We start from the raw sequence: 72089 nt of genomic DNA, 5'->3' as shown, positions 1-72089 counted from the left end.
GTACTGTAGACTGTATACGATTACTGAGCACTCTATCGATTTAAATTAACTTGTTTAGGGAAAGATAACAAACAGGGACTGCTATGGTGTCGTACATTGTCTGCAAATTTTGATTGAGTTCACTTTAAGCACTGGATTTTTGTTAGGAGTATCTTTATTCCGTTTTTGTTTACATGTCTTAAGATGATTTTTTTTGACGATTATAGAAAACTTAACAGTTGGGTTAAAGACAGTTTTTACTGTTTAGAAATTTACTCCATGTAGCATTTATCTTAAACCTTTTTTTTTTGGGGGGGGGGGTCTTTTATAAAGATGGTTAATGCTCGATTGCGATATTTTTGTTACTTCTTCTTGAACACCGTGTTGGCTTTAACTTGTAACTCGTAACTTGTAGTCTCCGTTTAATTGTTCCAATTATGGTCGGTATATTTTCAGTCTCTGCTTCTAGGTGAAATAATTGTTTTGGTATTTGACGTTTCTGGTATAAGGTGTCCTTTGTTTATCCTTGTTGGTGGTCAAAATTGGTCGGTTGACGATTTATTCATCCTTTCTTTTAAATTTCGAAATATGTTTTCAAAGTGGCTTATTAATTTTAGTATAACTCTCGCTGAAAGTCATTTTACTAATATTGTTTGGTTAATTTCAAATAAATACTTTTTGGGCTTGTTTCGGAGAAATATAATTTGTTTCTCTGTCTCTGTTCTTAAATTATCCTGCGTTTTCCCCTCACCTGTTCCTGGTTTAGATTGAATTTTAGTTTGAATATATTTAATGTTGCGAGTTCCATACTGTGTCACTGTTCTGGGTTACATAAGCATCAAATTTAACTACAAGTGACGAAGCAACGGAGTATATGTTACACCCGTGTAATTGCAAGAGATGGCACTTGCGAGAGTTACATTAAAATGATGAAGTTGGTGACCCTGTAAGAAATAATGGAGAGTTGTCAGCCAAAGATACAGAAATGCATGAGGACAAGAAGAACTAGAGGTCTATGTCTGTTTTGCAACAGAACATAGGGCTTTTCCGCATTATGATTTTTTTAATCAATAATATGCCCTGAATATTCATGAACATAAAATCTGACAAAAGAATTTCGCATTTTGCATGTTGCGTTCGGGAGATATGGCTAAAAGGTCCAAACAAATAAATATTCATATAAAATCTCAGGATGACGTCATCATGACGTCACCTCATTTTTAATCTATAACACATCCTGGTATAGCCACATACCAAGTTTCAACCCAATCGGACTTACATTTCTGTAGATATAAGACTTCACAATATGTACGTAAATTTTCAAAAATCAATAAAAAATTAGGTGATGACGTCATCGTGACGTCATAGTCTAGGCAGAATTTTTTTAGGAGGGTCTTCCTTGGCTGTAACTTTGATGACGATTCCAGATCGCCAAGTTATAAAAATGGTGGCTTGAAAACGTCAATGGGTTAAAAATCCAACAGCAGAAAAACTGCACCTTTAAATACGTGATTTGCCTTTAAACTGAAACATTTTTATCAAATATTACTTGATAGTCTGACTCTTGAGAATATTTTCAATCAAATGACAGGCGTAAAAAAATACGATTTCTTTTTCCTTCTCATAGTAATTCTCAGCCGAAGTTCAGAACTACTCAGTAAGATATATCAGAGTTGTATAGGAAAAGACTTGTGGAGAAAGCTGTGTACAAAGTCTATGAGAAAAATTAATTATTCATGAATCCATAATAAATCATTTGATGATGACGTCATCATGATGTCACAGTCTTGGCATAATTTTTGTATGAGGGTCTTTCTTGGCTGTAACTTTGATGACGATTCCAGATCGCCAAGTTATGAAAATGGTGGCTTGAAAACGTGTACAAAGTCAATAGGTTAAAAATCCCACAGCAGAAAAACTGCACCTTTAAATTAGTGATTTTCCTTTAAACTGAAACATTTTTATGAAATATTACTTGCTATTCTAACTCTTGGGAATATTTTCAATCAAATGACAGGCGTAAAAAAATACGATTTCTTTTTCCTTCTCATAGTAATTCTCAGCCGAAGTTCAGAACTACTCAGTAAGATATATCAGTGTTGTATAGGGAAAGACTTGTGGAGAAAGCTGGGTACAAAGTCTATGAGAAAAATTAATTATTCATAAATCCATAATAAATCACTTGATGACGTCATCATGACGTCACTCTTCGGGACACATCTTGGCTATAGGGACTATGCTTATGGTAACTTTCAATGATGTCTGACAAAGATTAATGCCAAAAGTGATATAATACGTCCCTGTCTATGCGCATGCATGAACATAAAATCTGTCAAAGTTAGCCGAAAATCGGCTAAAACGGTCACTGTGGACAGGATTTGACCTCAGCAACACGTACGTGCGCTGCAGGCTGACTGACATACGATGTATGTGCCTATGTACAACGTACGTGCATGTACATGTACATGTACATTGTGGACGTCCTGTCCTGTGCATGTTTTGAAGCAGAGGTATTGTCAACGTGAAGTTTTAAGCGTGCGCAGGGTATGTTCGAGTTCGCTTATCGCCTCGAAACTTTGAAATGTTTTAGACCTACCCTTCAATCGACAATTAAAGTAAAAACAAATATAAAAACTGCCATGGTTGATTTTTCAGGAATTTTCAAATGAAAAAGGGTCTTTTTATTATAACTTCCGGTCTGATGACGTCATTTGCCTAAAACTTCGCACACGTCTTAAGTGGGTCAAGGTCATTATATACACCAATATTTAGGCGATTCCGACAAACTTCGCCACAGACATCTATTCAAAATACATTTTTGCTAATTTTCAACCTGTCGCTAGAGGGCGCTCGAAGATTGCATGACGTCATCGGTAGATGATTTGAAGAATTCTATTGGCCAAGAGACTAACACCGTTAAAAGCAAGTTCATTTCTATTAACATTTTCAAATAATAAGCCACTTCCGGTTTGGACCTTTTTCGACCGGAAGCAAGGGTCACGTGATTGCACGCACACTGAATGAAATGAAGACCTTAACCTGCTCTACCACTTGCCGGCAACAGAATGCTGCGGACGCGTACGGTTGATTTCTTATGCATTTTTAAATATTAAAAGTGTCACAATTTAATTGCCTATAAATAAACACAGGATGACGTCATCATGACGTCATCATTCCACAATGTTGTTTGAATTAGGGTCTTTGCTTGGACAAAGATTGGTGTAAATGAATTACTGGCAAAGAGTCAAAAATGCCCTTTGAATATCGACAATTATTTTTTATTTTCTGTGTACAAAGTCTATGGGAAAAATTAAATATTCAAAAATCTATAATAAATTAGTCGATGACGTCACCATGACGTCAATCTTCGGGACACATCTTTGCTATAGGGACTATGCTTATGCCAACTTTGAATGATGTATGACAAAGATTAATGCCAAAAGTGGCGTGTAGAATAAACGTGTACAAAGTCTATGGGGTTTTGGGAAAAAAGAAGAAGAAGAAGAAGAAGAAGAAGAAGAAGAAAGAAAACTAGAGGTCTATGTCTGTTTGCAACAGAACATAGGGCTTTTCCGCATTATGATTTTTTTTAATCAATTATATGCTCTGAATATGTATGAACATAAAATCTGTCAAAGTTAGCCGAAAATCGGCTAAAACGGTCACTGTGGACAGGATTTGACCTCGGCAATACGATGTATGTGCGTGTGTACATGGTCTTTGCTTGGACAAAGAGTGATCTAAATGAATTACTGGCAAAGAGTCGAAAATGCACTTTGAAAATCGACAATTTTTTTTTAATTTTTGATGAAATCATCGTGACGTCACTTCGGACTTTGCATACTAGTACGATTATCTACCTACCCACCAAGTTTCATGACAATTGGACCTTTCCTTATATGAGTTTTGAAAAATCGCATTTTGATGACGTCATAATGACGTCACACATTTTTGAAGTTTTGTGCGAATACCTATTACCTAACAGACCAAATGCATAAAAGAATTTTGCATTTTGCATGTTGCGTTCGGGAGATATGGCTAAGGGTCCAAAAATCAAATATTCATATAAAACATCAGGATGACGTCATCATGACGTCACCTCATTTTTAATCTATAACACATCCTGGTACAGCCACATACCAAGTTTCAACCCAATCGGACTTACATTTCTGTAGATATAAGACTTCACAATATGCACGTAAATTTTTAAAAATAAAAAAAAAATTAGGTGATGACGTCATCGTGACGTCATAGTCTTGTCATAATTTTTGTATGAGGGTCTTCCTTGGCTGTAACTTTGATGACGATTCCAGATCGCCAAGTTATAACAAGTCAGGTGTGTTTACAAACACAAATGCCCCGCAACGGTGACAGTTCCCATGACATAACACCACTCTTTTAACATCAACTTACATGTACCTTGGTCACATGGAACATTCATTGACAGCATTAGTGTCTTCTGTAGGTTTTATATGAATTAGTCCCTAATCCCTATAATCTCAGAATAAATACATGATTTCTATTGTTTTAGCCACTGTGAACTTGACCCTTTACTTTTTTTCCCCAAATTCAATAGGCTTCTTAGGATTACCAAGAACAATCCACAAACCAAATTTGAAGTTCATATGTTAAGTATTTCTCAAGTTATCGCGCTGACAAGATTTCTATTGTTTTAGCCACTGTGAACTTGACCCTTGACCTTTTGGCCCCAAATGCAATAGGCTTCTTAGGATTGCCAAGAACAATCCACAAACCAAATTTGAAGTTCACATGTAAAGTATTTCTCAAGTTATCGCGCTGACAAGATTTCTATTGTTTTAGCCACTGTGAACTTGACCTTAGGCCTTTTGGCCCCAAATGCAAAAGGCTTCTTAGGATTGCCAAAAACAATCCACAAACCAAATTTGAAGTCCACATGTAAAGTATTTCTCAAGTTATTGCGGTGACAAGATTTCTATTGTTTTAGCCACTGTGAACTTGACTTTTGGCCTTTTGGCCCCAAATGCAAAAGGCTTCTTAGGATTACCAAGAACAATCCACAAACCAAATTTGAAGTTCATATGTTAAGTATTTCTCAAGTTATCGCGCTGACAAGATTTCTATTGTTTTAGCCACTGTGAACTTGACCTTTGGCCTTTTGGCCCCAAATGCAAAAGGCTTCTTAGGATTACCAAGAACAATCCACAAACCAAATTTGAAGTTCACATGTTAAGTATTTCTCAAGTTATCGCGCTGACAAGATTTGTCCGGACACACACACACACCCACCCACCCACAACACCCATACATACTTGTTTCACATGACTAGTGTGGACTTTCCATTGCTTTCGTGTAGTTAAGAAAAACCAGTGAAACAACTCATTTTTCTCAAACTGTGAAAACTCTTTCAACCCAATTTTTTTTCTATGATTCCCTTTAGTGTTTCTCTTCATTCTGCTACGGATAAACCTAACCCAAAAATGCCTCTAAACCTGTTTTCCAGAAATGGGGAAACACTGTGTGGACGTGGGGTAAGTCCACACAACGTCGGTGCTACCTACATTATGTGGACGTCTTTTGTTCGGAAGTCCACACTGCGTATGTAAGACAAACTCACCCACACACCCACCCACACACCCACCCACGGAAGGACAAGGCGGAAACAGTATGCCCCTTCGGCTTCGCCGCGGGGCATAAAAATGGTGAATTGAAAACGTGTACAAAGTCAATAGGTTAAAAATCCCACAGCAGAAAAACTGCACCTTTAAATACGTGATTTGCCTTTAAACTGAAACATTTTTATAAAATGTTACTTGCTATTCTAACTCTTGGGAATATTTTCAATCAAATGACAGGCGTAAAAACATACGATTTCTTTTTCCTTCTCATAGTAATTCTCGGCCGAAGTTCAGAACTACTCAGTAAGATATATCAGTGTTGTATAGGGAAAGACTTGTGGAGAAAGCTGTGTACAAAGTATATGAGAATAATTAATTATTCATAAATCCATAATAAATCACTTGATGACGTCACCATGACGTCACTCTTTGGGACACATCTTGGCTATAGGGACTATGCTTATGCCAACTGTCAGTGATGTCTGACAAAGATTAATGCCAAAAGTGCTATAATACGTCCCTGTCTATGCGCATGCATGAACATAAAATCTGTCAAAGTTAGCCGAAAATCGGCTAAAACGGTCACTGTGGACAGGATTTAAACTCAGCAACACGTGCGCTGCAGGCTGACTGACATTCGATGTATGTGCCTATGTACATGTACAACATACGTGCATGTACATGTACACATTGTGGACGTCCTGTGCATGTTTTAAAGCAGAGGTATTGTCAACCTGAAGTTTTAAGCGTGCGCAGGGCATGTCCGAGTTTGCTTATTGCCTCGAAGCTTTGAAATGTTTTAGACCTACCCTTAAATCGACAATTTAAGTAAAAACTAATTTAAAAACTGCCATGGTTGATTTTTCAGGAATTTTCAAAAGAAAAAGAGTCTTTTCATTATAACTTCCGGTTTGATGACGTCATCTGCCTAAAACTTCGCACACGTCTTAAAGGGGTCAAGGTCATCATATACACCAATATTTAGGCGATTCCGACAAACTTCGCCACAGACATCTATTCAAAATACATTTTTGAAAATTTTCAACCTGTCGCTAGAGGGCGATCGAAGATTGCATGACGTCATCGGTAGATGATTTGAAGAATACTATTGGCCAAGAGACTAACACCGTTAAAAGCAAGTTCATATCTATAAGCAATTAAATAATAAGCCACTTCCGGTTTTGGCCTTTTTCGACCGGAAGCAAGGGTCACGTGAATGAAATAAAGACCTCAACCTACTCTACCACTTGCCGGCAACAGAATGCTGCGGACGCGTACGGTTGATTTCTTATGCATTTTTAAATATTAAAAGTGCCACAATTTAATTGCCTATAAATTAACACGGGATGACGTCATCATGACGTCATCATTCCACAATGTTGTTTGAATTAGGGTCTTTGCTTGGATAAAAGATTGGTGTAAATGAATAACTGGCAAAGAGTCGAAAATGCCCTGTGAAAAGCGACATTTTTTTTTAATTTCTGTGTACAAAGTCTATGGGAAAAATTAAATATTCAAAAATCTATAATAAATTAGTCGATGACGTCACCATGACGTCAATCTTCGGGACACATCTTTGCTATAGGGACTATGCTTATGCCAACTTTGAATGATGTCTGACAAAGATTAATGCCAAAAGTGGCGTGTAGAAAAAACGTGTACAAAGTCTATGGGCTTTTGGGAAAAAAAGAAGAAGAGGAAGAAGAAGAAGAAGAAGAAGAAGAAAGAAAAAAAATCAGAACAAAAAGAAAGGCTTTTCCGCAATAATGCGGAAAAGCCAACTAGAGGTGTATGTCTGTTTGCAACAGAACATAGGGCTTTTCCGCATTATGATTTTTTTTAATCAATAATATGCCCTGAATATGCATGAACATAAAATCTGTCAAAGTTAGCCGAAAATCGGCTAAAACAGTCACTGTGGACAGGATTTGACCTCGGCAATACGATGTATGTGCGTGTGCACAAGGTCTTTGCTTGGACAAAGAGTGATATAAATAAATTACTGGCAAAGAGTCGAAAAGGCACTTTGAAAATCGACAAATATTTTTTTTAATTTGTTGATGACGTCATCGTGACGTCACTTCGAACTTTGCATACTAGTATGATTAACTACCTACCCACCAAGTTTCATGACAATTGGACCTTTCATTATATCAGTTTTGCAAAATCGCATTTTGATGACGTCATGATGACGTCACACATTTTTTTTTCAAGTTTTGTGCAAATAGCTATTACATAACAGACCAAATGCAAAAAAGAATTTTGCATTTTGCATGTTGCGTTCGGGAGATATGGCTAAAAGGTCCAAACAAATAAATATTCATATAAAATCTCAGGATGACGTCATCATGACGTCACCTCATTTTTAATCTATAACACATCCTGGTATAGCCACATACCAAGTTTCAACCCAATAGGACTTACATTTCTGTAGATATAAGACTTCACAATATGTACGTAAATTTTCAAAAATCAATAAAGAATTAGGTGATGACGTCATCGTGAGTCATAGGCTTGGCATAATTTTTGTATGAGGGTCTTTCTTGGCTGTAACTTTGATGACGATTCCAGATCGCCAAAATACGAAAATGGTGGCTTGAAAACGTGTACAAAGTCAATAGGTTAAAAACACCCACAGCAGAAAAACTGCACCTTTAAATGCGTGATTTTCCTTTAAACTGAAACATTTTTATAAAATATTACTTGCTATTCTAACTCTTGGGAATATTTTCAATCAAATGAAAGGCGTAAAAAAATACGATTTCTTTGTCCTTCTCATAGTAATTCTCAGCCGAAGTTCAGAACTACTCAGTAAGATATATCAGTGATGTATAGGGAAAGACTTGTGGAGAAAGCTGTGTACAAAGTCTATGAGAAAAATTAATTATTCATAAATCCATAATAAATCACTTGATGACGTCACCATGACGTCACTCTTCGGGACACGTCTTGGCTATAGGGACTATGCTTATGGCAACTTTCAATGATATCTGACAAAGATTAATGCCAAGAGTGCTATAATACGTCCCTGTCTATGCGCATGCATGAACATAAAATCTGTCAAAGTTAGCCGAAAATCGGCTAAAACGGTCACTGTGGACAGGATTTGACCTCAGCAACACGTGCGCTGCAGGCTGACTGACATACGATGTACGTGCCTATGTACAACGTACGTGCATGTACATGTACATGTACATTGTGGACGACCTGTCCTGTGCATGTTTTGAAGCAGAGGTATTGTCAACGTTAAGTTTTAAGCGTGCGCAGGGTACGTTCGAGTTTGCTTATCGCCTCGAAACTTTGAAATGTTTTAGACCTACCCTTCAATCGACAATTAAAGTAAAAACAAATATAAAAACTGCCATGGTTGATTTTTCAGGAATTTTCAAATAAAAAGGGTATTTTTATTGTAACTTCCGGTCTGATGACGTCATTTGCCTAAAACTTCGCACACGTCTTAAGTGGGTCAAGGTCATCATATACACCAATATTTAGGCGATTACGACAAACTTCGCCACAGACATCTATTCAAAATACATTTTTGCTAATTTTCAACCCGTCGCTAGAGGGCGCTCGAAGATCGCGTGACGTCATCGGTAGATGATTTGAAGAATACTATTGGCCAAGAGACTAACACTGTTAAAAGCAAGTTTATATCTATTACCACTTTCAAATGATAAGCCACTTCCGGTTTGGGCCTTTTTCGACCGGAAGCAAGGGTCACGTGATTTCACGCACACTGAATGAAATAAAGACCTCAACCTATTCTACCACTTGCCGGCAACAAAATGCTGCGGACGCGTACGGTTGATTTCTTATGCATTTTTTAATATTAAAAGTGTCACAATTTAATTGCCTATAAATACACACCTGATGACGTCATCATGACGTCATCATTACACAATGTTGTTTAAATAAGGGTCTTTGCTTAGACAAAGATTGGTGTAAATGAATTACTGGCAAAGAGTCAAAAATGCCTTTTGCAAATCGACAATTTTTTTTAAATTTCTGTGTACAAAGTCTATGGGGAAAATTAAATATTCAAAAATCTATAATAAATTAGTCGATGACGTCACCATGACGTCAATCTTCGGGACACATCTTTGCTATAGGGACTATGCTTATGCTAACTTTGAATGATGTATGACAAAGATTAATGCCAAAAGTGGCGTTGAGAAAAAACGTGCACAAAGTCTATGGGATTTAGGCGACAAAAAGAAGAAGCCAAAACTAGAGCTCAATGTCTGTTTGCAACAGAACATAGGGCTTTTCCGCATTATGATTTTTTTTAATCAATAATATGCCCTGAATATTCATGAACATAAAATCTGTCAAAAGAATTTTGCATTTTGCATGTTGCGTTCGGGAGATATGGCTAAAAGGTCCAAACAAATAAATATTCATATAAAATCTCAGGATGACGACATCATGACGTCACCTCATTTTTAATCTATAACACATCCTGGTATAGCCACATACCAAGTTTCAACCCAATCGGACTTACATTTCTGTAGATATAAGACTTCACAATATGTACGTAAATTTTCAAAAATCAATAAAAAAATTAGGTGATGACGTCATCGTGACGTCATAGTCTAGGCAGAATTTTTGTATGAGGGTCTTCCTTGGCTGTAACTTTGATGACGATTCCAGATCGCCAAGTTATAAAAATGGTGGCTTGAAAACGTGTACACATAAAAGTCAATGGGTTAAAAATCCAACAGCAGAAAAACTGCACCTTTATATACGTGATTTGCCTTTAAACTGAAACTTTTTTATCAAATATTACTTGATATTCTGACTCTTGGGAATATTTTCAATCAAATGACAGGCGAAAAAAAATACGATTTCTTTTTCCTTCTCATAGTAATTCTCAGCCGAAGTTCAGAACTACTCAGTAAGATATATCAGTGTTGTATAGGGAAAGACTTGTGGAGAAAGCTGTGTACAAAGTCTATGAGAAAAATTAATTATTCATGAATCCATAATAAATCATTTGATGATGACGTCATCATGATGTCTTAGTCTTGGCATAATTTTTGTATGAGGGTCTTTCTTGGCTGTAACTTTGATGATGATTCTAGATCGCCAAGTTATGAAAATGGTGGCTTGAAAACGTTAATAGGTTAAAAATCCCACAGCAGAAAAACTGCACCTTTAAATTAGTGATTTTCCTTTAAACTGAAACATTCTTATAAAATATTACTTGCTATTCTAACTCTTGGGAATATTGTCAATCAAATGACAGGCGTAAAAAAATACGATTTCTTTTTCCTTCTCATAGTAATTCTCAGCCGAAGTTCAGAAAATCTGTCAAAGTTAGCCGAAAATCGGCTAAAACGGTCACTGTGGACAGGATTTGACTTCAGCAACACGTGCGCTGCAGGCTGACTGACATACGATGTATGTGCCTATGTACAACGTACGTGCATGTACATGTACATGTACATTGTGGACGTCCTGTCCTGTGCATCTTTTGAAGCAGAGGTATTGTCAACGTGAAGTTTTAGGCGTGCGCAGGGTATGTTCGAGTTCGCTTATCGCCTCGAAACTTTGAAATGTTTTAGACCTACCCTTCAATCGACAATTAAAGTAAAAACAAATATAAAAACTGCCATGGTTGATTTTTCAGGAATTTTCAAATGAAAAAGGGTCTTTTTATTATAACTTCTGGTCTGATGACGTCATTTGCCTAAAACTTCCCACACGTCTTAAGTGGGTCAAGGTCATTATATACACCAATATTTAGGCGATTCCGACAAACTTCGCCACAGACATCTATTGAAAATACATTTTTGCTAATTTTCAACCTGTCGGTAGAGGGCGCTCGAAGATTGCATGACGTCATCGGTAGATGATTTGAAGAATTCTATCGGCCAAGAGACTAACACTGTTAAAAGCAAGTTCATATCTATTACCACTTTCAAATAATAAGCCACTTCCGGTTTGGGCCTTTTTCGACCGGAAGCAAGGGTCACGCTATTGCACGCACACTGAATGAAATGAAGACCTTAACCTGCTCTACCACTTGCCGGCAACAGAATGCTGCGGACGCGTACGGTTGATTTCTTATGCATTTTTAAATATTAAAAGTGTCACAATTTAATTGCCCATAAATAAACACAGGATGACGTCATCATGACGTCATCATTCCACACTGTTGTTTGAAGTAGGGTCTTTGCTTGGACAAAGATTGGTGTTAATGAATTACTGGCAAAGAGTCAAAAATGCCCTTTGAAAATCGACAATTATTTTTTTAATTTCTGTGTACAAAGTCTATGGGAAAAATTAAATATTCAAAAATCTATAATAAATTAGTCGATGACGTCACCATGACGTCAATCTTCGGGACACATCTTTGCTATAGGGGCTATGCTTATGCTAACTTTGAATGATGTATGACAAACATTAATGCCAAAAGTGGCGTGTAGAATAAACGTGTACAAAGTCTATGGGGTTTTGGGAAAAAAAGAAGAAGAGGAAGAAGAAGAAGAAGAACTAGAAATTGTGGTTGTGAACAACCACAGAGCTGTTCCCAATATTGAATATCTGTTGGACCCATAGACATTCAAGTAGAGATCTATGTCTGTTTGCAACAGAACATAGGGCTTTTCCGCATTATGATTTGTTTTTATCAAAAATACGTCCCTGTCTATGAACATAAAATTTGTCAAAGTTAGCCGAAAATCGGCTAAAACGGTCACTGTGGACAGGATTTGACCTCAGCAACACGTGCGCTGCGGGCTGACTGACATACGACATGTACAACGTACGTGCATGTACATGTACATTGTGGACACACTGTGCATGTTTTAAAGCAGAGGTATTGTCAACCTGAAGTTATAAGCGTGCGTAGGGCATGTCCGAGTTTGTTTATTGCCTCAAAGCTTTTAAATGTTTTAGACCTACCCTTAAATCGACAATTAAAGTAAAAACTAATATAAAAACTGCCATGGTTGATTTTTCAGGAATTTTCTAAGGAAAAAGGGTCTTTTCATTATAACTTCCGGTTTGATGACGTCATACACCTTAAACTTCGCACACGTCTTAAGTGGGTCACGGTCATCATATACACCAATATTTATGCGATTCCGACTGACTTCGCCACAGACATCTATTCAAAATACATTTTTGCAAATTTTCAACCTGTCGCTAGAGGGCGCTAGAAGATTGCATGACGTCATCGGTATATGATTTGAAGAATACTATCAGCCAAGAGACTAACACCGTTAAAAGCAAGTTCATATCTATTACCACTTTTAAATAATAAGCCACTTCCGGTTTTGGCCTTTTTCGACCGGAAGCAAGGGTCACGTGATTTCACGCACACTGAATGAAATAAAGACCTCAACCTACTCTACCACTTGCCGGCAACAGAATGCTGCGGACGCGTACGGTTGATTTCTTATACATTTTTAATTATTAAAAGTGTCACAATTTAATTGCCTATAAATATACACCGGATGACGTCATTATGACGTCATCATTACACAATGTTGTTTGAATAAGGGTCTTTGCTTGGACAAGGATTGGTGTAAATGAATAACTGGCAAAGAGTCGAAAATACCCCCTGAAAATTGACATTTTATTTAAAATTTCTGTGTACAAAGTCTATGGGGAAAATTAAATATTCAAAATTCTATAATAAATCACGTGATGACGTCAGCATGACGAAACGTTTCGGGACACATCCTTAGATGATGGTTAATAACTATGCTGAGTTTAAAGTTGATCGGATTTAAAATAATTGCCAAAGTGGCTTGTAGAATAAAAACGTGTACAAAACCTATGGGGAAAAGTGGAAAAAGAAAAAGAAGAAAAAAAAAAAGGAAAAAAAAAAACTTTAACGAAAACAATAGCTGTTCCCAATTGAAATTGGGAACAGCTAAGAAGAAGAAGAAGAAGAAAGAAAATATATACTAGAGGTTTATGTCTGTTCAATCAACAGAACATAAGGCTTTTTCGCATTGTTGATTGTTGTTGTTGATTGTTGATGTTGATTGTTGATTGTTGATGTTGATTGTTGATTGTTGATGTTGATTGTTGACGTTGATTGTTGATTTTGATTATTGATGTCGATTGTTGGTGATGTTTCAGATGATGATTGTTTATGTTGGTTATTGATGTTGATTGTTGATGATTGTTGATGTTAATTGTAAATTGTTGATTTTGATTGTTGATTGTTAATGTTGATTGATGATTAGTTGATGCTGATTGTTGATGTTGATGTTAATTGTTGATGTTGATGATGTTGTTGTTGAATGCTGATGTTAATTTTTGATATTGATCTTTGATGTTGATGTTGTTGATGATTGTTGACGTTGATTGTTGATGTTGATTATTTATGTCGATTGTTGATGATGTTTCTGGATGTTGATTTTTGATGTTGGTTATTGATGTTGATTGTTGATGATTGTTGATGTTAATTGTTAATTGTTGATTTTGATTGTTGATTGTTGATTGTTGATGTTGATGTCGGTTGATGATTATTGATAGTTAATTGTTGATTTTGATTGTTGATTGTTGATTGTTGATGTTGATGTCGGTTGATGATTATTGATAGTTGATTGTTGATAGCCGATGATTTTGGTGTTGATTGTTGATTTTGACTGTTGATTTTGATTTTTGATTTGTTATTGTTGATTAGTTGATGGTGATTATTCAATGATGTTGATATGTGTTTTCAACTATCGCATTTTTGATGACGTCACATTCTTTTCAAAATTGTGTGTATTACTTATTCCCTGTCAAACCAAATACAAAAAGAATTTTGAATTTTGCATGTTGCGTTCGTGTGATATGGCTTAAAGGGTCCAACAACTCATAAAATCATATAAAATCGTATGATGACGTCATTATGACGTCATTTCAATTTTTACCTATAACACATCCTCTCTACCTACATACCGAGTTTCAATACAATCAGACTTACCGTGCTGTAGATATTGGGCTTTGAATTATGAACTTTTAAGATGACGTCACGTGACCCATGATGACGTCATTATAACAATACTTGGCGGTGCTCATTATTCTTTTGTGGACTTAGCCTGTACCAAGTTTGAAGCGACTTGGATGAATAAAAGTGTTAAATTTCGTAATCAGAATAAAATTGTAAATATTTAAAAAATCGTTAAAAATCTGTCGATGACGTCATCGTGACGTCATTTCATATTTTGTGCACTGGTACAATTATCTACCCACCCACCAAGTTTCAGTACGATCGGACATTCCCTTATATGTGTTTTACAAAATCGCATTTTTGATGACGTCATCATGACGTCACACATTTTTCAAAATTTTGTGCATATACCTATTGCTTAACAAACCTAATACAAAAAGAATTTTGAATTTAGCATATTGCATTCGTGAGATATGGCTTCAAGGTCCAAAACGTCAAAAATCGATATAAAATCACACGATGACGTCATGATGACGTCACCTCAATTTTTATCTATAACACATCCCGGTCTACCAATATACCGAGTTTCAACCCAATCCGACTTATAGTTCTTTAGATATAGGGTCCTAAAGTTTACACATTTCAGATGACGTCACGTGGCCCATGATGACGTCATGATGACGTCACTTTTCCATGCACGAGTCTACTTTGGGTCTTGACTCTGTGCCAAGTTTCATTAAGATTGAAGTATGTTCAGGGTCAAAAGTGGGGTCCAGAATGAAACATGTGCAAAGTCAATGGGATTTGGGATAGAAGAACAAGAAGAAGAAGTAAGAAAAAAAAAATCAGAACAGAAACAAAGGCTTTTTCGCTGATGGCGAAAAAGCCAAAAAACTAGAAATTGTGGTTGTGAACAACCACAGAGCTGTTCCCAATATTGATTATCTGTTGGACCCATAGACATATAAGTAGAAATCTATGTCTGTCTGCAACAGAAGATAGGGCTTTTCTGCATCATGATTTGTTTTTATCAATAATACGTCCCTGACTATGCATGAACATAAAAACTGTCAAAGTTAGCCGGAAATCGGCTAAAACGGTCACCGTGGACAGGATTTGACCTAAGCAACACGTGCGCTGTGCGCGGGCTGACTGACATACGATATGTACTATGTACAACGTACGTGCATGTACATGTACATGTACTGTACATTGTGGACGTCCTGTGCATGTTTCAAAGCAGAGGTATTGTCAACCTGAAGTTTTAAGCGTGTGCAGGGCATGTCCGAGTTTGCTTATTGCCTCAGAGCTTTCAAATGTTTTAGACTTACCCTTCAATAGACAATTAAAGTAAAAACTAATATAAAAACTGCCATGGTTGATTTTTCAGGAATTTTCTAAGGAAAAAGGGTCTTTTCATTATAACTTCCGGTCTGATGACGTCATACACCTTAAACTTCGCACACGTCTTAAGTGGGTCAAGGTCATCATATACACCAATATTTAGGTTATTCCGACAAACTTCGCCACAGACATCTATTCAAAATACATTTTCAAAAATTTTCAACCTGTCGCTAGAGGGCGCTCGAAGATTGTATGACGTCATCGGTAGATGATTTGAAGAATACTATCAGCCAAGAGACTAACACCGTTAAAAGCAAGTTCATATCTATTACCACTTTCAAATAATAAGCCACTTCCGGTGTTGGCCTTTTTCGACCGGAAGCAAGGGTCACGTGATTTCACGCACACTGAATGAAATAAAGACCTGAACCTACTCTACCACTTGCCGGCAACAGAATGCTGCGGACGCGTACGGTTGATTTCTTATGCATTTTTAAATATTAAAAGTGTCACTATTCAATTGCCTATAAATACACACCGGATGACGTCATCATGACGTCATCATTACACAACGTTGTTTGAATTCGGGTCTTTGCTTGGACAAAGATTGGTGTATATGAATTACTGGCAAAGAGTTGAAAATGCCCTCTGAAAATCGACATTTTTATAAAAAATTCTGTGTACAAAGTCAATGGGAAAAATTAAATATTCAAAATTCTATAATAAATCACGTGATGACGTCAGCATGACGAAAAGTTTCGGCACACATCTTCAGATGATGCTTAATAACTATGCTGAGTTTAAAGTTGATCGGATTTAAAATAATTGCCAAAGTGGCTTGTAGAATAAAAACGTGTACAAAACCTATGGGAAAAGTGGAAAAAAAAAACAAAAAAAAACTAGAAATGTGTTTGTGGACAAACACTGAGCTGTTTCGACCGTTTTATTAATGACTGCCGTAAAGGAGTTTCATCCAGGTCGAATGAACATGTACATGCGTATTCTATACAAAAAGTGTCCATCTTATGTAAAAACAAACATTTTTTATGACGTCATGATGACGGCACACATTTAAAAAAAAAATTCTGTAACTATTTACGACCTAACAAACTTTTTGCAAAAAAGAATTTCGAATTAACCACGTTCCATTGGTGAGATATGAGTAAAAGGTCCAAAAATTGAATAATTCATATAAAATCACATGATGACGTCATCGTGACGTCACTGCAATTTTTGTCTATAACACTTCCTGGAATATCTGCATACCGAGATTGAACCCAATCGGACCTCAGGTTCTCTAGATATAGTGACTTAAACTATGCAGATTTAGGATGATGTCAAGTGACACGTGATGACGTCATGATGCCGTCATGATTCGACCTGAATCTTCAGATGGTGGTCTAAGTGTGTGCCAGGTTTGAAGTCGATCGGACCGTATTTTTTACATTTTTTGCAAAATTTGAAGAAAATATTAAAATTTGAAAAATTCATAAAAAATCAGATGATGACGTCATGATGACGTCACTTCAGATTTTGAATGCTGTTATCTATACCTACCTACCCACCAAGTTTCATAACGATCGGACATACCCTTATATGTGAATTAAAAAATCACGTTTTTGATGACGTCATGATGACGTCGCACATTTTACGAAATTTTGTGCATCTATCTATGACCTAACAAACCTGTTACAAAAAGAATTTCGATTTTACCACATTCCGTTTATGAGATATGAGTAAAAGGTCCAAAAATTGAATAATTCATATAAAATCACATGATGACGTCATCATGACGTCACTGCAATTTTCGTCTATAACACGTCCCGGAATACTTGCATACCAAGTTTGAACCAAATCGGACTTCCGGTTCTGTAGATATAGGGCCTTAAAGTATGCTCTTTGAGGATGACGTCACGTGACACGTGATGACGTCAGCATGACGAAAAGTTTCGGCATACATCTTCAGATGGTGGTCTAAATGTGTGCCAGGTTTGAAGTCGATCGGATTTGAAAAAAGTCCAAAAGTGCGTTGTAGAACGAAAACACGTGTTATCCTATGGGAAAAAAAGTGGAAGAAAAAAAAAGAGAAAAAAAAAAATAACAAAAACAAGAGCTGTTTCGGTGTGTACACCGAAACAGCTAAAAAAAAGAGGAAAACTAGAGGTTGTGGTTGTGAACAACCACAGAGCTGTTCCCAGTTTTGATTCTCTATTGGACCATAAACAAAATGATTTAATGATTAACAAAAAAATGAAAGTAATAAATTAAAATTATTACTTTTAAAGATTCCACTTCCGGTACAACCTTTTAAATATTCATGACGTCATAGCATAACAATAATTATGTGCACAGTAATAATAATTCAATTTAATTATCTGTCAATATAGCTTTGTATTAATGTGAAATTTCAACCTGATCAGATTAATAATTCATGAAATATGATATAAGGGTCTAAAATTACCACTTCCGGTAAAACCGGAGGTGAAGGTCACATGACCTTTACATGTCAATTTTTATCTATAACACTTCCCTGTCTGTATATCTGCCAGGTTTGAGATCAATCGGTCAAATAGTTCTATAGTTATAGGACTGTAAAGATTGTCTCATTAAATATTCATGATGTCATAACATGACAATAATTATGTGCACATTAATAATAATGCAAGAAATTATCTGTCAATATAGCTTTGTATTAATGTGAAGTTTCAACCTAATCAGATTAATAATTCATGAAATATGATTTAGGGGTCTAAAATTACCACTTCCTGTAAAACCAGAAGTGAAGGTCACATGACCTTGACATATCAATTTTCATCTATAACACATCCCTGTCTGTATACCTACTACATTTGAGATCAATCGGTCAAATAGTTCCATAGTTATAAGACTGTAAAGAGTGTCTCATTAAATGTTCATGACGTCATAACATGACAATTTATGTGCACAGTAATAATAATGCAAATAATTATCTGTCAATATAGCTTTGTATTAATGTGAAGTTTCAACCTGATCAGATTAATAATTCATGAAATATGATATAGGGGCCTAAAATGACCACTTCCGGTATAACCGGAAGTGAAGGTCACGTGACCTTGACATATCAATTGTCATCTATAACACTTCCTTGTCTGTATAACCTACCAAATTTGAGATCAATCGGTCAAATAGTTCTATAGTTATAAGGCTGTAAAAATTGAATCTATAAATAGATGTCACGTGACCCCTGATGACGTCACGATGACAACAAGTTTCGGCATACATCTTCAGATGATGGTTAATGACTATGCTGAGTTTAAAGTTGATCGGATTTAAAATAGTTCCCAAAGTGTCTTGTAGAATAAAAACGTGTGATATTTTTATTGAAATTGCATAAGTGTCCAACTTCCCCTAAAGCAGAACAAAAATCACTGAGACAAGTCTACTGATTGGCGAATGGGGGCGCCATTCACTTTATACGGTGTGCCGTTATATTTTTTTGGTGACGCGCAGCTGTCCTTATTTTGATCCCGTAAAAGTGTTCAGGCACAGCCTAGCCTGCGCGCCCGTACAACCGTTAAAGTTATGTACTGCCCTCTTTTGGCGAGAATGAAGGGACGTAATGTACATTGAACGACGTTTCAAAGCCACGTGTACGTGCTATACAATTGTGCATGGTTTAAAGCTCTCTACCACAACTTGGGCAAGGGTATTTTTTGCCGACGTCGCGTCAACTGTGTGAACAATTTGACAAGCTGGGAACTTGGCACTGTTGAGGCAAATGTTTACGCTATCATTTAATGGGCAATTCAAGATTATATCTGTACGGATTGATTTTTCAGGAATTTTCTAAGGAAAAAAGGTCTTTTCATTATAACTTCCGGTCTGATGACGTCATACACCTTAAACTTCGCACACGTCTTAAGTGGGTCAAGGTCATCATGTACACCAATATTTAGGTGATTCTGACAAACTTCGCCACAGACATCTATTCAAAATACATTTTTGAAAATTTTCAACCTGTCGCTAGAGGGCGCTCGAAGATTGCATGACGTCATCGGTAAATGATTTGAAGAATACTATCAGCCAAGAGACTAACACCGTTGAAAGCAAGTTCATATCTATTACCACTTTTAAATAATAAGCCACTTTCGGTTTTGACCTTTTTCGACCGGAAGCAAGGGTCACGTGATTTCACGCACACTGAATGAAATAAAGACCTCAACCTACTCTACCACTTGCCGGCAACAGAATGCTGCGGACGCGTACGGTTGATTTCTTATACATTTTTAAATATTAAAAGTGTCACAATTTAATTGCCTATAAATAAACACCGGATGACGTCATCATGACGTCATCATTACACAATGTTGTTTGAATAAGGGTCTTTGCTTGGACAAAGATTGGTGTAAATGAATTACTGGCAAAGAGTTCAAAATGCCCTCTGAAAATCGGCATTTTTTTTTAAATTTCTGTGTACAAAGTCTATGGGAAAAATTAAATATTCAAAATTCAATAATAAATCACGTGATGACGTCAGCATGACAAAAAGTTACGGCATACATCCTCAGATGATGGTTAAGAACTATGCTGAGTTTAAAGTTGATCAGATTTAAAATAATTGCCAAAGTGGCTTGTAGAATAAATACGTGTACAAAACCTATGGGGAAAAGTGGAAAAGAAAAAAAAAAAAAAAAAAAAAAAGGAAAAAAAAAAACTTTAACGAAAACAATAGCTGTTCCCAATTGAAATTGGGAACAGCTAACTAGAAATTGTGGTTGTGAACAACCACAGAGCTGTTCCCAATATTGATTATCTGTTGGACCCATAGACATATAGGTAGAGATCTATGTCTGTTTGCAACATAAGATAGGGCTTTCCGCATTATGATTTGTTTTAATCAATGTCCCTGACTATCACTACGAATGAACATAAAATCTGTCAAAGTTAGCCGGAAATCGGCTAAAACGGTCACTGTGGACAGGATTTGACCTCAGCAACACGTGCGCTGTGCGCGGGCTGACTGACATACGATATGTACAACGTACAATATACGTGCATGTACTGTACATTGTGGACGTCCTGTGCATGTTTTAAAGCAGAGGTATTGTCAACCTGAAGTTTTAAGCGTGCGCGGGGCATATCCGAGTTTGCTTATTGCCTCGAATGTTTGAAACGTTTTAGACCTACCCTTAAATAGACAATTAAGGTAAAAACTAATATAAAAACTGCCATGGTTGATTTTTCAGGAATTTTCTAAGGAAAAAGAGTCTTTTCATTATAACTTCCGGTCTGATGACGTCATTCACCTTAAACTTCGCACACGTCTTAAGTGGGTCAAGGTCATCATATACACCAATATTTAGGCGATTCCGACAAACTTCGCCACAGACATCTATTCAATATACATTTTTGAAAATTTTCAACCGGTCGCTAGAGGGCGCTCGAAGATTGCATGACGTCATCGGTAGATGATTTGAAGAATACTATCAGCCAAGAGACTAACACCGTTAAAAGCAAGTTCATATCTATTACCACTTTCAAATTATAAGCCACTTCCGGTTTTGGCCTTTTTCGACCGGAAGCAAGGGTCACGTGATTTCACGCACACTGAATGAAATATAGACCTCAACCTACTCTACCACTTGCTGGCAACAGAATGCTGCGGACGCGTACGATTGATTTCTTATGCATTTTTAAATATTAAAAGTGTAACAATTTAATTGCCTATAAATAAACACCGGATGACGTCATCATGACGTCATCATTACACAATGTTGTTTGAATAAGGGTCTTTGCTTGGACAAAGATTGGTGTAAATGAATTACTGGCAAAGAGTCGAAAATGCCCTCTGAAAATTGACATTTTTTTTTTAATTTCTGTGTACAAAGTCTATGGGAAAAATTAAATATTCAAAATTCTATAATAAATCACGTGATGACGTCAGCATGATGAAAAGTTTCGGCATACATCCTCAGATGATGGTTAATAACTATGCTGAGTTTAAAGTTGATCAGATTTAAAATAATTGCCAAAGTGGCTTGTAGAATAAAAACGTGTACAAAACCTATGGGGAAAAGTGGAAAAGAAAAAAAAAGAAAAAAAAAAAGGAAAAAAAAAAACTTTAACGAAAACAATAGCTGTTCCCAATTGAAATTGGGAACAGCTAAAAAAAAACTTTAACGAAAACAAGAGCTGTTCCCAATTGAAATTGGGAACAGCTAAAAAAAAATGAGAACAAAAACAAAGGCTTTTCCGCAACTTTGCGGAAAAGCCAAAAAATCAGAACAAAAAGAAAGGCTTTTCCGCAACAATGCGGAAAAGCCAACAAATCAACAATACATTTAAAATACAAGTATAAAACCTAAGTAAAACACAAATTCTAGTTAAGAAACACGAAATGCAAAAGACGTATATCCTTCTACCAATATCGATTAATTGAGACACACTTGTATTATCAATATCTAATATATCAATGGAACACCATATCGATACTGGCTCTAGTGATAATCGATATCTTTACTACTGACATACACGTCCATATATACATAAGGCTATGTCACGGCAACATCTCACAGCCCTACTGCTCCATGCACAGGATGCAGAGATAAACAATTGAGGATTAACTCTGGTTGAGCAAACAAGACTCACACAGGGCCCCAGCATGGTCTTGACTGGTCCATGTGCATGTCTCAAGATTCCTTTGTTCTAAACTAAAGGCAGTACATGAGGCAAAATCAAAGATAACTTAACTTCTAACTAAAATATGCTAAACTTCTACGTGTTCAAATGCTTCAGAGAATCCATCTCAACTGAAACCATCTTCACTCCTACTTCTTGCATAAAGAAACCTTGCAATTAATTCTGGGTCTAACAGTGAAACTTTCCTCAATCAACTGTCTTCAACTGAACACTAATTCATCAATCAGAAACATGATCTCACAGTTGTGTAAAACTTCATGTTTCAACACTTATATAAGTTTCACAGAATAAATGAATGCAATGAAGGAACTTTGAACCTTAACTTAATAATGAACTTCTTCACAAACTTGGAGGAATCGAATGTTTCAGAACTAAACTACTTATTTCCTCAAGTCTCAACAGTCTAAAGTATTAAAACAACTAAACACAATACAAAGGCTTAAATCAAAGGAAATCTATGAATGTGAACTATCAGAAATGAAAGTTAAAATCAACATATCTGTAAGAAATAATGGAGAGTTGTCAGCCAAAGATACAGAAATGCATGAGGACAACTTTATTGCAGATGTTGGCAGGGTCATTGCTTGTAAGAACAATGAAGCCAACTTCCTGTCCCTTGCTGATGTGGAAAATCTTGGATCAGTCCATTTTTTCAGAGGTAAAGCAAAGTCTGGATTATTACATTATAAAAGGGGAGGGGGCAAAATTGAAAAAGGGGGTGACCAATTTCCATGGCCTCTACATATCCGGTTCGTAAGTGACTTCGTCATACACGCGCACGCACCACTGATTACGAGCGCCCATTGGATAAACACTCAAGTTGCGTTAACTTCCGGTTCCATTGGTGCCATGCTACACCATGTACAGTAAGTTGAGATGACGTCACACTTACGAACCGGATAGTAAAGCTGAGAACTTCACTCTTCCGGAACAAGCGAGTTCGGTATTCCAACTGCGCGTGTGCACATCTAAATTTGCCGATTTGGGGATACAAATGTCATCGTTTGCCTGCAAAAGCATAGCCGAGTATTTGCAAAATTGAAGAGATCATCATTTTCTGAAGTATAACATTTTGCAAAATACCTTTGGACTCCGAGGTGCTTTTAGGTGTCTTGTGTATAATTTCGTTTGTGCCAAATTCCCATTTCTTCTTGATTGCACGAAAAATTACACAGAATGCAGATTTAGGGTAACACGTCCCCCCCCCCCCCCCCCCCCCCCCCCTAGCCACGGGCGCATTTTATCTTCCGCGGTTAGCCCGAAAAAAAAAATCGTCGAATCTTGCTTTGTACCAGACTATTTTGAAATACCGAACTCGCTTATTGCCAGACAAACGAAATATTCAAAGAACACCACATATATTTTTCTCGAATGGATCTTTAATTTAATAACTTTTTAACAATTTTTTTTTCCAAAAGCTTCTTTTAAGATTATAAAAATATATCTTGAAATGCAAACGTTAGCAAAAGTGATCGGTACAAAAGATCGAAAAACTTGTACCCATGAAAATGTAATCATTTTTGTTTGGCACAGTGAGAAAGACGAGAATATAATTAACGGTTTCCGGTTCCAGATAAGCTGAACATTAGCAAGGAACTCATTATTTGGCTTCTAGATATTTAGAGAACAGGCTACACAACCGAAGGAACATGAAATAGCAGTAGAGTTGACGTCAGCAAGTCCTCACAAGTCAGATCTACAGGGTGAGTCAAAAGAAGTGGAACCAAAACCTCAAAAACGTACATTTCATATTAAAAAAAAAAATAGGCAACATTGACATTGATTGGCTTGAGATGGACTTTTGACAACTTGCCTTCAATAATAGTATATATCCGGCTCAACACTTGTAACTGCTGTTTTCTATGACGCTTTTGTAAGGTATGCAGTGCATTCAAAGCATCAGTTTATATAATACATTATACCTTGATAAAATATGGGGGAAAACACTCTCTTGTGTTAAGTGTAAACCTTAAAATACAGGATCATAATTATAAATGTTGCTTCTGATTCATTTATTGAAACGAAAGTAAGTTGATCAACATTTTCTGGTCAATTCTCTCCTCCTAACTTGTCAAAGCTTGTGTGTTGACTATCATGGAAAATTCAATTTGATAGAATGGTTGGTTTATTCATCTTGAATCAGGAAAACGACGGGGAAAAAATGCAGATTGAAAGGTATCTGGAGATTTATCATCATGCTAAACTTAGCAAACACACAAATTGGCAGTCAAGCAACCGAAGGCATTGTCCAAAAAAAAAATTGGTTATCTCTGGACACGTGTAAATTGGCAGTGGCACCCATGCGATTCGCATGCAGTGTAACTGTGCCAAGTTTGAACTGAAATAACTCAAGTTTCTCAAACAACATGCCTGCCAAATTTGACGACAAGTTGACGTCGTTAACAATGAATCACCACCTGATCGTGAGTAAAACGCCACAATTCCTGAAGTTCTAAAGATTGCGAGATTTTTTTTCAGGCACTGTGGATTGTGGAACAAGCTGATCATAGGAACTCATGATCGCATAAAACCCTGACAAAAATAGAGATACAAAACTACCTGCATAATTAATGGAAGAGTTGGTATTAATACTGCTACCCTCAATCGGGAAATGCTGAGTGTTGTGACCTCTGACCCACCTGGATCAGACCATTCAGATTAAAGGGGAGAGCAGGGGTACTTTGGTGGTGATGTGCGCCAGTTTTCCTTTTATCTTGAGGAAGTGTCGCTTGAACTCGATACCATCACCCTAAAAAGTGAAAGAAGGTTTTGGAAATCAAGAGGATTCAGTGTTTCGAATTAGACTTTGGGAAAATTTCCAACAAAAACAACCATGATGGGAAACTGAGTGGATTCCCTTTTAATTGAAAGTAAAACATTAAAGTAACGTTCAGCACATGAACCATACCACACAATTCTCCAGGTTGTGTTGCAAAATACGTTTGTTAATAAACGCGCAATCCTATTTCCCGCAAATATGCATAACCAAAGGTTTCCCGGGTGCTAAATTATGGGGATTTATATGTGGTTCACAAAAAAAGCTCTGCATCAAAAACTACTGTCCTGAATCGAGAGATCTTGGTTCCATATTCTATTTTTTTTTTGGGGGGGGGGGGGGGGGTCTCACCCTGTATAGGCTACTTAAAATACAAAATCGGCGCCCGAGTTGAAATATAGGCACTCCAGTGACATATTAAAGACCGGAACCGTGAATGTATTACCTTTGATAGTCTGAAGTCTACAAGTACTTTGTCGTCCATCTCGTGTAGGTGAGCTTTGAAGATCAGCGGGTTCTTTCGTCGATCCAGAGATGTGATTGTGACCTGTGTCAATCAAAAACACAAAAAGTACTCAGTCACACAAAATCAACAAGTCAATCTGGGCGATTCGAGGTTAGAGCCGAATAGAATAGAATCGATTACCAATTTGAAATCAGAATCTGTCTTTAAGCAGTGAAAAAAAAAAGACTTCAAGTCTGCCACGAGCCAATGTGGGCCATCAAGCCGGCATTTATCTCCGGTTTCAGTAGCATGCAACGACTGAGAATATTTCCACTCCCCCTGGATGGGATGCCAGTCCATCGCAGGTTGCTCCCCAGCTAATGCCAGTACCCATTTATACTCCTGGGTGGAGAGAGGCATGTGGGGTGGCTTGCCCAAGGACACAACATATTGCCAACAGCTGGATTCGAACCCCTCGCCATCTGATCATGAGTCACGAACCCTAACAACTAGGCCGCACTTCCCACTCAGCAGGCATTGTCCAATAAGTATTATTTTAGTTATACAGGCTAACATATCTGACCTGTCTTGCTGTTGTCGTTTTCCAGCTGTAGCCCATCTTCTCTAGTACGGCGGTGAGTTTCTTGATGGTTTCGTCGGGGCTAAGTTTGGTGAAAACCCTGGTCATGCGCTTAACTAGTCTCTGCATAGGTGTCTGTCGGGACAATGGGAATAAACAGAAACAAAGTAATTATAGAAACTAAACAAAAAAAACCATTGCTGCTTGTGTTGGTCTTTAACCTTTTTACTATTGTGAGGAAACCAAAATAGAGCGCGTCCCAAAATACCGGCATTTTTTTTTTTCGCAAGGCTCTAGCATCGGCACAGAAACACGTACATGCACCGCCATTATTGTTATACCATTTTAAAGCTTGGAATCTTAACTTTATCCCTAGCGACTATCAGTCTGATATGGTCAGCCTGAATGAAGTGGTACTATTTGAATACAAAAGGTTGTGATTAAAATTTGGTCTTGAACTTAACTCTTTAAGTCTATTTTTTGCTCTGTTCTCATTTATCAAACTGAAAGCCATTTCAACACAAGACAAAATGGCACTCCATACCTGAAATCGTGCATGGATACTTCTGAAGCATTTATCTCAAATTTTTGTAACATTACCTTGAAGAAACTTCATAATAGAACAATCTGAAAACACACCTGCAGCCTATGTAAGGTTGATGTATGGCCAGCAAAACACAAAAACATGCTAGCTTGTTGAAAAGCAGTGAATTACATCTGTGTTGAGGGTGTTTGGCGTGTGGTTTCCTGGTCGACTTAAGTCACCTATGGATAGCAGCAGGGGGGTGGTTTCTAATCGACAAAAGATGTCCTAGAAAGGAGAGGGCTAAAAATCCACCTGAACCTGGACTGTCCGTTCTTGAGGGATATCCAGCTAAGTTGTTGACTCACCTGTGAGCTACCGGGCGTTGACTGTATCTGACTACTCAGCAGCAAGGAGTCAATGTGGACCGGCTGTGAGAAGCTGACACCAAGGATTAACTTCTCCACGGATTCTTTGGTGGTTTCTGGTGTGGGCATGTCATGGACGGCGTGCGGTATGGGCTGGGAGCTGGAGAACGTGGCCGAGTTCTCTCTGTATTGATTTCACAAACGGGGAAGACATGAAAAGGGAGGATTGTAAGGACTGGAAAACAGTTATGACTATAGACCGTTATCATGCTGCCACCATTTTCAGTCATGTTCCCTGTATCAAATAACGTACTGAATGATAATGGTTTGATGCACAAAGATACCAGACTATTCTTCCTTCCAGCTTCGCTTTGATTGCGTTGACTCGAATTGGAAAAATCCAAATGACTGCAACATGATTATGGTCTATTGGTCAAAGGTTTTCTGTTCAAAACTGCAAGCGGAATAATTGTGAGTTGCTTTTTTACCAGAAAGATGAAGTAACAATTAACAAGGGATGAATGAGGACAAAGAGCATTTCAAATGAATAGATGGTCATAGCCTTGAGATTTGGAAGACTTGTGATTGAAAGTGCCCAGCGTGAGCGTGAACGTGAATGCAAATTTGTGACATCACGGCATATTTCTGTGCTGCGAATTTGCAAAAACTCAACAGACTTCAACTCCAGCAAATTTCGCAGTGAATGTTTGTGGACGTCAAATTCGCTTCGCATTCGCATTCAAGAGATTTATGAAACAGCCTTGCCAAGGACTGAATTACAGTTCTGTACAGAGTTGTAATGACTCGAGTCAATGACTCGACTCGAGTCCGACTCGAGTCACATTTTTTGGCGACTCGACTCGACTCGAGTCCCGACGGGTAAATGACTCGACTCGACTCGAGTCACTGCGAGCAAATGACTCGACTCGACTCGAGTCCCTCATCAGAATGACTCGACTCGACTCGAGGAAGGCTAATAAGACTCGAGTCCCAAAATAAAAGCAAAAGTTACTTGCAAAAAATATTTGCAATGACTTACGCTGCGCCGTTCGCGTTGCCAGTTTTTGTTCACGTCACGTCATGTTCGCGAATAATGTACTTTTATATACGTACAGCGGCAGTCTGTTTCCTTCCTCCATAATGAAACAACAAACATACACCGTGTCGCGGACTCCCACCTTGTGGTTCTATAGCATGTAATGCTAAACCCGGAACCAGACTTAAAACACATTTCTCAATCCGTGGTTTCATCATTGGTTTCGGGCGATTTTGAAGTTCTTGGTGGAACGCTGGCTAAATTCATGTCCCGATTTCACACAAAAAAATGGATACGGACGGGCCCACCTTTAAATAATCAGAAACAGTTTTGTATAATGCAATTAGGTTTTAACGTTGTCAGCGATCAGCGAACAACAAAATCTAGACCCGAAGCCAAACCAGTTATAAGACCGAAGTTTCACATCTTCTTATCTGTGACGTGAGCTAGCAATGGAAACTGCTGGTTGGGTACCATACAGCATACTTTATGTCTTTGGATATCCGTAATAGACTGGTGCCTTGTATTCTTTCTCTCTTGTGTTTGTTGCTTTTTATTGTAATTTAGTGTTCAAATATTTGTGACTCGAATTGACTCGAGCTAAATACTTGACTCGACTCGACTCGACTCGACCACACTCTGTGACTCGACTCAACTCGACTCGACCTTGTTGACCTAATGACTCGACTCGACTCGAGTCACTTCTTTAAAATGACTCGACTCGACTCGAGTCACAAAAATCAGTGACTCGTTACAACTCCGGTTCTGTATCAAACTTTTGTCCAAATTGCTTAAGATGAAGAATCAAATTGGGCTGCTATGTTTACCAGCACGATCATGAGTTAAGAAGCATTATCTTTATTCCCGGAGAACGTTTTCTTGAAATCACATTTTCATTTCTCTTTTTTATATTATTATATGTTTTGTTTTGTTTTGTTTCACTAGTTTGTGCTTAACAGGATCAAGCTGTACATAGACACAAATTATAGCCAAATATTTTTTCGAGGTTTCAGCGCTTGCGACATTTCGACAGCAAAAGGCAAACAATTAACAATACTCTGCACTCATACCTTCTGATAGATGAAGTAGGTGAAAGGTCATTGCCTGAGCAGACACGCTTGAATGAACCGGAACTTGTTGGTGAACTGGATGGGGGTCTGTGAGGCCAAGCTGGGAAGAAACCACCAAAATGTTTTTAAATAAAGTAGTAAACCAGAATATTGCAGAATTGTCGTGAAGTCCATTACATGTGATTATTAATACAAGCCAGTCACAAATCACACCACGAAACCGAGACAATCCTTAACCCTAACCACCCCAACTCCATCAAAATCCATCCCCCATTTTGGTGGACTTTGGGGGGCTTGGTCCAGAAGGCCTGGCGTGACTAAATACTGATGGAGTATGATGGACTTTGGCCTAATGGCCTGAAACAGTGCTAGGGGTATCTGATTGATTTTGGCTAGCTTCCTGTACTACTATTGTGATAAAAGCCATGTTTAGCAAGTCCATATTGCGTCAGTGGTGGATTCCATTATGTCATGTACAGTTTTATACTTGAAGCACAGTGATTGATGGATTTTGATGGACTTGGTTCAGTTCCTAGTAAAAGACGCTAGGGAGTTAGGATTAAAAGCCGTGTTACAAGTCTACCAATTAGGCCAAACAAAAAAAATGGTGTGTTTACGGTAACGGCCTAAAAAAAATCCAGGTAGGTAGGTAGGGAAATAATTTTATTTTGTAATTTTTTTTTTCATATCAGTTCTGCATGCCCATGCATGTTCTTTCGCAAAAAAAATGTATAAAACCACTATTCAAGCATTGAAGATATTCAATCGATACATTTCAATCCAAATTAATTTGTATCGTCGGCCAGGGTTCTCCCCAGGATTTTTTCAAACATGTGGGGGAAGATTTGCTGTGATTCAACAACCCGAAAATGTTTGAACTTTAGAAGCTCTCTGGTGCATTTTAGAGCAAATCTGGGGGCCTTTATCTTAAGATTTGTCCTTGAAATTCAGAGGAGATCTTGTAGGTCACTAATATTTTTGTAATTAAAGAAAAAAAAATCAAAATTGTTAACTTAAAAAAAAATAACATTTCACAACCTGTGTTTCATTGCTTCCTAACTAGAAAAGTATGAATTACATTTACATGTAAGTTTCAAATTAAGAAATTAAGGTGGAAAAAAAAATTTGCTTCCGATTACATGCCTTTTAAAATAGCGTCAGTAGGTCGGAAAATTATTTTGCCAATTTTTTGGGGGTGCTGATTAATGGAGCATCATTCGTACTGATCATACTCATAGAGCAAGGAATCATGTTTATTTTGTGCCTGGATTATTTCCATTTGCGCCACGAAAATAATCAAGACTGGCTATCAAAAGTGATTAAAACTTGCCTCACCTAATTAAAAATATACATCACGGCCGCTGGCACCGCCAACATTCCGCCTGGCTGGCCGAACATCGCGCCGTGCTCACGGCCCACGTGGCCGAAAATCTTGCACTACTGCAGAAACACGCTACGATGTTTCGCCACAAGTTCGAGCTTTGCAATCTCGTCATATTAATGGAAAACACATACGCAGAATGTAAAGATCACGTTCTGTGAATTAATTCACAGAAATTCTCTTTCTCCAGCGATGTTTGTTTGGTAATATTTTTACGATCCAACTTCGGCCCACTACATCATCATGCCGTATGATACGAAGTATGGACCGGAGAGAGGCAGTAGTCACTGGTTCCGGTCCTTCATCATAGCTTTGGTTCCGTAGGCTGGCGAAGGGAACCAGTGTACCATGCTGTATGTTAGCTTGGTGCTGCTGGTGGTCGACAGAACACGTCATCGTGTGCATTCTGATCACACATGCATCGGAAAAAACAGGATTTTGGTCAAGATTTTGCATGTCAAGATGAAATAATGGCGTATGTAACGATCAAATTGTGCATTTTAATGGCGTGTATGATAATTATATTGTGCGTATCAGGGGCTAAAAAATGTGATCGGCATTTTTTTTGTCGGCGTATCGGGCCGGCCGCAATTCCAGCGTGTCGGGCCGATACGCACGTTTGTACGTGGGGAGAAACATGCCGTCCGTCGGGCAGCCAGGCGTATCCCCGATGCGTTTGTGCAAAAATAATCGTACTTCGTAAGCTTGAGAATTCAAGTTTTGAGATCGTCGCGATTTTCGCACGTTTAACACAGGTATGTTTGTGTCAAATCATGGTCAGATTCAAGTGTGGAAAATGGTTTTTGTTCGTGGCAAATAATTAAACGTACTTGAAATGTTTGAAATTTGTCACTTATCAACCTTCAAAATGGCAATAAAAAGTTTGAGGTCGGCAATTTGGCCGAAAAAATTCCAGGTCGGTCGGGTTACCGTAAACACACCATTTTTTTTGTTTGGCCTTAGCTATTTACGCGAATCACAAGTCTGTCGCAAGTCATACTACATGTCAACTACAAGTCAAGTCACTAGCAAGATCTCTAGCAACCGGAAATGAACAGCAACAAAAGAATGCCTTTGTCGCAGTTAATTCGAATAGCTTGTGAGCCGACTAGGAGCTGGAGGACTTTGTGATTTGACTTGTGATTGGACTTGAAATAACTTAACTCTAGAATATTGACATCCATATCTTTGTTAGTGACTGGTTTTACATCAATGATTTAACCCAGACAAAGATGTTAGAATGCTTATAACAATTTTTGTATGGCAATTAGCCTGCTAAAGCAGCTTTTCTCTTTGTCAAAAAAAAAAGCATTTTCAAGGACTGCGCAGCAACAACCAGAAAAAAAATTAACAACCAACCCCTCCCTCCGTAATTGTAATTGTTGGCTTTGAATGACACAATCTATCATCTGTTTCAGTAATTTGTTCATTGATCTTAAAGACAAATTGGTACTCACTTTTGCCATTGTACCATCTGTCTTTCCTCAGTGTGGCTATTGTGCAGCGCTTGGTAGGAGACTCCGTCAAGATTTTCCGGAGTAATGCTGAAAAAAAAAAGACAAACAAGAGATGAACAAAATGTGCTTAAAATACTAGGAAATCACTGTCAGTACAGGGCACTGAAATAAATAATACATTTGTAATGCATATACAGGGCAAGTAAAAAAAAAATGAAACCCAAATGTCGGGACTATTGTTTTAGTGAAGTTTTGCATGTAGCACTTTCAAAATCTGGGATATGAAAGTCCATAAGCTTTCTTTTAGTACAAGAATTACTCAAATTACTCATGTACTTTTCAAGTTACGGAATTTTGAACACAACCACTGTGCATTCTTTCAGCAAAACGAAAAAAATTCAAGCACATCCCTATGTGATTTGTTTTCGATTTGCTGCACCTTTTTGTGATCCGTGGACAGAACTTTAAAACGGTGGTTGTGCTTAAAATTCCATAACTTGAATATTACACGAGTGATTTGAATGATTCTTGTACTAAAACAAAGCGTATGAATTGGGCTTTCATATACTAGATTTTGAAAGTGCTACATGCAGAAATTTACTACAACAATAGTCCCGACATTTTTTGTTTACCCTGTATAGCGCTTTCCATCGTAACAACAATCTCAAAGCGCTTTTCAAAGCACATTTCCACACTATACAAAGATAAAGGACAACTTTGTGCACTGGGAAGTAACAACAAAAAGGAAATTCTAAGCTATACAAGACTTCATACCGTGTTTCTCAATTTTTAACGGCATAAATTGACAAACGAGAAAATAACCTTATCCAAGGAAAACCTACATGCCTGTAAAATGCATAGCTTGCAACACAAAAGTCACACAAAAAGAGGAAATACCAAGCATTACAAGTCTCTCTGCAGTCTTTTTACAAGGGGACTAGAAAGAGAGAAAATCAGCTAATCCAAGGGAAAACTGCATGCCTGAAGCTAGCTGAGCAACATTCTGACTTCTAGAGTGGTTTCTTCAATTTTTAATTTTAACAGAAGGACCAAAATCCAGCCTTTTTCGTCTTGTTGAGGTATGCAACCTTCGTCAGTTAGTCCATGGAGCCCATACAGTCAACAGTAATGGAGGTATTTTTTCAGCTCAATCTCCACCTCAATGTAGTTCGATTTTTTGCGAAGGCAAAAGCTTTGATCCGTTGCCTTTTGTATCAAAGGGGAACATTATGGAAATATTTCCAAAGATGAAGATGGAGTTTGAGACAAAGATGAGACTTGGAAAACAGCCGCCGAGCCCACCTAATGGCAAGGGATCGATCTTCTTCCATGGCGACAGGTGCATCTTCTTATCCAACCAATCACGGAACTCCTTACATTCGTACGTCGGTTCATCCCACGGCAGTTCTGTTACCAAAATAGAACACAAACAATTCACATGGGCAGCAATCAAGTGTGTCTCTTCAATGCTATACTATACACAAGGATATTAGTGGACACTTGATATTTTTTCCTGAAATTGGAGGTATAAATGAAAATTATAATACATGTACACGTGCACATGTATTTAAAAATTTTAAAAATATGTAGTTACAATTGAAAAAATAAAACACCTAAAATCAGCTGAATTTGGAGGGTCTAATCTCTGCTCCCCTTACTGAGAAACCCCCAAAAAAGGACAATTATGTTGGAAACCTGCCAATATGTCTTCTAACTCAGGCATGCAACTGGGAATTTAGAGGAAAAAAAACAAGGGAATTACAAACCACACAAGACTTTGTATAGTGTTTTCCAATTTGTAATGGCATTCATGAGAAGTAAAAAACGAGGAAATCAGGGGATCCGAGAAAAACTTGCATGCCTGCTAACGCCCCCCCCCCCTTCCTGGGAGTTAAACACCCCTCTTGATCCAAACCTGGATCCGCCCTTGGGCTAAGTTACGTTGCAAATCAACTATTAGTTGACTTTTGTCATTGATCTAACTTGCTTTTGATGCAGAAGGACCATGTGATTTTAGCTACAAACCTCCGCCCAGCATGGCCACAAGAATGATCCCACAGGACCAGACGTCGGCCGGCTCGGCAGGAAACTCCTCCTTCTTCATGACCTCTGGAGCGACGTAGGGAGGCGTCCCGCAACACTTTGCCATCAGACGCTCTTTGCCCTGGTGCCGGAAGACCGTGGCTAGACCAAAATCTGAGATCTTTAGGTTATCTGGAAACAAGTTACAAAGACGAGAACATTAGACAATATCGGCATCCGGGAAAGAAAGTGTCATGTATCCGTATGATGATGACTGATACATGTAAGCATACGCGAGGTCGTGTTGAAATTAAAAGTTTGGCACTATGCCAATTTTATGCGGGTACGTACAGCTGCAGAGAAAGCAGAATCATGATTTATGTCACAAAAATGTGCGAAAAAACGCTTAAGAGCTTCCAACTGCAATCAGACATATCTGGTACATTATTAAATTAAGAATGAGAGGTTGATATAATTATTAAATCGAAAGAAATTTTCAGCGAAAACACGGTAAATTCATAGGTACAGATCCCATGTCAATATAAAGCCAGTTTGGCATGCGCACAATGATATGGGACACGGGTCATTTGGGATAATCAAACACTCATCAAAGGCACATGAATGCGCACAGCGACGGGCGCATGACGCTCGCGTGTTTTTACAAGCAGAATGGGCGTCCGCGTAACATCGCATGTCATCACGTCAACGATTTTATCGAATGACCTTTGACTGCTTCATTGAGAACCGAACTGGCTTATTGGCTTGCATACGTAGTTCCATTGCCATTTTGTCATATCACATATGAGAAGAACACACAGAGTGATGATGTCACGCGTTGGGCCATCAATTCTGAGACAGTGGGAGCTAGCCCCATTGAACAAGTGCCTGTAATAGTAGGTGTTAACACTTGGAAAAGCTCATAACAACATTTCAAAGTACAACAAATTGTAAAAATCTCAAAAATGTTTATCTTACCGTTATCATCCAGAAGTAAGTTTTCTGGCTTCAGATCGCGATGGGTCACACCCTTCTTGTGTAAATACTCAACGCCGGCCATCAGTTGAACAAAGTACCGATGGGCCTGCTTGCCTGGCATACCAATACCTGGCATACCAATATCAGGCTCTGCAAGAGAAAACAAATTATTTCAATTTTATGGGTGAGTTACTCAACAATTTGGACCCAAACGCATAACACCAGCAGTTTCTGTTCATCCAAGGCAACACGCTGTTTGTGAATTATGGTAAATATTCACGGTCTTGAAAATCATAATTAGTGTATCAACAAGTGGTCCACACACCGCAGGTGTCGCCTTTTTCCGTGGTCGATCCCTATATGTTTTTGTGTTCTTAGAAAGTCACATTTTGTGAATTTTATACACAGCAACCTCACCGGACCCCTGCATGACCTTTGACCTCCAATATCGGAAGAGTTGTGATGTAGCCCCATTCAAGGATCACTCCATCGAAGTTACATTAAAATCCATCAAATTCTGGGGAAAGGGGGTGCTGGGGGGATGAGGGGATGACATTTGACAGGTACAGAAAATGTCCAGAAAACCCTACCAATTCTATCAAAGAGCTCTCCCCCACTGATATACTTCAGGAAAACCCTACTTATTCTATTAAAGAGCTCTCCCCCTGCTCATGTACTCCAGGAAAACCCTACCAATTCTATCAAAGAGCTCTCCCCCACTGATATACTCCAGGAAAACCCTACTAATTCTATTAAAGAGCTCTCCCCCACTGAAATACTCCAGGAAAACCCTACTACTTCTACTAAAGAGCTCTCCCCCTGCTCATGTACTTCAGGAAAACCCCACCAATTATATCAAACAGAGCTCTCCCCCACTGAAACACTCCAGGAAAACCTTACCAATTCTATCAAAGAGCTCTCCCCCGCTCATGTACTCCAGGAAAACCCCACCAATTATATCAAACAGAGCTCTCCCCACTGAAACACTCCAGGAAAACGTTACCAATTCTATCAAAGAGCTCTCCCCCGCTCATGTACTCCAGGAAGAGATACTGAATGTTGCCTTCTTTGCGTTGGCCGTAGAAGCGAACAATGTGATCGTCGTTCATCATCCTGTGGACGCAGACCTGTAGAGGGCAAAGGTGTTAGGTCAAAACTCAAACATTCATCGGACATAACTGGCAAAGACTAATTCATGCTTAAAATCTAGTTTACGCCACACAAGTCACCAGAGAAGAAGTGTCACTGAATGGGATAGTGCCATCCCTTTTCCAAACAACAGCGAATACAGACAGAGTCTAGAGTCCAGATTTATTTCAAGAATGTATATGAGAACAGGAAAACACCTTTGAAGTTTTTGAAATCTTATTGGTTGCGGGCCTTGATGATGCATACTTCTATACGGTCTGACTGGCCTACTCCAGCACACTAACACCTCGCAATGCATCTAGTGCCCTATTCGTTCACACAGTTATATTTAAGTAAGATTGACCCCATGTCACTAGTCAATCAGCTTACTTTGCTCTGCCCAGACTCAGACTCCATGTCTGCCGTGGGAGATACCGAGACAGGTTTAAGACCCAATACACCCTTCACTTTCAATTCGTAATCCCTCCTCGCCGGCTGATGGCTATAGCCACGGCTTGAGGAAAGGCTATGTGCCGGAAGACGGCTAGAGCCGCATTCCCGAACGTGCACATTTCATTCATCATGCAATTGCACTTGATACAAGATTGGCATTGAATGGTGTATTTTCCATAAGGGAAAGTTGGGTGAACTTTCCTTAGTCATGAAAAGTAAAATCTATTCAGTGACACCACTTTCTGTTTTGAGTTGAATAAACAAAAATTGAGCACAGTACACAGGCTTTCGTTCAGTGTAAGTGCGCTCATTATTGATGGCTACGCTCGGCTGATCACACTGGGCTACCTGTACAACACGAATGCACCCTCAGTGTGAATACCAGCGGGCCGGCAAGATATCGAAAAAAGTATAACATCCTAGACAGGTTAAAGTGCAAACTAATTTTAACTGAACACAAAAAACAGTCTGGATATTTACAGTTATTGTACAGTTAATCACAAGTCAGTCACAAGTCCATCATACGTCCAGCAACATGTAGATCACAAGTCACTTTAACATTCTGGTGACATTAGCAACCATGAGTGAATGCAAGCGCAAGTGAATAAATTACAACCGAATGCGCTTACCACGGTGATTTAGCTGTGACTGAATGACTTGTGATTGACCTGGGAGACTAGGGAAGGACTTGTGATGCACTCATCAACTACAAGACTTCTGGCGATGGGATTTACAGGCACCTCTTTGCGGACATTCTCTATGGCCCCTTTGGCTTTGTCCAGATTGAGTATCTTGTCAGCTACAGCCTCCTGTGTGCTACGATTGACCGCAAGCTTCACCCTGGGGAGACACAACACAATAAGCATTATCCATTAAATGCTAAACATACAAAGCCTTGTGTGGTTTAAATAACTCCCTAGGCCCTTTTTGCTAGGAACCATCCTCAATCCTCCAAAATTGTGCACTTATGATCAAATGAAGGATACCCACTGCCCCAATCCTTCAAAATCGTTAGACAGTCCTGCCTCAAAAACATCCTCCTCCTTTTCAAACACCATTCATCCTCAATTGACCTATCGCCGTTTGTGAGTTAGCCACGCCCCTTAGACAACCCTATGGAGTTTTGGTACACTTACTTTTGTTTGTCTCAGATTTTGCGGGTTTCGCATCTATTTGTATAACATGTAATTGGACAATATTTCACAAGCTGCGTAGATGCGATTCTAATGCGATTCTACCGCAATAGGTCAACCCTCCAAAATCCTCATGTGCTTCAACACCATTCATCTTCAATCCTCCAAAATCCTTATATTTCTCAAAAACTATTCATCCTCAATCCTCCAAAATCCTAAAAAAAAAACGCCAGGAGGACTTTGGTAGATTGAGGTGGGTTAGCTAGGGTTAATTTGAAAACATTCATGAATTACACCCACTGAAATTTCAAAAGAATATTAAAATTACATTTAACAAACATGTAGGCCTATATCTGACCAGGAAAAGTTTCAGGTCTGGATTAAAGGGAATGTACATCATTGGCTTTTGCTGTAATTATCAGAAATGAACTACTTGAGGGGTAAGTATAATATATCAAATATTGTTACACTGACATGTTTGACGTTTTGTGTTTGAAAATGCTGTAAAAACTACGAAAAACAAAAATGTTTAAGTAGTCTGGTTCCTTGACTCCACTAAAGATAAAATGGATCAATTTATAAATGCCGGAAAATTGTAAGGTAAGGGAACCAGTCTAGCTGGCTTGCACCCGTTCATGAACATGTAACCAATAGCAAACAACATTTGGACTGAAAAAAAGTGTAAAGTTGGAGCAGTAGTTGAAAAATAGTTAGGTTTTTCCAACGGTGGTCAGCCGACCACCGTTGGAAAAACCTAACTATTTTTTTAAAAAAGGGAATTATAGGAATTCAATTTTCTTTAAAAATATCAGTAACTAATATGAAATGAACGAAAGAGAAAATAATAAAATATAAAATGACTTACGCTTTCATTCAAAAGAGAATGCACTTTTATAGTATAAAATGAGACATTGTTATTATAGCGTAAACTTCCTGTCATATGGCCGTGTCCGAAACGGGCTTCCAGAGCTACGGCTACGTCTATTGTCAGCGCGTCCCCGCGTATTTTCAATGGGCGCAGACCTAGACCTAGCTCTAGACAACTGATTCGGATGCAGCCTATAGAATGCAGCCGATCCGTTAGGGGGGCTCTCCGTTAGGTTTATACCCTCCGTTAGGGTTGAAGTCGGCCTGAGCTAGGGTTATATTACTGTAGCCAGTTAAGTCTGAATATCATGTACATGTACATCAATAATGCACTTTGGATGAGGCTATGCCCTGTCCAGGCCTTATTCTGTTTACAATCCAGAAAACTGTCTCCCAAAGCTATTTTTTTGTCTCTCTATCGACTTCTCCGACGAACGTAAAAAAAAAAAATATATTCAAGTCCCCCGCCCGCATGAGTACTGGAGGCCGCCATTTTAAAATATAAACAGATTGATTTTTATCACCTGACACAAAATGACTACTTATAAGATCAAGAATTAATGACAGACCTCAATTGTAGAAAAAAAAATCGAAAAAAAATGATGCACTGGCCGTTTATGAGGTTAAATGTTCAAGGCCAGTCTATAGCATTTTGCACAGTTTTAAACCAGCACACATACGGAATCTGCAATGTCTTCAGAAATAATGATAGCATCATTTTAATTTAGTTATATTGTTGCCAAATGTGCGTGGGTGTGGGTGTATGGGTTGTTGGCTGAGCGCATGGGAGCATTTTTATTTTGTTTGCTTGTTTTCTTTGATTTTTGTTTATTATTTAAATATTAAATTCCTTTGTGTGGGGTGGGCGTGGTTATCTTGAAAAGGGTGGGGAGGAAATGTTTCATGGTAATTGAAGGTTTTACTTAGGATGCTCATGTCTTTAAAGGATACCCCCATCCACCCCCCACCCCATCCCCACCCCTAACCAACCACCCACACCGCGTACCCCCTTCAACAACAACCCCCCCCCACCACCACCATTCCAGTTAGGGTTACGTTTCACAAAAGTTGCCCTCCGTTAGGGTTACGATCCGTTAGGGTTGCCTCCCGTTAGGGTTACGATCCGTTAGGGTTGCCCCCCGTTAGGGTTACGATCCGTTAGGGGTGCTCTCCGTTAGGTTTATACCCTCCGTTAGGGTTGAAGTCGGCCTGAGGTAGAGTTATATTACTGTAGCCAGTTAAGTCTGAATATCATGTACATGTACATCAATAATGCACTTTGGATGAGGCTATGCCCTGTCCAGGCCTTATTCTGTTCACAATCCAGAAAACTGTCTCCCAAAGCTATTTTTTTGTCTCTCTATCGACTTCTCCGACGAACGTAAACAAAAAAAATATATATTCAAGTCCCCCGCCCGCATGAGTACTGGAGGCCGCCATTTTGAAATATAGGGTCCACTGTACTAATTCAATCCCCATTGAAAACAGTGTAAAATCAACAAAGTTCAGGGCCAAGTAACATGCAAGCCAACATCACTGGGGTTTCTGAAACAAAAAATAAATTATTGTCTTGTCTTTCATCTTTTCATTTCTTTTCAATTTTACGTACATTAGCCAATTACATTTTTAAATATTCACACCCAAATAAAATCACCTCCCGAAAAGTGATAGTTCCCGAGCCTGCATGTAGCCATTTTAAGAGTGGCACCCTTCCACTTTCACAGGCAAATCGGACCCATTTTTTTCATCTGTGATGAAAAGCCTGCCCTCAGATGGAAGCCCCAAAACCAGGGAGTTGATCCTTGGGTATATTTAAACAATTCCACCGCTTTTAAAGCCAAACGGTCTCCGTTTTCAAAAGAAATTGTGTGTGGGGGGGGGGGGGGGTCACTTTTTATGCTAATCAGCTGGCGTAGAAATTCTCGCTTGAATTAGTTCACTGCACCCTTAACGGTCTCTGTACTAACTTCCGTACATTTATAATAATCGGAGTCCAGTTACAAGACATGTTCGTTTGGGTATTTTTAGGGCGCCATCTATTGCTGTCTAATTGCAAGGTTTGTTGCCATTGAGAGGGCGCTCTTCACAATATCTGTAGATTAAGAGTACAGTCGTACGAAGTGGCCAATCAAAGCAAACAAAAAAAGTTAAAAGGTCGCAGGGTTTATAAACAAGATCGGGTCAGGGAAAACCCTGGGGTAAAGGTTTATGATATAACGATAGAACTTGATGACAACCGCGGTCCGGGGGGCGGGGGGGGGGGGGGCTGGGCATGGCCCCGTTGGCCATGGCCCCATTAACGTCGCAAAAAAGTCAATCATTACGTACACCACCCACAAAACTCAACCAAAGCAATACATTTCCACACCTTCCTTTGCTTTTCATATTAAATTTGCAAAAACGGCGTAAAACGTTTGGACCTAGTTATGTTTGGCACCCCTCCCCCCCCCCCCTAAAAAAATGTGTTGTCATGATCCGGCCTTGCGTAATGACAAAATCGCGGCTTTGACAAAAAAAAAAATGCTTGTTATTCTTGTTTTGCGTAGCAACGCCTATAAACGTTGAGAACTGCTTGTTATTCTACCTGTGTTTCATTTTCAATGGAGAAATCTTCTGTGACCCTATAACCAAACATCTTTCTCATGACATGCTCATGACAGTTTGTCAAATGCCAGGCCTGCATCATCAAAGGCACAATTTCTCAAAATAATAATGTTTAATATGTGTCCCACAAACATTACTAGACGTTTGGCTGTGGCCATATTGGCGAGGTGTTTGTTCAACGGGTCTTTCATTCAAGAAAGACGTCAATAGTTAGCTGAATACTGCATGGGACAGTCTGTCGTTGATAATTACTACTCGTGGCACGTCATTTTCGATTCAAAATTGAAAAATAATCTCTTCAAACATCACAATGTTTCATGCGACATTTTTAATCTACGATTATTTAAGGAGTAAAATAAGATTGATCATGCAAATAACAACAACAAAGTCGGCAATAAAAATTCGACAACTTTAAGAATAAGAAAAATATTAAAGAAACAAATTTTAGTTAAAACACGTTGGAACTATTTTGAGACACTCAATCGTGGATAATGATGACAGAAAAATGTAAAGTTTAGAATTTTAAATCTTAAAGGAAAAAAAAATTCCATCATCTCAGTGGTAATTCGTCGGCGGGTAGGTTAAGCATTGACAACTGGTATCGGTTCTTAATATTTCGTTGCAAATTATCCAAGAATGGACTGAATTTATCTGGTGTGTTCGGCATGAATTAAAATGGATCCAGGTTTTTTTTATATTCACTAACGTAATATCTTTAATTAGTCCATCCATGAAAATCAGAGCTTATAGACTTGCACTTAGACAGTGGAATTGACCAACAAATGTTCTCTACTGATACATAAACAATAACAAGAATTTGAACTTTAAACATCAATAAACTTACATTCTAATGATAACAGAATTTACCAGAAATTAAAAATAATTCGAACATTAAACGACAAAGCAAATTATAGGAGATTTCAAGAGTAAATGAATATAAAATTAAAGCAAGGTGTCCAGTTAATTGAAGCAAAAACTGTTGGAGCCTGTAATCTGAGGATTTTAATTGAAAACTATTTTTGTTCCTTGTTTCCTAAGTGTTTGGAGATACTTGTGCGGCTTAAGCGTACGCCTAAACCAGCAGATTAGTTCACCAATGGTTGTGGTCTTCAATGGATGTCTCACTATTAACCTTGATACTTGGTCAAAGCCAAATTGTTTGAAAGGATGCGTGTGTTCTTAAACGTGTAAGCCATGAAGGTGTGAAGTTCATTCTCACTGTGTAGCCGGACAGCAGTCCACACCTCGAAATTCAACCGTTTAGTTTTAAAGTGAAACTGTTAGAGAGTGTCCGTTTGGTAGAACAGTTTGGCGATTATGGCGATGACATCGACTTGGTGTCGTTTTGTTCCAGGTTTGATGTTACAAAATTGTTCTTACGAATCTCCGTGGTCGTCCGTTGTGGTGGGATTTACTTTGAAGTTGCCATCTTGCACATGTAGGCTTTCGTAGAGCCGCATGGGTCGTCATTCCATTCGCCATCCCATCCGCTTACCATTTCGGTACAGTCCGCTTCACCAGCTTTGATCCAGGGCTGGCCACTTCTCCATCTGGTAAAGCCGACCGCTGACCCATCTGTCCAGATGAAGTTCCCTTCCTCTGCCACGTCAGTGAAGCCGATCCACATGCTGCTGGATGTAGTAGTCCCACGGACCGACTTCAACATCGTGAGCAGCAGAGAATTCTCCTCAACGCTGGCTACGGACGCCAGGTGACACTGGCCGACTTGAGTGAACTCCTTGCAGTGATTCTCAGCCTGAGCGAAGGTCTTGACGGTGCCGAAATAACGGTAGCAGTTGCCATTGTAGAAGGTCCACATCGGTGGACACTTAGGTGGGCATTTCGACGAGCAGTCTGGTTGAAATGCCGCAGTAAAACCCACCAACAGGACGAAGCACAAGGCTCGCATGAAAGCCATGCTGTTTACAAGTTGTCTTCCTACACCTCTGAGTGTCACAAACCAAATTGCAGTTGCAGGGTGAGACTAAGAGATGAGATGGCATTGCTTATAAACGTTCGTCTGGTCCCAGTTCGGTAAATGTACTTCCGATGTGAAGGCTTCAGTGGCGTTAAGCGTCAAGTGGAGTGTTTTAATTGGCCAATGAAGGTTGGAGGTGTGGCCACGGCCACATCATCACTGGCCTGACTGGACAGTATTTTTCACACCGTTTCATATAGGAAATCTTGTCAACGTTTTGCCATCATACGTACTGTCATCGGTGAGCAATTGAAAGCTTCACCTTCATGATGCGCCTGCATGACTGTGTGATTTTATGAAAGCAGAAAATAGCCTAGTTCACGGCTTTGAATTTAATCACAGACATTTTTACCACACCTTCAAGCTTTCCATAGATGGAGACATGTTCCGGTGTTTGTTTTTGCTCCCTTTTTTTGGTGTCCCATTTACACTAATAAAAATGTGTATAATATTTCTGCGAAATAAAAATATTATTCGTTTCACTAGCATATCAAAATGTATCACCAGTAATCACATGTCCCACTTGATAACGTGTGAAATAATATTAAAAAAAAGGTTGGCGTGCTTGGAACCTTTCTTTTTATTTTTGGGACTTTTTACTAGGTTTCACACGTAAAAGGAGCACCTATCTTCACAAAATTTAGTTTTATTTAATGACCAATGTTTTTTTCTTTAATATCAATACGTCCTTTCTTGTTTAATCATCATTTTGTTGAACCCTAAAAGGGCCTGGGCAGAATCCGCCCCGGCCCCCAACTTTTTCAGCGATAGCCTTAAAAAAAAAAAAAAAAAGAATTGGCGACCCGAGCTGTTATGACTTTTTAGCCTCGAGTCTTGCGCATCTTTTGATACAACAACATAAAAATCGGACAACGGGTTGCTACGCAGCGAAAAAAAATCCCATATTTTCCCTGCATTTTCCCAAATACGTAGTGTTCACAGAGCAGAATTGCCACTCGTACATAACAATAATTATTGAGCCATAATTGCAAAACCCTTTGACCAATAATCATGAAATTTCTTGGGTATGTATATGAAGAGTTGTTCCATGCATGTACTACGTTTAATTTTTTTTCGTTACTCGATGGCCGAGATCTTAGGGGGTTAGAATCGCCCCCGTCCCCCAGAGCTGAGAGATTTTAGGTTAACATGAGTATTACTAAAACTCTCTTAATTTGTTTTAATGTAAACTAACCGCAATTCAGATTTTTCCTGAAATAAAATAAACCATTGCAAATCCAATCCAATCAAAACCAAATATTGTCTTGTTACGCAATCATTCACAAAAATTGTAATTTGTAGTCTAAGCAAGTTGTTTTTGCAATAAACATTGTTATCCTGGGTAAGACATAACAAAATGCATGTTGAAATAAAGACACTAAACTAAATAGTTGGTCATTTATTTGGTCTCCCTTTTACACATGAAACCGTCGTAGTGGATATTCCCTCCTCTCCTGCCATCTTGCAATTTTGTTTGGTCACTGTGGAGGACTTCCGCCTTTATCAATGTGCAGGTATTAAACAAAGCTAGACCTGAACACCGCAAGATCTTCGACGAATTAAATCCGTTGCTCCATTTATACCCGGCGCACTATACGCGACCCTGCACATGCAAACCAGAGCTGCATTAAGAAATTGTGACGCAGCCTAAGATTTAAAAGTGTGCACGGCTGTTGATTGGTCGATAGCTGCCAGCTACAGGGCCTACGCCCCCCCCCCCCCCCCCACTCCTGAATAAAAATTGCTCTTTTGTCATTTACAAAGCTTAAAGTAATTAAATTCAAAATTCATAACCAATGCAAACAACCAGAAATATCATTACAATAACAGGCATTTATTTATTCTCGCGCGCCCTATGCCGTGGCCGATCGGCCACGCGCTATGCGTTCATTGAATTTTTGAGCGACGGACTACTAGTAATAAGGGTATTTTTGTCGGCGGCGGGTCACGTGTATGATAAATTTGACAAGCCATGCGCCTGGCACAATTAACGCCAATGTTTAATCTATCATTTAATGGACAATTTAAGATTATATCTCTCACGATTGATTTTTAGCGAATTTTGAAGAATAAAAAGTCTTTTCGTTGTAACTTCCGGTCTGATGACGTCATCGGCTTTAAACTTCACACATGCGTTGTTTGCATGAAGGTCATCATATATACCAATTTTTAAAAGATTACAGAAAATTTCGCCACAGACATCTATTCAAATGCATTTTGGACATTTTACAACCTGCCGCTAAAGGGCACTCTAATATTTCATGACGTCATCGGTTACAGTTTCGAAAAGAACTTTCTTGCCGAAGATTAACATCGTTGAAAGCACGTTCATATCTTTTACAATTTTTAAATTACAAGGCACTTCAACCCGGATTCGACCGGAAGTAAGGGTCGTATGATTTGACACCCACGAAGTAAATTGAAGACCCGGTATTATTCTATTGACTGCCGTTAAAAACAAGTTCTGGTCTCTCACGGTTGATTTTATATCGATTTGTAATGATTAAAAAATAGAAACACTAAATTGCTTGTAATTTGATACCTGATGACGTCATCATGACGTCAGGACAATATGCACTACTCGGGATCAGGGTCAATATGTGTTCGAAGTTACAAGTTTATATCTTGAACGGTTTAAATATCTTGAACGGAGTAAACCCGCGGAGAATTATTGTCCGGAAAAAGAAAGAAAGAAAGAAAGAAAGAAATATTAATCGGAAAAATTCTAGACAGTGGTAGGGTGGTGCCCGACCACTCAATTAATCGTAACAATAATAGAGAGTGGTCGGGTTGTGCCCGATCACTCAAATTAATCGTAACAACTCCAAAGAGTGGTCGGGTTGTACCCGACCACTCAATGAATAATTTAAGAGATTCATAAACCATGCCACGGATAACTTTTGAAATCTCAAATTACAGGATATCACTTGTCAAACATACCCAAGAAATGTAATGACTATGGGTCAAAGGATTTTGGAATTATGGCTAATTATTTATTCATATGAACAAATGGCAATTCTGCTCTGTGTACACGACGTATATGCGAAAATTCAGTTTTCACGGCTAAAAAGTCATAACATCTAGGGTCGTGAGCTGTTTTAAAGGGCAAAAGAAAAAAAACAGCTCGGGTTGCGAAAACATTTTTTTTAGAGGCTGTCGCAGAAAATGTTGAGGGGAGGGGGCGGATTCCACCCTCCGACCCCTTTAGGATTAAATCGCTTGTAATTTGATACCAGATAACGTCATGATGACGTAACAAAATGTATAACATCTTCGTAGCATGGTACAAGTTCTCACAAGTTTTTTATGATTGTACCGTTAACCGTTCTGGGTCTCTTCCCGGCAGTGTCAGGGCTACCGTAGTAGTAAGTACATTTCTACTGATCTTCCTGCCAGCAATTATTACATGAATGCGAACGAAATGTTCAAGGGCACTGACTTTCATTAAGGGCACTGGCTTTCATAAGCTGTCATGCCAGGAAAAACACTGGCAAGGATTACGTATGGTAATTTGAAATAATACTTATAATCAAAAATGGCCTTGCTTATAACGGGTTCATGATCGATGAAAGATTAAGTATAGATAGTGATATTGGAATTGCACCCTAATGCGCTTCTTGCATCAAAGAGTTCTGACGGATACTTGGATGATGAAGAAATTCCCTAGAATTGCTCAGGTGGTGAAAATGACGGGGGGGGGGGTGGGTATGGACTTTTCTCTATCTTTTTGTCCGTTTTCTCGCTTGTATTATATTCATTGAAATCTCGGAGTTTACTTTGGAAATATACCCTCTCCATACACTTTTCAAAATTGTTAGTATTATGTTGGCCTATTTTAACGAAAATGACTTTTTTTGTTCCTCGTTCGGAGTTTGCACTTGCAAAGAGATCCGCCTTGCCAGCAGACTGGTTCCTCGTTCCGAAATCTATGGAGGTTAATTGGACGGAGAACAGTCATCACTGCACTAACTAAATTACAATCGAGCCGACAGAGTTTGAAATTTGTTAAGTGTATATTCCATAACTAAGCATGGTCCTATTTCGTCCTTCGATTTTTTTTTTTTTTCAAGATGGAATATCTTAACAATGTCTATGATTGAAAACAGCGATCAAAATCAGTTTTCTCCGGGTGAAAATCGGATATAGAGTAAAGTACATCTTCGATTTTACAAAATGCTTTGAAGAAATATACAATTTGTCCTTGATACCGAACTTATACGCAAGTATGAAAACATGGTTTCTTTCGCCTTTCGTGGCCAGTCTATAAAGCATGCCAGCAATTCCGACAGATATGTGATTAACAGAAGCGTGTTGCTGCTAAATCAGCTGGAAATGGCTTCGGGTCGTAACCGATGAAGAAACAGAAAAACTAAAACTTTGACAGGGGGATTGAAATGAAAAAAATGTATGGCAGTGAAGTGACTGGGGACCTATTTGCATGAGACACTTTACTGGAGTGGGAAGCTCAAGTTTTGTTTGCCAATTAATAAAGAACACCCTTCTTTTAACCTCTGAATTCTAAGCTGGTGAGGAACGCACGTCAGGCACATATGCCTCCAGTGGGACGTGTGTGCAATTGTTCCTTATTAGATTTTTTTTTTAGATACACCACTGCCGGAGCCCGTGATCTACATACATGTCCAAATGATTACATTTTTTTGGTATAAGTATTTTCATCCCATTAAATAATAAGCCTACTGAAAGGGTCCATGAAATGTTACCGGGAACATATTTTGTGCATTTTTCTACACTTCTTAAATGGATTAAACTATTTGCCATCCATTTTTGGATTTATTTTTTAATGAGAAGGGCAATTTTATTTTAGCATTTAAAATTGCCCATGCTTTTCTTGACAAATAAGGGCGCTGTACTATGATGTAAATTCAGGAAGACACTATTCAATTTAGGGGTTCTGTTCAAATTGGGAACCCAAAAAAAATTGCTCACTGAAAACATTTGTGAGAAACTATTGCTCATTGGCTTACTGTCATTTACTGAGACAGCAACGAACCACCAAATACAAGAACATTTACTGCAGAAAATATCCAAAAGACAATTGACAATTTTGGTGTTGGAATAGCTGCAACATTAGACTTTGTCAAGTCTGAGCTGTGCCATTATAGTAAATCCACTCACAGCGCTTATAGCATATTACATTACATAACGCGCGCCCTAATGCGTCGAATCCGGACCATCACGTTAAAAACGTACATGTACATGGCATTTTCAAGTGATGCAGCAACCCATTGCTAACTGTTGCACCACATGTATGCAAATGCTTTGCAATACATGCACACTCTTACGCTTACATAGGCATATACATTGACTGGGGTACTTCCTTTGTTCTCGTGTACTAACATTTTGCAACGTCGCACACTTAATGTCAAAATGCTCTTATTTTAACCATAGTTAATTTCCTTGGCCTAAATTCCGACTTAATATCCCTTTTCTAAAACTCTTCCAGTTGCGACACATCAACCCACCTTGGAAATTCCTAGTTTTTGAGTAAAATCCATATATATCTATTTCGTGAAAAACCTGTGGGATACGAAAACGGTACCCCGCAAGTCGGTGGGCATTCCTTGTGGGGTACATATTATTTTCCGGTACCCCATAAGGCAGTGTTTGTACACGCACATGTACGTGTAATGCGCATTGTTATAGGGCATTGAAGTGGAATGCACGCTGAAGTGTACCTTGTCGGGCATCTGGAAAGACGTAAACTAAGTGATTCGTTGGCTTTTTTTTTAAGATACCGACTTAAAGAAATTCCGACTTGAGTCAAGTCTACTGTAACATTGAAGTTTCTACGATTTGTGAGTAATATGTGCTCATTAGCTTACTGTCATGAACTTAATCAACAAAGAGTCACAAGTTGACGAGGAGTCAGTCGGGGAGTTGGTCAGTCAGTCAGTCGGGGGGAGTCAGTCAGTCAGTCAGCAAAGAGGACTGTATGCTGGCCTTCTAGGCCCACCAAAACCCCACATTAACAATGTTTGTGTCGGGCTACCGTCATCATCATTCTACAATCCATCATGGGGACTTTGAGCCGCCCGGACGTACCGAGCGATCTGATGCAGACTGCCACAGCTGTTGCGCTAGTGTCTTGTGGTCAACATCTAGCCGACGAACCCGGACCCAAGTGTTGCGAGGTCGGCCCTGGGTCTCTCCCAGGCAGTGTCAGGGCTACCGTAGTAGTTAGTGCATTTCTACTGATCTTCCTGCCAGCAATTATTACAGGAATGCGACCGAAATGTTCAAGGGCACTGGCTTTCATAAGCTTTCATGCCAGGAAAAACACTGGCAAGGATTACGTATGGTAATTTGAAATTATACTTATAATCAATAATGGCCTTGCTTATAACGGGTTCATGATCGATGAAAGATTAAGTATAGATAGTGATATTGTAATTGCACCCTAATGCGCTTCTTGCATCAAAGAGTTCTGACGGATACTTGGATGATGAAGAAATTCCCTGGAAATGGCTTCGGGTCGTAACCGATGAAGAAACAGAAAAACTAAAACTTTGACGGGGGGATTGAAAAAATGTATGGCAGTGAAGTGACTGGGGTCCTATTTGCATGAGACACTTTACTGGAGTGGGAAGCTCAAGTTTTGTTTGCCAATTAATAAAGAACACCCTTCTTTTAACCTCTGAATTCTAAGCTGGTGAGGAACGCACGTCAGGCACATATGCCTCCAGTGGGACGTGTGTGCAATTGTTCCTTATTAGATTTTTTTTTTTAGATACACTACTGCCGGAGCCCGTGATCTACATACATGTCCACATGATTACATTTTTTTGGTATAAGTATTTTCATCCAAATAAATAATAAGCCCACTGAAAGGGTCCATGAAATGTTACCGGGAACATATTTTGTGCATTTTTCTACACTTCTTAAATGGATTAAACTATTTGCCATCCATTTTTGGATTTATTTTTTATTGAGAAGCGCAATTTTATTTTAGCATTTAAAATTGCCCATGCTTTTCTTGACAAATAAGGGCGCTGTACTATGATGTAAATTCAGGAAGACACTATTCAATTTAGGGGTTCTGTTCCAATTGGGAACCCAAAAATATTGCTCAATGAAAACATTTGTGAGAAAATATTGCTCATTGGCTTACTGTCATTTACTGAGACAGCAACGAACCACCAAATACAAGAACATTTACTGCAGAAAATATACAAAAGACAATTGACAATTTTGGTGTTGGAATAGCTGCAACATTAGACTTTGTCAAGTCTGAGCTGTGCCATTATAGTAAATCCACTCACAGCGCTTATCGCATATTACAGTACATAACGCGCGCCCTAATGCGTCGAATCCGGACCATCACGTTAAAAACGTACATGTACATGGCATTTTCAAGTGATGCAGCAACCCATTGCTAACTGTTGCACCACATGTATGCAAATGCTTTGCAATACATGCACACTCTTACGCTTACATAGGCATATAAATGACTGGGGTACTTCCTTTGTTCTCGTGTACTAAAATTTTGCAACGTCGCACACTTAATGTCAAAATGCTCTTATTTTAACCATAGTTAATTTCCTTGGCTGAAATTCCGACTTAATATCCCTTTTCTAAAACTCTTCCATTTGCGACTTATCAACCCACCTTGGAAATTCCTAGTTGTTGAGTAAAATCCATACCGAATATATATCGGTATATCTATTTCGTGAAAAACCTGTGGGATACGAAAACGGTACCCCGCAAGTCGGTGGGCATTCCTTGTGGGGTACCTTCCATTTTCCGGTACCCCATAAGGCAGTGTTTGTACACGCACATGTACGTGTAATGCGCATTGTTGTAGGGCATTGAAGTGGAACGCTTGTGTCGGGCTACCGTCATCATCATTCTACAAACCATCATGGGGACTTTGAGCCGCCCGGACGTGCCGAGCGATCTGATGCAGACTGCCACAGCTGTTGCGCTAGTGTCTTGTGGTCAACTTCTAGCCGACGAACCCGGACCCGAGTGTTGCGAGGTCGGCCCTGGGTCTCTCCCAGGCAGTGTCAGGGCTACCGTAGTAGGGAGTTCATTTCTACTAATCTTCCTGCCCGCAATTATTACAGGAATGCGAACCACATGTTCAAGGGCACTGGCTTTCATTAAGGGCACTGGCTTTCATAAGCTTTCATGCCAGGAAAAACACTGGCAAGGATTACGTATGGTAATTTGAAATAATACTTGTAATCAATAATGGCCTTGCTTATAACGGGTTCATGATCGATGAAAGATTAAGTATTGATAGTGATATTGGAATTGCACCCTAATGCGCGTCTTGCATCAAAGAGTTCTGACGGATACTTTTAAGAGTTCTGACGGATACTCTCAAAAGAACAACATGATGAAGAAATTCCCTTTAATTGCTCAGATGTTTAAAATGGCGGAGGGGGGGGGGAGGGTTGCAGGTATGGACTTTTCTCCATCGTTTTTGTCCGTTTTCTCGCTTGTATTAAATTACTTACAATTTCGGAGTTTACTTTGGAAATAAACTCTCTCCATGCACTATTCAAAATTGTAAGTATTTTATATTTTAACAGAAATGTGATTAACAGGAATGTGTTGCTGCTAAATCAGCTGGAAATAGCTTCAGGTCGTGACCGATGAAGAAACAGAAAAACTAAAACTTTGAATGGGGGGGGGGGTGAAAATGAATGTATGACAGTGACGTGACTGGGGTCCAATTTGCATAAGACACTTTGGAGCCTCATTTTCTGGAGTGGAAAACTCAAGGGTTTTTTTTGCCAATTGATAAAAAAACACCCTTCTTTTAACCTCCTCTGAATTCTGAGCTGTAGGGACGCAAGTGGGGGACATGCCTCTATAGTGGGACGTGTGTGCACTTTTCCCTTATTGGATACACCACTGCCAAAACCCATGATTTACATATGTCCAAATGATTACATTGCTTTGGTATTAGTATTACTACCAAATATCACAGGCCTACTTGAAACGAATGTTACCGGTGAACTTTTTTGTGCATTTTCTACTCCTTTTAAATGGATGAAACTATTTGCCATCAGTTTTGGGGTTTATTTTTTATTGAAACAGTCACGTGGTTGCTAGGGCATATCTTCTGGCGTTTTTAGGCAACGCTAATCCGATTACGTACTTTGAAGCTGTAATAGAGCAGTGAAATCCATGCACCCCAAAAAACATGGCTTTTTGAACGTTGTGTTTCTCAGAAAATATGCTCAGTATGATTGAAATGTTAAATTACAACGGAAGACGACATTCTAAACGTTGTCGATGCCGAAATGTCAATACTGGTTACTGGTAAAGCTGACCTTCAAGTCTGGAAGAAATCGTTCGAAAACTTCCCCAAATTCATGTATTAAGCTCAATTTCTAGGAATCTCTCCAAGTTGTTATTTTACGAGTAGTTCAACACATATATCATCTAAGAATATCCCGAATTTCAGCTTAATCTTTTGTTGCACATGCTAGTATAACAACTAGAACCATCCCCATGGAAAACTTCGACGAGGATTTTCTTTTGACACATCCGACGTGCATTGCTCAGCAAAGCTCCGTAGGCGCTACTGTTGACCGAGTATGGTAGATTAGCACATTCATTAGTGTCACTCGGCGTGTTTAAGCTGGGTCTCGGTATCGACCAATGGCAGCCATATGGTTGCTACGGCAAAGCGTCGGTCGTTGTTAGGGAAAGCTAATCCGATTACGCACTTAAGACGCTGTAACAGAGCATTGAAATTCGTGAATCCCCCAAAACATGGCATTTTGAACGTTGTGTTTTTCAAAAAATATGCTCGGTATGATTAAAATGTTAAATTCTAACTGCAGAAAAAATTCTTAACTTCAAGTCAGTAAAAAAAATCGCCGTCATCGATGCTGAAACGTCACACTGGTTACTGTCAAAGCTGACCTTCAAGTCTGGAAGAAATCGTTCGAAAACTTCCCCAAATGTATGTATTTATCCCAATTTCTAGGAATTTACCCATGTTGTTATTTCACGAGTAGTTGAACACTTATATCATCTAAGCACGTCCGAATTTCAGCTTAAAATCTGTTGTTTCGGACGCTAGTGTTACACGAAGAGGATCAAAAAAACTATATGCCCATATGTATTGTTCAGCAAAGCGCCGTAGTCACTACGGCTGACCAATTTCGGCCCGGCACACAATTATGACGGGCATATTAGCATATTCATTAGCGTCGCTCGGTGTGACATGGCGTGGGTCTCGGTATCGGCCAATAGAAGCCGGCAAGTTAATTAACAACACGTGAAGGAGGCTTTTATGCAACCACATTGGTTACTTTTATTATCATCACCAACGGGTTCACTCTTATTTACACCCAACGGTCATACACCAAACTCTGGACTACCCCGATTCTTCGGAATCAATGCGGCTGATGACAGACTTGTATTCGAGTCACGAAACATCGAGTCCAAGTCGGAGTCACATTTCTCGAGTTCAAGTCCGAGTCCCGAGTCCTCCAGGTCGAGTCCGAGTCCGAGTCACGAGTCACAAAGGTCGAGTTCAAGTCCGAGTCACGAGTCACCTCGCGTTATCGCGTTGCGACAGCAATACACGTGTGAACGATATGACGTCTGGCAAGAAAAGTATGGTACCTTACCCTATCAATCTTGCACCAGTGCAGTATTACGTGCGGACGGCGGGGTACAAGTTTCGGTACATTGATTTCTTTAATCAATAATGTATATCGGTATTAAACTGGCTACGGTCACGCACGCACCGCATCGAGCGCCTTACGATTTTTTCGCGAGTAGTGTTTTATTTTAACCTCCCGTGGAATTGAATAGCATAACCTTTGGTGTGAAATTTACCATGATGTCAGTTGTAAACAGCGCCGCCTTGAGAAAATCGTGTCCAGCCCCTTTACTGTTACATCCAGCGAAAGCCCCCCCCCCCCCCCCCGCCCCGGTCCTGTAGCGAATTTCTAAATTTCAACTAATTGATTCTCAAACGTTACAGATAATGTATGTACAACAGATATCACAGACTTTCTTCAGATCGTATTCGTGTTTCTGTGCAGTTTCCAAACCAAGAAGGCAAACATTCGAGTCTCGCTGTTTTGCCATCCACCCTGCTATGTTTCGTACGATACCTAGTCAGAGCACTATGTGGGTTCCGTTGATTATTCGCATTAGAAGTCCGTGGCTGTGATTTGGGTGCCGGTTTATTTCGGTTGACTCGGTGTGACTTGTACTGACATTGACTGGAATTGAATTGTATTTTTTCGGGCAAGAAAGTAAATCGTTGAGTGTTTTCGAAAGAACACCGCGTTCACCGCCAACCAGCCACTGTTGGGGTCGCCATGATGGTGGCGGGTTTCATAATTGGCTTGATTCTCTTGCAGTGAAAAATAAAAGACATTTTCAGGCACTAATTTGTGGAGTTGTATCATAAAAGTACGACGTACAATTGTTTTCTGTGTACTTGTTCTACATTGTCCCCGAGGACAGGTACACAAAGGAACAACTATGGGCGTCGCTAGGCTGGGGGGGGGGGTGGTGTGGAGGGGGGCAAAAAAAGGCAAAAAAAAAAAAGGAGAGAGAGAGAAAAAAAGGAGAGGCGTGGAGTCATATTGCTATTAATTGAATGGATTGGAGGGGGTGGCAAATGTCCCTGCCCCCTCGAAAACTGAAAAATCGAGAATACGCTGTGAAAAGACCAGGGATTTCGAGGGGAAAAGTGCCTTGCTCCCTTTAGACAAATCCTGGTGACGCCCATGAGAACAACAGATCCTTTCCTCGGGAGTTGAGTCTTTTGTTCAAAACGGTCTTTGAGGTACGTGTGTGTGTTTTGTCTATGGGAGAGTGTTATATTACAGGGACAAAGTAAAACACACACACCCACACACAATTTCTCGGGGAGTAAAGTAAAACAAGAGTGGGTGATTGTTTGTGTTGAACGTACGTGCAATTTGTCGTTACGGAAAGCACATGACCCATTGTCAAGGTAGTGAGCGTGAAATAGGGAGGTGACCTCACACTCTCTCGGCGTATACACGTTGCTAAGAATCCAATGAAACGCAGGGACCGAGCATTTATATTTGTACGCAGTCGGTAGGTGATGATGCTTCAATCTTCCTTTCGAAGACACGCTTCTCCTGTGTTCAGCCAGTGACGTGTCGCCAGGTTTTGGGTGGTATAAGCATGGGCGTAAATTTATGATTGTGTGAGGGCGCTGTTCATGTTATTATATTCCGAAAGCTTCCAAAACTAGAAAATACTCTCCAAATGCGTTAACCCTACGAAAGTTTATCGTGTACTGAATTGTATTTGCATACTTAAGAAAAGTATAATTGGTGCTAAGTCCAATTAAGAAGCCAGCTAATTAGCGCTAATTACACGTTTAATCATAATTACGAGTGTATGGGCTGGGAGCTGGAGAACGTGGCAGAGTTCTCTCTGTATTGATTTCACAAACGGGGAAGACATGAAAAGGGGGAGGATTGTAAGGACTGGTTTTACAGTTATGACTATTGGTCAAAGGTTTTCTGTTCAAAACTGCAAAGAAATAATTTGGAGCTGCTTTTTTTTTTTTACCAGAAAGGCGAAGTAACAACTAACAAGGGATGAATGTGCCCAGCGTGAGCGTGAACGCTATTGCAAATTCGTGACATCACAGCATGTTTTCATGCTGAGAATTTTCAAAACATAACAGATTTCAGCTCTGGCAAATTTCGCAGTGAATGTTTGGTGACGTCAAATTCGCTTTGCATTCACATGATTTATGAAACAGCCTTTATAAGGACTGAATTACAGTGATTTATCCAAGTTTTGTCCAAAATGCTTACGATTAAATATATAATTGGGCTGCCGTGTTTACCAGCACGATCGTGAGTTAATCATAATAACAATAATATGAATACCGGAGTCTTACATAGCGCACGTATCTACCAACAATTAGGTACTCAAGAGCCTGGAAATTATGTCTATTATTAAAGACAACTTATGAAGTTTATGAGAAATATGAGACCCATTATGTAGCACCTTATAAGGGTTTACAAGGTGCTTCGGCGCATATTGCAGCCACTGCCAGAAACATTAGGGCAAACCCCTTCTTTTAGCGATAAGTGTTACTGGGTTCTTTAACGTGCATTTCACAATGCACTGGACCTACGACATTACGTTCCATCCGAAGGAGGAAGCAATAATGGTAAAGTGCATTGCTCAAGAGCACAAGCACCATGTTCCCACGGTCAGGATTCGAACCCATGTACCACGGCACACGAGTCGAACACCGTAACCATTGGACCACAGCATCCCAAGTAAGGAACATAATCTTCATTCCAGAAAAACATTTTCTTGAATCACATGTTCCTTTCTCTTTTCCACAATATTTCTTGCTTTGTTTTGTTTCACTAGTTTGTGCTTAACAAGATCAAGCTGCACATAGACACAAATTATAGCCAAATATTTTTTTCGAGGTTGCAGCGCTTGTGACATTTCGACAGCAATTGGCAAAAAAACTAACAAAACTCTGCACTCTTACCTCCTGATAGATGAAGTAGGTGAAAGGTCATATGCGCGATCAAGTAGGTGTAATTTCGCCAAGTGAAACACTGGGAAAGGCCTCTGATTGCGGAGCACTGCGATCGTGTCTGCCCTTGGGCAAGACACCGTTGCTGCAAATGTTCCTGAATTAATACGCATTTTTATGCCAGAGTTAAATAGTTCAGATTTGTACTCTTAGTTCTGAAGTCAAGGGCGGATCCAGGGGGGGGGGGGTCCAAAGGGGGCCATGGGCCCCCCCCCCCCCAAAACGAAACCAATTTTTTTTTTTTAATGTGACATCGCAATAAAGGCAGGCAATGAGTACACCACCATCTTTTCCTCAAAAAACATTGGTTAAAGTGGTCAGAAATTGCCTCAGATCGCCCCACAGAGCATCTAGAATCCAAAAAAATTTCGGGGCCCTTAAGCGGGCCCCGAACCCCACGCCGTAATTTTTTGACCCACTTTTTTGGGGGACCACATTTTTTTGGCCCCCCAAAAATTGTGTTCTGGATCCGCCCTTGTCTGAAATCAGCTTATTTTGTCTTTTCAAGTCCTAACCACTGGGTAGGGTGTAACTTTGTTCCATTCTTGACAGTGTTTACATTTTTCTATTTCAAGTAAGCTTGTGAAATAGGCAATTTGAAGACTCGAACAAAATCTAGAAAGCTCTCTTTCTTTCGTTGGATGATTCGATATGAATAACTCTCAACAAGTCACACATTGAATCTGTGTTGCCAAGCTAAACGTTAAGCTGCACGCAATGAAATTTGTTTGACTTTTCATTCTTATTATTAGAAAATGCTCCATCTACGCCACTATTGACAACAACGACGGTTGCCAAGGTTACAGCTGCACAAAGTAAGCCAAACAGGTGGTTGTTTTAAATGTACAGGTTTTACTCCGGAATCTGATGCATAGGCCTGTATCTTTTCATAAGGGAATAACAGTGTGAGGAGCCGGTCTTCACTGCGTGATAATGACCAGGTGTGGGGGTGACCGCTGTTAATGGACCGAGACGAAGTCGAGGTCCATTAACAGCGGTCACCCCCCACACCCGGTCATTATCACGCAGTGAAGACCGGATCCTCACACTGTTATTCCCATTAATAAATACCTTTTTAACGAAATAAACAGTTAAAATGCTCCAAGTTTGTGACTTTCTTTCGGCGATATTTCCAGACTTTTTTTGTGTTCATGTTCATGGGCCATATTTTAGCTAAACAGCTACGTAAACTCAACAGAAACTGCTGCCGTAGCGAAACAAATTACAACAATGTTTTCATATCTTTACCTGATGGAGGAAGCTGAAATCTCGTTTACACATTCCTTGTGTCCGGAATTACAAAGATGCTTGGTTTAGGAAAGGTAAATATGTCGGTGGGGAAGAGTTCAAAGAAAATAAATCGTAGATCTACGCTTTCGTCGTAAACATCCTCAGTATATACTGCACAGCTGTACGATGTCGTTTCAAAACTTCCTTACGCGCGCGCACGCACGCATCCCTAGCAACTGTGTTGCGTACGCGCGCGTCAGTCTCACGCGATGGGGGTTGAGCGCATGTGCAGTGCTCTATTGTTACAAGCTACCGCAGGACTGTTACTATATTTTGACCAATCATTGGCTTGTGTGACCGGCCAGACTTAAATTCCTGTAATCATGCTGCCAGGTCCCGTCTGTAAAATATTTCTTTGTCGATGTCTAATATTTTTAGCATAAACAGCGATGCGAAAGTCGTCGAAGCATTGCGAGTGCCCTCTTGTGTTTTCCGTTGAATAGAGCATACCGAGTTGCGTAACAATTTGCATATGACATGCAGTGCGAAAAAGTCTTTTATTCCGTGCAGTGTTTCAAAAGCATAGGGCTTCGGACGCACATTCCGTGAATTTTTCGCTAGTTTTCTTGGAGAGTAAGCAAGCATGGGTAGGTCACTTGACTGCTTGTCGTTGCTGCTGCCAGCCACACCTTATTGCGAGCCAGCTTGTCTATATTTTGCTGTGTTTCTCACGTGGTTTTGCCATGGTTAGCACGCCGCATGTGCATACACATATCATGTACATGCATATCGTGTAGTTTGCCCAAACATCCCGAGGCATAGGTACACAGGCCACAACTGCTCCGGTAAGTGTTTCAACTTCGTAAATTTTGATGTTATCTTAAATAGCACTTTACGACACATTTTTATGCCATGAATACTCGAGGTTGGAAGCCAAGTCTGTATGAAACATTTTTATGCCATAAAATAAATCTCCCAGGTTTAAAGCCAAGTCTGTATGAAGATTGTTGTGCATAAGATGACTTGAATTTTCGATACCGAATTTCCTTGTAATATTGACTGTATACTTGCACATACTTCGATCCTAAATATGTTGAATTATAGGGTCAATGCACTTTATGGAACTCAAATTTGGATAGCGTGGATGGAAAGAGAACTTAGAGAATGTTTTAGCCTGAAATAAAACCATGAGACATATGGATGGATGTGCGAATACAGAATATTGAATACTCTTTTTACGAGCCTTACTGTTTAAACAAACAAATGTTAAGATGTAGATGTACGGTATAAAATGCATTGTAAATTCATCAATATAGAATAACTACGGATGTGTACACATGTACTGTGGAGATGAAACTTTTTGATGGCACTGATGATTATTTAATATTCCTTCATCGAAACATTTATTAGTATTTAGGAGATTACTTAATATGTACAGTAATTTTATTACAGCTACTGCTTGTGGTTCTGTGGTTCCTGAGTGGTCACAAATAGAGAAGCCTTCTCGAGTAGACCAGTGTATCCCATATCCAGCATCCATAATATTTGGGTACGTGTGTAAAACATTATTGCTTGAAATGTGCCTTGGAAATTGGAGATTTGGAGATTTGGAGATTTGGAGATTAATGTGTTGTAAAATTATTGCATAGCAAGTGCTTATGGAGATTATTTCTCCTTGATTAAATTTTTATGCCTTTAATATTTTTATGCCTCTCTAAGAAATGTACTTGTAAATTCGCAGCAAAAACATTTCTATGGAACAAATCAATGGAAATTGAGGTTTATAGAACAAGTAAAGCAATTTCTCATGATAAAAGATAGCCAAGGATAAGGAGAGATGGTTATTTCAAATAATTAAATAATTGAATATTGGATTCATAGTCATTGTATATTTGTAAATAAATTAATTTCTATTCTTCTGTTTTCTGTTATTACAGACTGCTGAAGAATGACTGTCGTTTTTTTGTAATAAAATTTTGATCAATTTATAGTGGAATATATACCCAGTGTCACTTTCAAATTTTACTGCGTAACCTTTCCAGCTCGGTTACAAAAATGGCGTAGTCGGCAGGATGTCATAAAAGACATCCTTATTTGTGACACATTTGATCAAATATAAACGACAGTCATTATTATCATCATCATCATCATCATCTTCGATGACAACCTTCTTGAGAGAAGCGTCTTTCATCAGAAGGGTGGTTTGCTGCAGCAGTGCGTTTTACATCATCTAGTCTCCGGACAGACAGCTGCCCAGATGTTCGTCGGAAGTGAGAGTATTTTTATACGTAGCTACACACATCTTCCCCACAGTTTGGCACCGTCGTCTGGGACAGATTGGAGAGCCATTCTTCACATTACCTGTTTTTCAGCCGAGCGGCCGTGGAGTGTGCTGCTAGTATTCAGCTACGGAACTCTTTCACTGATGGTGAACTGTAAACATATTCACTGGGAACAGTGTCGTGCAGTCAAGATTTTTAACATTTTAATATTGCATATTCATTTGTATTTTAACTTGTAGCCATTGAGCATGTCGTTTTGACAATGGAAGTTTTGCATGTTAGAAACAGCTTTATCACATACATAGAACAGATTGATTGTTTGATTGGTCCGATTGAAGATCAGCTATTTTCGTAAAATCAAGTTTGCCTTGGAGTCGACGTTATAGATATTTCACATTTGAGTATATACTCGTATATTGTGTGAATATTTTAGTAACACCGTGGTAGTTTATTTCTTTTTATATCTGCAGGTTTAAGCTTTCCAGGGACAGTTCTGGCTTCTGTACCTCATGCTCTGCTCCCTGCCCTGCTATCTTCACTGCAGTTACTACCCGCTTGTTGCTCAGTCTCTCGTATCCGCGAACCGCTGTAGCATATCGTATCTGTTTCTTTACTGACGCTGCGTAGAATACGTGTTAAGGTAATGCATGCTAATTGCTTGCTCATGCTGCCTGTACTTGTATTGTCCGTGTATTGATTTTTTCACATAACTAGTTTGTAGTCTCTGGTTGAAACATATTGAATTCATAGTCGCAGAAAGTAGAGTATTTGCTCTAGATTTGAGACTTTTGGAGGAATGACACCTGTACATTTAAAACCCAGGATAGATCTAATGCAGACCCTGTATGTCATTCTTGAACTGTACAGTCCTTTTATCCGTATTGATAGTAGCCAGTATTTGGTAAATTTTATTCTCTTCATGTCCTAATTTCGTTTTAACCACTATATGTTGGGATTAGCTAACCCAACGTGGATAAATAAACATGTTTAGGTTGGGGATGAAAGAGGCCCTGTAAGTATATGTTGAGGATTTTCTTTTTAAAATACATGTAGGTGTTAGCCAGATGCTTGGATTTTTTTATAGTGAAGGATAGTGTAGTATATGATCATCTTGAGAAATTAGGTTTCTTGGACCAATTGAGATAAATGTAATCTCTATTTCTCTAGCGACATGCTAGAGATGGGCCATATTTTTACCATTTTCTCTATCCCACCATTCCACACTATCTTGCCATTTTAATTAATACTGATATTATGGATGTTTTTTTAGGGAATGTTTTATTTTGAGAAACAGATAGCCAGATTTTCATTTAGTTAGGGCTTTCGTATGTCTGATCATTGGCCAAATTGGGAGTTTTAGATTTAAGGTCCATTGAGGTCATCTCATTTCACTAGTCATATACTAGTGGTGGACATTCTTTTATCGTGCTCTCGACCATGTGTACATATCATAGTCCAACTTCATTCTGAAGAACTGGTGAAGGATTTTTTTTAAGTAAACATTTCCTGTCCACTGTCTCACTCAGTCTAGAGCTGCCAAGATAATTTTTTTGTCTTTTGAGAATATTTTTCATTACACAATTTTTAATCCCGGATGATTGTGACCGGCCAGACTTAAATTCCTGTAATCATGCTGCCAGGTCCCGTCTGTAAAATATTTCTTTGTCGATGTCTAATATTTTTAGCATAAACAGCGATGCGAAAGTCGTCGAAGCATTGCGAGTGCCCTCTTGTGTTTTCCGTTGAATAGAGCATACCGAGTTGCGTAACAATTTGCATATGACATGCAGTGCGAAAAAGTCTTTTATTCCGTGCAGTGTTTCAAAAGCATAGGGCTTCGGACGCACATTCCGTGAATTTTTCGCTAGTTTTCTTGGAGAGTAAGCAAGCATGGGTAGGTCACTTGACTGCTTGTCGTTGCTGCTGCCAGCCACACCTTATTGCGAGCCAGCTTGTCTATATTTTGCTGTGTTTCTCACGTGGTTTTGCCATGGTTAGCACGCCGCATGTGCATACACATATCATGTACATGCATATCGTGTAGTTTGCCCAAACATCCCGAGGCATAGGTACACAGGCCACAACTGCTCCGGTAAGTGTTTCAACTTCGTAAATTTTGATGTTATCTTAAATAGCACTTTACGACACATTTTTATGCCATGAATACTCGAGGTTGGAAGCCAAGTCTGTATGAAACATTTTTATGCCATAAAATAAATCTCCCAGGTTTAAAGCCAAGTCTGTATGAAGATTGTTGTGCATAAGATGACTTGAATTTTCGATACCGAATTTCCTTGTAATATTGACTGTATACTTGCACATACTTCGATCCTAAATATGTTGAATTATAGGGTCAATGCACTTTATGGAACTCAAATTTGGATAGCGTGGATGGAAAGAGAACTTAGAGAATGTTTTAGCCTGAAATAAAACCATGAGACATATGGATGGATGTGCGAATACAGAATATTGAATACTCTTTTTACGAGCCTTACTGTTTAAACAAACAAATGTTAAGATGTAGATGTACGGTATAAAATGCATTGTAAATTCATCAATATAGAATAACTACGGATGTGTACACATGTACTGTGGAGATGAAACTTTTTGATGGCACTGATGATTATTTAATATTCCTTCATCGAAACATTTATTAGTATTTAGGAGATTACTTAATATGTACAGTAATTTTATTACAGCTACTGCTTGTGGTTCTGTGGTTCCTGAGTGGTCACAAATAGAGAAGCCTTCTCGAGTAGACCAGTGTATCCCATATCCAGCATCCATAATATTTGGGTACGTGTGTAAAACATTATTGCTTGAAATGTGCCTTGGAAATTGGAGATTTGGAGATTTGGAGATTTGGAGATTAATGTGTTGTAAAATTATTGCATAGCAAGTGCTTATGGAGATTATTTCTCCTTGATTAAATTTTTATGCCTTTAATATTTTTATGCCTCTCTAAGAAATGTACTTGTAAATTCGCAGCAAAAACATTTCTATGGAACAAATCAATGGAAATTGAGGTTTATAGAACAAGTAAAGCAATTTCTCATGATAAAAGATAGCCAAGGATAAGGAGAGATGGTTATTTCAAATAATTAAATAATTGAATATTGGATTCATAGTCATTGTATATTTGTAAATAAATTAATTTCTATTCTTCTGTTTTCTGTTATTACAGACTGCTGAAGAATGACTGTCGTTTTTTTGTAATAAAATTTTGATCAATTTATAGTGGAATATATACCCAGTGTCACTTTCAAATTTTTCTGCGTAACCTTTCCAGCTCGGTTACACTTGCATGGGGCTGAACGGGGCTGGATCAATGCTGGTTCAGGGGCCATTTATTCGCTTGATCTTTGAAGCCGGTCCATTATCACCGTTAATGCCCGGCCACGTGATCGAGTCTCGACCAATCAGAAACCATCAACTCTCCATGGTATTTATTAATACATATTGACGTGCGGTTTTACTGCTTCATTACAGAAACATTCGTCAACAAATATTAATTTTTGCGCGAAGTGCTCGAATCAAACTGTTTAGACGAGGAAAAATAGTTGGCTGGAAATTTGCATTTAAAGGTATACGGGAAAATAAGTGAGGATGTTGTTTCTCTATGGTTCTCAAACTCTGCTTTAAAACAGTCGACTGTTGTTAATGCACTGTTAATAAAACAAAATCTGGTTATAGCAAACATAACGCCTTGGTTCCGACTATGCATTAATGTGCACAGTTAATGAGACTGCCACCCCCACTCGATGCTTTATGATATAACACATATTTTGGCTAGGTCCGGCCGAGTTTGTGTTAGCGAGAGTCGACTGTAATGACATTATCGTCCCACTCACCTTATTGAAAAACCTGTCTGCTTTCCCCCGATTTTCAGAAAGTGACGTAATTTGAGAGTCCGGGTAAATTTGTTGGTTTAGCGACTGCTTGAGCACAATGGCGATGGGAGGGGAGGGCGCTTGAAACACTTCAGGAGTGCCAGCTTCCTTTTTTGAGCGTCTTAAATTTACACTTAACAAGCAATATATTCTGTTGCCACTTTTTATTTGCAGGGGTCACTCCTAAGGCGGTGTTGTCTGGTGCCACGGGTGTTTGGGCGTCAAGCATCCCAGCATTTGCCGTCCTCGCATTCCTTGCTGTAAACTCTTGCACGTGAGGTTAAGGTCTTCGTGTTTATGAAACTACGTAAGGAGGCATCTGGAGAGCGAAGAAGTTAGGGATTTTGTATCGTTCGTGAAACTGATGTGGAGTTTGAATAATGAGGCATGCTTGAACAATCTGCGGTGGATTTATCAGGAGGCTTTGGACTAGAAGATGCCGCCTCATTTTACTTGCGGCATAGACAAAACATTAATTCATAAATAATTTTATTCAACAGGCAGTATGAGCATGAATAGTCGTGTGGTGAAGTGGGCAAAAGTGTCTTGACGATGTGTGGCAGTGGGTACGGGTAGGCATTACATTCACTGTGTGGACTCCCAAACAAAAGAGGTCCACATAAACCAGGTCGAGGCGACGTTGTGTGGACGAGGGCAAGTCCACACAGTGTTTCCCCCTTTCTGGAAAACAGGTTTAGAGGCATTTTTGGGTTAGGTTTATTTGTGGCAAAATGAAGAGAAATGCTAAAGGGAATCATAGGAAAAAAAATGGATTGAAAGAGTTTTCACAGTGAGAGGAAAATGATTTTTATTCAGAGGTTTTTCTAAACTACACGAAACCAAGGGAATGTCCACACTTGGTATGTAACGTAAACATGGGTGAGTTTTTTGGAGCACAGTTCGTTTATGTATGACGGACTGCTCCAAGAGACCTTGAGCCACAGAGAAGAGTTGAGACAAAGGATTTCAAAAGCACTCAAGAATTAGGACATTGGAGAATTGCCTTTCCCAATAAGGCCTACTTATTTATGGCATAGCCTACAGATTGTCCATTGTTGTCGCACTCGAGTTACGTCTAAACTCGAGGATTAGTCTGCTGCTGCTTCACTTTTTTTACCTGGGCCTTACTACAAAAAGAGAAGAGATTTTTGCAAATCAAACGATAAAATGTGTAAAAATGTGTGTTTGTTTGGTTTGTTGCTTGTTTTTTTTTCAATTTTTTTCCAATGATCTCCCTGGAGAAGTGGGGGGGGGGGGGGTCCCAATCACATTACATTCTGGAGTACAGATTTTCCCATGACAATTGTAATAAGAAGACGGAAACCATTGCGGTTGCCATGATCTTACCAAAAGTTGTTTTCAATTTCACTGCTCATTTTTGGGGGTCTGTATTAAAGGAGAAGACTGATAGTCGTATCTTTTCCCGAGAACTTCAATCAAACAAAGAGGTGTAATTGTATTGAACTAATAATATACCTGTATGTCTGTTGCGATGTCACTACATTTAGATTTGTGTGGCCGAACGTTCGGTGATATATTCGCAGGGCAGTGTTCAGTTTCAATCGTACTCTCTGTACACACTAGGTACCTATGGAATGAAAACATGAAAGACATCGCACAATGAAAGCATTGAAAGACATCTGACCATTCTGAAAAAAAATCCACTACATCTCGCCAAATATGGCTATATTAATTTATTCCGTGATATCAACCCACGATGACCTCATTGACATAAACAGATCTCGAGAGAATACGCACTTGGCATCAATAAGCCAACTATATAGGTGCAGCTGCATCTTTACCAGATATTTCTCTCTGAATAATATGGACGACCTTAGACACGATGCAGGCTGGTAGTAGGTTAAGGCCTATGTGTGGGAAAGATGAAAGTTGACTAAACTCTCGAAGTTTCAATACTCAAAGTTGGACCCATGCTAATAATAGGAACAAAATTATCTTTTTTCCTACTGTAGTAAACACTTCAACTAGATAATGCTATCAATAAACCACTAATTGGGCTATGAGTCACTGTGGCGTGATCTGTCTCTTGTTGGTTTGGGCCTTGGTGGGAATCGCTTTACCTGTTTGCATCAGAAGAGCTTCACTTCTTGCGTTTCGTCTTAGTCTTCTCACTGGACTATCGAAGGATTTGCATGAAGACAGCGAACAACCTTTTTAAGGTAAGATATTTGGATGCGTTCACCGGTTGATCGTTATTGATAAAACATTGAATAATATAAATACTGTAATATATGAAATAAAGGACGGGGCTGTTCAAGCAAAGTTAGTTAATAATGATTGCATTTTCCCAAAGGTAGCAATTTCCCGTAAACTATTGGAACGGAAATGGGGGTGGGGTGAAGGGGTAGGGTGAAGTGGTGGGGACTGGTGGTAGGGTTGTAGGGGTAGGGTTGGATCGGTAACATTGGGAGCTAGCTCTGGATGGGGCACATGTTGTAGCTCATAGGCTCTCCAAAATGAATTCAATGTCAGATCATAACGAATGTGACACAGCACAATGATCAGCGACGATATATCCCTGTCTTTTCATATTATAGGTGTCATTTAGTTTGTGCGCATGTATGTACTTGTTGCGTGCTTCTGAGGCTCACAATTGGCATTTTCATCAGCAAAATATTTGACATTTAACAGTCTTTACAATGGTCTTAAATGAGACGACTTTGAGAAATGGTTGTAAAGGAAATTCACATCTATTTCAGAGACATAATATCAATGCCCAGGAAGAAAATATATAAAAGAAAGTATGACTAAACTTTCAAAGGTAAATTTTGCAAGTGATAAATGTAAACGAATATTACGATAAAGGTAAAAAACTAAATGTATTGTAAAGAAAAAAACCAGTACATACAAATGAAAGCGGCTAGCTTGTACCCTGAGTTTGTTTATATACAAATGCAATCGGTGAGTTTGTTAATTTCATTGAGTTTATTCATTTCTGAAAAAAAATTGCCCAAATGAAAATATTGTGAAATCACACAATTCCTTGATCTCAATTTTTTGTGCGGTGCAAATACAACATTAAGTTGTTTACTATTTCAACTGCATTTGCATTGAAAAGAAATACTTCTATCGTATTCGTCCGCTCGGTGCAATATCAAAATCCAACACAATCAAATGAAATTATAGAAACTGTCGAAATAGGATGACAATAGAATGGTTCAGTTGCATGAAACAGTTGGGGAAAATGGCTCTGAAAACCTGTGTTTTCGCTACATACCATTTGTTGCTCAATGCCCTTTGAACCTTTCTGATATTCGTGTTGCATCAAGGGAATTGATGTCAAATAAGACATGCGGTTTATGCACAAGCCAATGGGGCAGTGAATCAGTCAAGCTTTAAATAATGTTTTTGCTGTGTTTTTTTCCAAGCTAAATGATCATAAATTCAGATATAAATGCCTAGAATATATATGAAATGTATAGAATGTAAGAAACTTAATTAACAGATTAAGTTTTATCAGGGGTGGATCCAGGACTTTCTGCAGGGGGGGGGGGTCGTCAGCAAATCATTGCTGAAATATAGACATTTTTTTTTGTCCGGGCACTTAGCTCCGCGAAATCAATAGGGGTGGGGGGGGGGGGGGGGGGGTGCTCATACCATAATTTCAATGGGGGTGTTCAATCCGACGACCATTAACACTATATTACAGAATAGTAGATAAATTCCCTCCTAACAAATCTGGCTATGTTAGCATATTGTGCACAGGCGGACATTAAAACCAGTATATTTTTCTTAGAGTGTCAGAGCTGGGGGGTTGGGGTTTGCATAACTTGTTTTGAATTTCTATATGAAAAAAAAACATTTTTTACAGAGCTGGGAGGGGGTTGACCCCCAACACCCCAACCCCCCTGATCCGCGCCTGTTTATACATTTTAGAAACGTAAAAAGAAAATAATCTTAAAATTCCCCACATACACAGAAAAGATTACACAAATTGTGTAATATTTGCAAATAGTTGCAATGTGCCATACGAATCTGCTAATAGTTAGGTACAATTTTAACACAACAGGTGTTGGATAAGGTTTTTCACAAATGTTAGGTAAAATTTAACTTTCAAAATAGGCAAATGATTATGCCGAATATCTCGGTAAACATAGTTTGGTAGCATTTTACTTTTGGAAATCGTTAAAATTAAGTTACATAATATTTGGGTAAAAATACTTTTACTGAATACTTGCTAACATTACTTCGTTTGTATGTGGAAAGACTAAAATATATCTTTCAATTAAGTGAAATTTCAATCAATTTTTAAGTAAATATTTCGTTTGCCCTGTATTCTTGTAATCGAACTGCAGTCTTTGGTTAAATAGTTCAATTGTCTTTAAAAGAAAAGTAAGAGACGTCTGTTTCAAAGATCTTCTCTAAGCGACCCAAAACGGCCGTCTTCGAGACTCTCCGTTGAATTACTGTTGGTTCAATCTGAGTTCTTCTGAGAAAACAACAAAGAATACTCCACTTAGTCCGAGAGTCGAATTCTAAGTTATGTTACAACAAACAAAGAGTAGGACTTTCAGGATTCTTGGAAATTTACTCAGAAAACATGGCAATAGCTAAATACGATGCCAACCGAGTGCACAAACCAACAGGACCTGTTTGAATTCACAGCAGTGACTCTCCTACATACATGAGTACGTGAATAGTAACTCACGTTTACTGCAGCATTGCGGTCAAATAGCCAACATGATCGTCACTCGTCACTGACAATTTGTTCTTACATCTTCGGTTCACAATTCGTGTGTGTTTGCCAAACAAAGTGCATGGTTAGTCAATTATAGGCTTGGGTTAATTTCTTACTTTTCAACGACTCGATTGCTAGATCGATGACGTATGAACTTGGTGGGTTTTATAATTGTTCGAAAAGTACGAAGAAGGATAGCGCGTTTGTCCTTTGCGAATACATGTAACACACTGCAAACACACCCAACCACATGGCGTGCTTTACCTTCGAATCGGTAATCTTTACACAAGGGGTGACAACTTTCACTGCAACTTTGTACAGTTTACCAGTGTTGTATAGTCGAGGCCACAGCCTCCGAGGCCGAGGCCAAGGCCGAGGCCACAACCTCCGAGGCCGAGGCCAAGGCCGAGGCCACAACCTCCGAGGCCGAGGCCAAGGCCGAGGCCACAACCTCCGAGGCCAAGGCCAAGGCCGAGGCCACAACCTCCGAGGCCAAGGCCGAGGCCGAGGCCGAGGCCACAACCTCCGAGGCCAAGGCCGAGGCCAAGGCCACAACCGCGAGGCCGAGGCCAAGGCCGAGGCCACCACCTCCATGGGCGTCGCCAGGATTTTTTCTAGAGGGGGGCAAAAAAATTTTTGGCCACAAAATGCTTGTATTTCTCAACACATTCTCGATTTATCAGTTTTTGCTTTTCCGGGGGGGGGGGGGGGGTGGGGGAGCAAATGCCCCCCCCCCCCCGCGACGCCCATGACCACCTCCGAGGCCAAGGCCGGGGCCGAGGCCAGCTATTTTAACACGCAATAAAATATAAACCACTAAAACAAGGCTAAGATTTTGTTTGAGTTTTAACATCTTTTTAGTTGAATTCACTGACTTTTGGAGTGCCTGGCTTACAAATTTACAGCTTGCAAGGTGTTTCCTCTTGTAGGGAGTCCGGCGAATTTTATTTTTTTAAGAAAGAAATCTCAAGTTTTGTATCACCGAAGAGCGAATTACACAACAAAGTCAATGGCGTTTGAATCAGCTTCATAAGTGTTTGCACTTTGGAGATACAACAATTTAACTGGCCAAATTTGGGGTTTCAATTCTGTAAGATTTAAAGGGAATATACATCATTTGCTTTTGCTCTAATTTTCAGAAATGGATGGAATTGGGGGGGTTGGAAATATAAACAAATATAGTTACACTGACTTTTTGGAGGTTTTGGGTTCGAAAATGCTATAAAAACCAAGAAAAACGATCATTTTCCTGTAGTCTGGTTCCCTGACTCCATATAAGAAGAAACAGAGCAGTTTACATACATTGGGGAATTGTAAGGTCAGGGAACCAGTCTAGCTGGCTCGTACCCGTTCAAAGGTTTGTAATCGATTGCAAACAAGTGCAATGGTCAATTGGGGCCAGTATTTGAAAAAAAAAGCCAGTTGTTTCCAACGCTGATCGGCCGATCAGCGTTGGAAATTGATACAAAAATACCACTTTTCTTGAAAATGACAGAATACCAGGTGCCATAATTTTACAGGATGCTTTAGACTGTCATTCATCAACACCCTATTAAGGTATTTCGCAAAAACTTGGTAGTTTTATTTTTCGATGTTTGCAAATGTTGTATATTCCCTTTAAATTATTTAATTATAGCATGCTTTGTAAATCAAATATTCAAAACCTATCAAAATGTTTAATAATTATTGGAATCCCCATTAAATAAACAACAACTTGATTTTTAATCAGGTTTTTACCACTCATAACCCAAAAAGTTACGACCCCCCCCCCCCCGGACCTTCGCACTGTCCAGGCACGCGCCGAGCAAACACCGCGATGCGACCAGACAATGCCAGACGGCCCGCCGCCACGCACGGGCAAAGTATAGTTCCAATCCCGCTCCACACAACGCGTAACGCAGAACAGGGAATAAGTGTCCACGCATTATCACTGTTAAGACTGCGTCCCAGACAAAGTCTGGCAACGGCCGATCCCGCTCCACACAACACGGCAACAAACGGAACATGCGTGCACGCGTTATTACTCTTACCGCGTGCCAGACTACATAAGTCTGGCACCAATCCCATCCGCGTACAATAACATGCGGTAGTAGACTAGTCTGGTTGCAGTGTTGCACAACATTTTCTCGTTTCGCCTCTGTACCCAGACCTTTAAAAATGATTTGCGGCAAGGTGCGGCAAGCTTTTAATCATTTCTTTTTATAGGCCACTGTTTTAATAACAGTCTGAACTTTCTGGGTAAGAGTGTACTAGTCCGTATTATATAACTGACATACAGATCCTAGTCATTTAATTGGTGGAACTCACATCACGTGACATTCGTTATTGCTCCCATTTACGCCGCGGCTCAAAAAGTACTATCCGCCCATGGGGAATGGGAAATACTATTCAACAGTTAGGATCATGACGCGGTATTTGTGTGCAAATGCATGCTGGTGAGCGCGTTCAGCGTTGCGCGTAGCGCGTATTGTTCCAAAGAGCCACCGCTACAGCGTTGGGTTCAAACATTTTCGTGAAGGGGTGGTTTGGAAGAGAGAAATACATTTTCCTCCAGTTTTGTATTGAACAAAAAGTTCAAATATATCAAATGACAAGGATCTATATGCCAGTTATATAAAACAAATATTGAGTGGCTTTAAATTGTGAAATGGGAGGAATATTATCGCTCGGTAAAATCTGGACTCTTCCAGTCACTCGGCTTCGCCTCGTGAAATGGAAAAGTCCAGATTTTACCTTGCGATAATATTCCTCCCATTCCACGCTGAGCCACTCAATATTTGTATACCATTTTTTCCCATAAAGATATGATAAAAACAGTTACGATTTATCAAGTAGATTTTATTGTTACATACACGGTGGTTTAATTGATCAGTTCCGGCTCACACGGTAATGTTTGGCGCAATCGGTTGATATGGAAAGCGCGATTTCAGAATTCGTTTTTTCATCCAAATGAATGCAAAGTTCTGAATAAATGCTTTAATAATAGGAGTCAGTATTCCTCGTGGTACCAGGATCCTTTTTGTATTTTTAGAGCCCGTGTCAACATGGCTCTAAAAATTACATGTATTAGCACAGTTTGAAATTGACTAATTTTGCGTGATTACAGATATACGGCCAAAACCATTGGACTCCCTACCTCTTGCCATGAT

At 39.2% G+C, this 72089-nt stretch overlaps 2 protein-coding genes and 2 long non-coding RNA genes across 10 annotated transcripts; 2 read left to right on the top strand and 2 right to left on the bottom strand.

The window, feature by feature from the left end:
- Positions 1–24455: 24455 nt before the first annotated feature.
- LOC119735984 (serine/threonine-protein kinase Chk1-like) lies at positions 24456–37554 on the bottom strand. 5 transcript variants are annotated; one of them, XM_038209961.1, is made up of 11 exons: positions 36649–36690; positions 36134–36257; positions 35131–35280; positions 34159–34347; positions 33436–33540; positions 32134–32220; positions 29296–29395; positions 27190–27373; positions 26302–26433; positions 25719–25820; positions 24456–25246 (listed from the first exon to the last, which is right to left on the bottom strand). In XM_038209961.1, exons 1-11 carry the CDS (start codon positions 36673–36675, stop codon positions 25151–25153), a joined length of 1296 nt encoding a protein of 431 aa, XP_038065889.1. In that variant the 5' UTR covers positions 36676–36690; the 3' UTR covers positions 24456–25150. The 5 variants fall into 5 exon arrangements, with proteins under 5 accessions (XP_038065889.1, XP_038065893.1, XP_038065890.1 ...); XM_038209965.1 differs by lacking the exon at positions 36649–36690 and adding an exon at positions 37452–37554 and having other exon boundaries at positions 25113–25246; XM_038209962.1 differs by lacking the exon at positions 36649–36690 and adding an exon at positions 37341–37445 and having other exon boundaries at positions 25113–25246.
- A 4903-nt stretch (positions 37555–42457) lies between these two features.
- Positions 42458–43321, bottom strand: LOC119735474 (alpha-N-acetylgalactosamine-specific lectin-like). The gene has a single exon (XM_038209175.1). It carries the CDS (start codon positions 43231–43233, stop codon positions 42727–42729), a length of 507 nt encoding a protein of 168 aa, XP_038065103.1. The 5' UTR covers positions 43234–43321; the 3' UTR covers positions 42458–42726.
- A 15102-nt stretch (positions 43322–58423) lies between these two features.
- Positions 58424–60093, top strand: LOC119736011. Of its 2 annotated transcripts, XR_005272258.1 has the most exons (3): positions 58424–58914; positions 59522–59618; positions 60007–60093. It is a non-coding gene; the product is annotated as an uncharacterized LOC119736011 (long non-coding RNA). The 2 variants fall into 2 exon arrangements; XR_005272257.1 differs by lacking the exon at positions 60007–60093 and having other exon boundaries at positions 59522–59849.
- Positions 60094–60100: 7 nt separating this feature from the next.
- Positions 60101–63634, top strand: LOC119736010. 2 transcript variants are annotated; one of them, XR_005272256.1, is made up of 3 exons: positions 60101–62443; positions 63051–63147; positions 63536–63634. It is a non-coding gene; the product is annotated as an uncharacterized LOC119736010 (long non-coding RNA). The 2 variants fall into 2 exon arrangements; XR_005272255.1 differs by lacking the exon at positions 63536–63634 and having other exon boundaries at positions 63051–63378.
- Positions 63635–72089: the final 8455 nt, after the last annotated feature.

Source organism: Patiria miniata, unplaced genomic scaffold (assembly GCF_015706575.1).
Source record: "Patiria miniata isolate m_02_andy unplaced genomic scaffold, ASM1570657v1 HiC_scaffold_29, whole genome shotgun sequence".
Lineage (NCBI taxonomy): Eukaryota > Metazoa > Echinodermata > Asteroidea > Valvatida > Asterinidae > Patiria > Patiria miniata.
The sequence above is the reverse complement of the archived record's forward strand: the minus strand, read 5'-3'. Positions and strand labels throughout refer to the sequence as shown.

Coding starts and splice junctions, on each gene's coding strand:
- LOC119735474 (XM_038209175.1), bottom strand. CDS start 43,233: ATGGCTTTCATGCGAGCCTTGTGCTTCGTCCTGTTGGTGGGTTTTACT.
- LOC119735984 (XM_038209961.1), bottom strand. CDS start 36,675: ATGGAGTCTGAGTCTGGGCAGAGCAAA. Junction 29,396..32,133: donor CAGATGGTACAATGGCAAAA/GTGAGTACCAAT, acceptor GTTTCTTCCCAG/CTTGGCCTCACAGACCCCCA. Junction 25,247..25,718: donor TAGACTTCAGACTATCAAAG/GTAATACATTCA, acceptor TTCACTTTTTAG/GGTGATGGTATCGAGTTCAA.